The 72,089-nt window shown below is 40.5% G+C and overlaps 2 protein-coding genes across 5 annotated transcripts; both read left to right on the top strand.

Moving 5' to 3' along the window:
- The first annotated feature begins 1,169 nt into the window (after nucleotides 1–1,169).
- Nucleotides 1,170–5,521, top strand: LOC146366452 (proenkephalin-A-like). The gene is made up of 3 exons (XM_084913417.1): nucleotides 1,170–1,518; nucleotides 1,851–1,997; nucleotides 4,651–5,521. The coding sequence occupies exons 2-3, from the start codon at nucleotides 1,854–1,856 to the stop codon at nucleotides 5,245–5,247; spliced, it is 741 nt and encodes a 246-aa protein (XP_084769543.1). The 5' UTR covers nucleotides 1,170–1,518; nucleotides 1,851–1,853; the 3' UTR covers nucleotides 5,248–5,521.
- Nucleotides 5,522–43,260: 37,739 nt separating this feature from the next.
- On the top strand, nucleotides 43,261–71,774 carry LOC146366451 (epidermal retinol dehydrogenase 2-like). 4 transcript variants are annotated; one of them, XM_084912717.1, is made up of 7 exons: nucleotides 43,261–43,410; nucleotides 48,406–48,733; nucleotides 51,552–51,683; nucleotides 51,869–51,968; nucleotides 52,351–52,495; nucleotides 55,813–55,938; nucleotides 60,023–60,419. In XM_084912717.1, the coding sequence occupies exons 2-7, from the start codon at nucleotides 48,413–48,415 to the stop codon at nucleotides 60,111–60,113; spliced, it is 915 nt and encodes a 304-aa protein (XP_084768843.1). In that variant the 5' UTR covers nucleotides 43,261–43,410; nucleotides 48,406–48,412; the 3' UTR covers nucleotides 60,114–60,419. The 4 variants fall into 4 exon arrangements, with proteins under 4 accessions (XP_084768843.1, XP_084768840.1, XP_084768842.1 ...); XM_084912714.1 differs by lacking the exon at nucleotides 60,023–60,419 and adding an exon at nucleotides 71,263–71,774 and having other exon boundaries at nucleotides 43,264–43,410; XM_084912716.1 differs by lacking the exons at nucleotides 43,261–43,410; nucleotides 60,023–60,419 and adding exons at nucleotides 43,417–43,585; nucleotides 71,263–71,774.
- The last annotated feature ends 315 nt before the right edge of the window (nucleotides 71,775–72,089 follow it).

Here is a 72,089-nt window from a genome sequence, read left to right as displayed (position 1 = left end):
ACTACCACAGACTGGCAGAAGTTCTGCACACAGATTACTGTACACATTAAAGGATACGAGCACCCTTAGAAAGTAGAGTCTGCTCATTCCCTTCTTTTATAGAGCACCGCTGGTCCCCCAGTCCAGTCTGTCATTCAGGTGAATGCCCAAGAACCAGCAGCTGTCCAGTTTCCACCTCCTCACCCATGATGTTGATGGGCCTAGTCACATTTGTTTTTCCTCCTGAAGTCAACCACCATGTCTTTTGTCTTGCTGATATTCAGAAAGAGGTGATTTCTTCGAGACCACTCCACAAGTTCCTCGCCAGCTCCTTGTACTTGGAAATTGTGTGTTAATAAAATTGGATGAATGTTTATCATTTGCACTGCAGTTTCCCATAAGGAAGCAATATGCAAATGTTGTGTGCATTCACACATGTGCACACACACAGACACAACACGCAGTTGATGCCGGGATATCTTTATTGAGCCTGTTGTTCTGAACAAATAAGTGCTGGAACAGTGAAGTGCCTTGCTAATGTTAGCAGAACGCCTTTTTTTAATTAAAAAACGTCCTGCATGAAGCAATGATAACAGCTATCTGTGTGAAGGAGATTAAGTGGGAAATGGGGATTGTGTAACAGAGTATGTCACTTTGTTCACTGTCTGTTTTAGTATATGAATATTACAAAACTTTTCATGAATTATCCAGAATTATGCAGTAAAGTGGTGAAAAATTGTTATGTGTGTTGTTTGATGTGTACAATGTTATTTAAATTAACCCTCCCATACTTTATATTGAACTAAATAACTGAATTATTCCATTTGAATGTCATGTACCTGTTCCAGCACATTTAACAATAGATGAATATAATTTAATCAAAAATACTCTTTGTGTGTGTGTGTGTGTGTGTGTGTGTGTGTGCGTGCGTGTGTGTGTGTGTGTTCTACATCATTTGGGCTACAAATGGTCAGATTTTCTCGGTGGGAAACATTTAGAAAAAACAAATAGTTAGAGCAACAAACTGAGAACCAACTATTCTATGCATTTATTTGTGCCAGCACTGCACCTCCAAATGTGACTGAGTGGTGATGTTATGGAGGGTGGGGTTCAGGTCGTGCCAAACGCAAACCTCTTACGTTTTCTGTCTTATTATACAGTGACGTCGTTGCCACCAACTACTTTAACACCCCGCAGTGCATCCGGACACAGCACTGCACCCAGCTCTTTAAATTGACGATAGTAATGGTATTTGTTTTTCTCGCTAAAAGGCGACACACTGCCCTTCTGTCATTGTCAGCAGACGGAAGATACAGCGCCGATTAGAGGAGCGACCAAGCAGTGTGTATGTATGTCTTTTGTTGATTGGCTGAACCGTGGCCACTCTTCCCACAGCCTGCCGCTCACGGAGCTGCGCGCAGATATATTGAGTGCACAGACTTGAGCCAGTCCAGTTTCACAGCCCGCCGCTACTCCCAAGGGCACAAGCGGACGAGGAAATCTCCGAGCGGCTTTATTTTCTGTTAAAGTAAAGCAGAGGTAAGGTAGCGAATACTTTTTTTTTAAGTGATGCACCGGTGCTTATACTACCCACTATATCTACAGCTAGTAATAAATCATAGAGAATAAGGCACATCACCTGAAGGCGCACTCCCTTTGGGGAACTCTCACAGTTTGCGTTACGTATTTGCCGCAGTTTTTTAAAAATATTTTTTAATTTTCACTGCTCATAAAAGGTGCCATTATAAATTGCTACTAGTTCGTTACAACCAGTAGTATCAGTAGTGTACTTGGTACTCAATTGAACATTGTCTGAAAATTATTAATTTTAAAATAAATTTTTTCCTCTCTCCCCTCGTTTCCGTACTTAGACCATGGCTTCCCTCGCATACAGCAGTTGCATGTGGATGATGGTTCTGGGCGTTTGTGTGTCACTTGTGGTTGGAACAGACTGCGGGAAGGAGTGTGCACTTTGCGTATACCATCTGCTGGGACAACAGTCTGGTTTCTCATCAATGGTAATGTCACTATATATTGTTTTGTTTATATTTCTTAAAAAGAGACAAATGAATAATTCATGAATTGTAATCAGTAAGTTGATAGTGGCACTGTGCCGTCTGTCCACGGTCAGTCGGATTGTACTTTTTATACAAGCCATTAGTCAATTTTTCTTCTCCCCTGAAAGCAATTCATTTTGTCATAGTTCATGCAAAACATGTAAAGTGACATTTACAGTGTTCAGCGAACATATTACGAACAACTTCTTGCCTTTGCTATTCTTTTGTACTTTATACTTTTCTGTTCAGTTTTCTATGCTTTACACTGTTTTTTTCTCTTTACTAACTAAATTTCCGCCTCTGTTTTCCCTTTTTATTTCCCTTCTAATTTCCATAGCTTTCCTTTTCACATTTGTAGACTCTGTTATACCAAATTAGACAACAGTCATAACTGTAATCTCTCTGGGATTTCAACCCATGCCATTTTTTCTGTATATTTTGTTATTCTCGCTGCTTGATTTGATTTAGTCTTTTCCTCTTTTCACGCCTCCCTTTTCCCTTTCAAATGCCACTTGCAAGATCTGTTGATGGCTATAATATTGATCTGGCATTCGAGTTCTTCAAACTGCAAATGCATTTTATCGTTTCCCTGCCTTTTCTTTCCATTTAAGACCTCGCACTCTTCGTGTTTTATATTTGTAGTAATGTTAATAGTAATGCCAGACTTCCAATAAAAGATTATTGTTTTAGGTTTTTCTCAAAACTGCAATAATTCAGACGCTGATGTTTCAATCACTTTGAGCATGCAGCATATGCAGTTACAGATTTCAGCCTTACGTGCTTCATGTTGAGGCACAGACAAGTTAAAATATTGACCAGAGAAATAAAAACTCTATGTTTGGAACATATATTTTGCATTGTTTCATATTCTAATAAAACTACTCCATATCATATTTTACATGTGAAAGAATTTCAAATCATTTAATTAATTTTCAGTGCATTTAGTATATTTAAATTACTTCTTACTTACTTCATTCTCTGAATGTTATTGGTATCTATTGAGATCTGAATTACAGAACCATACATTTTGAAGAAGCACTTACACTGTTTTTATATTATAACAAATGTATGTGTATGTGTGCATATATATATACATATAATGTACATTATTGTCTTTAGAGGAAAATGGATAAATATGTACATTGTATATTCTATGTATGTATATTCTAATATATTCCCAATTCAATTTTCAGTCTTCTAAAGCAAACAGCACTGAAAACTAACCGAGGCACAAATTCTCCCTACATGCTATCGAACATTTTTTTCGAGTCAACATATTTGTGATGACTCTAAGAAGTGAAATCCAATCATACCAAGAGGTTACGTGCAGATTATCCTCACAGTGTGCAGCTCAAGGGCCCAGCAGTTGCTTTTATTATGACTATGTTCCTTCGCTTGGAGTTAAATGAATTCATAATTTAAGCAGGTTTATATTAGATGTATCTGCTACACTCATGACAGGTGAGGAACAAATGAGACGTCTGTTTGGAAAATGTATTGTCAGTAGTTAAAGCAATCGCTAAGACCGTGGACCCGTTGTAATGTGTTCTTGTTGATTGTTTCTCTGCACTGTTGAGTTTATGCCTTTGCTGTCGTATCGTGACACAGTTTGTGTCTTTGTGTGTCTGTTTGTGTCAGCCTCTCTTCAGGTTCAGTAACATTTCATTAGGTAACAGTGTCATGGTTTAATGAAGAGGGAAAATAAAACAACAGTAACAGCAGAATAAACCATTAAGGGAAGACTGAAAATCATTCATTCTTATATTATTATCATTTGTCTGTGACAAAAAAGTAAAACAATATGAAATTCTTTTGTATTTCAATTCTTCCAAACAAGCACAAACTGAATTAGAAATAGAGAAACTGTTACATTTAGTGATCACAGTCTTATCACATATAATATATAACATGTGCAACAAGCTCGGGCTCTAGCTTTCATTCAGAAAATAAACTGTTGCTGTTACAAAATCTTGGACTTCAGGTGGAATTTGGTGTGGATATTGCATGCTGTTGTTCTCTTAAAATTCACTTTTGTTTCTTTTCTTTTCTTTTTAGAAATGTTAATTTCTTATGCTGCCCTCTTGACCAAGACAAGAACTTAATGGGAATCTTGTGGCTAAAAACAGGACAAATAAATAAAAAATGACAAGAAAAAAAAATCTTGGAACAGATTGTAAAAGTCAGTAATGGGTCTTATTATACCTCACCTTTTTAAAATACACTTTCCATAAATACTTTTCTGATGTCTAGAAGTTGTCGTGGTACTTTACAAAATGAAAATGTATCATTGTCACTTATGTTATTAAAAAGGACAGAAAAAGAGCTGTGTAAGAGGTAGCAGCTTTATAAGTAGTATAGAGCCTGAATATAACTTCTGAATATAAAGGAAGACAGAAACATTTGAACAGTTGTTCATCATTATTGATAGTTTATTGATGTTTTTGAAGAAAGATGGTTCAGCATGGACTTCTAAATGAAGCAGTCATTTATAGTGTCCAGCTCTAGCTGAAAACTGATTCAAATGAATATTGAACTGGATAAAACAGCGAGTTGTACTTGGAAGCTATTGCATTTATGAAAGACTTGATAGCAATTTTGATTTTTTTTTTTTCAGACATGCTCTCCTCAGTGTGATGGTGGGTTGGACAGCCAGAAGCTGCGCCTGTGCCAGGACTTACTGCTGGAAGAGGAAGGCCGCATTCCAATGGATGCTTACCCCAGTGAACAGGGGGCACAGGAAGCAGAAGGTACCCTGAACACTGATGATGAGTTTGCAAGATCACCAGAACAACAAATGTCCAAGAAGTATGGTGGATTCATGAAACGCTATGGTGGCTTCATGTCTCGCCGCTCATCCTCTACAGAGGGCTCACTAGAGGAAACCAGAAACCAGAATGATGAAGAAAACCTCCACCTGGACATCCTAAAGTTCCTTAATACAGAATTTGGGCGTAGCAATAAGGGGGTTGATCAGGGAGGTGAGGTAGTAAAGAGGTATGGAGGTTTCATGCGTCGGGCTGAAGGGGAGGTTGCGCAGGGTGACCTGCTAGAGGCAGTGTTAGGCCGAGGCCTCAAGAAACGCTATGGAGGGTTCATGAGGCGTGTGGGTAGGCCTGAGTGGCTGGTGGACAGCAAGAATGAAGGGGTGATGAAACGAGCTTCGGAGAACGGTGGTGAGCTACAGAAGAGATACGGTGGCTTCATGGACTAGGAGAGTTATGACACCCCAGTCCCTCATCCGTCCAACCTTATCAAGTAATTACCTTGTTATCAGAACTTTTTTGGTGTTTGTGTAAGTTGCCTGCCCACCTATACTAAATTAAATCTCATCTTCTTTTGCATAATGTGCTGATCTTTGGTTTGACTGGTCATGTAATGATATAAAGAAAAAATATGAACATGCACTGTTCAAATGTATACAAGCTGTTATTCGGTGTTTATGTTTTTCATGACAATATTATTTATTAAAAGAATATGTTAATCAACATGTGTGTGTTCACATTATAATTTCACAAACTCTAACATGTTTGAGTTTATGTGTTTGCAGGCTCAGAAAAGAAATCAAGCGCTCTCATTTAAATATGCAAATATTTGCTGCACATCAATAAAGACAAACAACTTATGACTGGCTGCTATTGTAGTTTCTATAATAGTGATACTGTAATAAAAATAAAATATAAACGCTACAATTTATATAAAAAATGACTAAGGGTATATAAAGAGTTGTACACATGTGTTTTAATCATTTTTTATATAAATCAAAATTTAAAAGCAAGAATAGCTTATATTGCCTGTGGGTTTACCTTTCAGTATACACTGGACTTCAACACACTGAACAAATAAATCCAATGTCTACACTGTTTTCAAAAAAGGTAAACGCGATAGTTGTTAAACCTTAATCCAGTCACAAACCACAGCGCAAGTGTCAGGACATTAAAATTTGAGTGGGTGGTGGAAAGTGTAGTTCTTACAGACGAATGGGATACATGTCTAAAACTAAAACTAAGAACCAGGATTCAACCTCAGCCAGGCAGAAGGTGAATGAGTAGGCACCACTGGTGGTGGTGCCTGGTTTTAGAGGCTGTATATCTGAGTGTCATCAGTGTGAAAGTGGTTTTTAAAATATACACTCAAGTGTGCATTTTAATGCAATGAAAATGTTTTCATACACAATGAAAACAGCATTATATGCAGATTGGAACCCTGAGGTATACCACAGGTCAAGGGGGTAGTGTTAGAAGACTCATTTCTGACAGAAGAACTACTCAAATAAGACTTCTGATACACCAGTCAAGATATGAAAAAAAAATGCAGTATTAAAATCCCGTGATTGAACGAGATATTGCTCAAATCGTGTGATTGCACAATTTGAGCAATATCTGAGGTGGGCGTTCAGACGGAGGTAGTTAGTGCTGGGTGAATCCCCCCACCAGTGGCTTAAATCAGTTTCTGTTAACCCATCGTGGTAATACCCCTAGGATCAGAGACTTGGACGCTTTGAGCGGATAGCCAGTCCAGACTTCTGTACAGAGGTAACTGGGATCTTAACAGTAGGCTGGCACCATCCGTGAGACTAAACAAATATTTATAATTGTTAAACTTTCTTGATGCATGCTCAATCATCCAGGTAAGTAAATCCCCAAAAGTTGATTCTGTTCATCTGGACGTTTTCAGTGGGAGAAACGTTTCGTCACTCATCCAGGTGACTTCTTCAGTCTCAGCTGACTGCAGGTTTCAGGTCAGTTCCTTGATCATTAATATGCAAATTCTTCATTGATGACAACTGATCAACAACCACTGATCAATGTTCATGAGTCCCATTCACAGAGAGTTGGGGAATGGCTGCAATCACAGCATTGTAAGACGGTGACAGATGTACCCTTAGGCCCCCTCCTCGATTCAGAGATGGTCTTTCCCTTTTCACGTAAATGGCCTCCTTGACTCCGCCCTCAAACCAGCGTTCCTCCCTGTCCAGGATGTGAACATCCTCATCATTGAAAGAGTGTCCACTGGCCTGTAGGTGTAAACAGACTGCAGAGTCCTGGCCTGACAAGGTGGCTCTTCTGTGTTATTCCATCCACTTTGGTTGTTTGGTTTCCCCGATGTATAAATCAATGGTCATGAGAATTTCCATAATTATGACCAAGGAACTGACCTCCCAGCCCATTGTTCCTTCACTGAGCTGGTTTCAGTCATTATGCAAATGTATTGTTTATAAGATTGAAACCTGCAGTCAGCTGACCCTGAAGACGTCACTTGGATGATGATGAAACGTTTCTCCCACTGAAAACGTCCAGATGAACAGAATCAATCATTGGGGAGTTTTTACACTTGTTTAAACAGATGAGAGAGAATAATGTGTCATTTATATGTACCAGGCTTGTCAACAATATTAGTTAGGGCAGAACGTGAAGCTGGCTAAGAGTGATCCAATACAATTGTGAAGGTAAAATACCTGGGTGGATCTTTATTGTACAATGTAGTATTAGTTCTGAGAAGTGAGATCTTACCAATTTTTAGAAAGCTGTCACACTGGAGAGGTTATAAGATAACATACACGTATAAGAATACCAAATACATAATGTACTTTGTAAATTTCTTCACTGGTCATCCCCAGAATATATGCCAGTGGCCAGCCTCCCATGTCATGGCCCGGGGTCCCAGGGTTTATGTTATGGATGTTACGTTATGTGTATGTAGTACCATATCACCCTATTAGAGCACTTCGCTCTCGCTCTGCAGGCCTACTTGTTGTTCCTAGAGTATTTAAAAGTAGAATGGGAGGCAGAGCCTTCAGTTTTCAGGCCCCTCTTCTGTGGAACCAGCTTCCAGTTTGGATTCGGGAGACAGACACTATCTCTACTTTTAAGATTAGGCTTCAAACTTTCCTTTTTGCTAAAGCATATAGTTAGGGCTGGACCAGGTGACCCTGAATCCTCTCTTAGTTATGCTGCGATAGACTTGGGCTGTATCCCAATTCAGGGTCTGCAGCCTTAAAGTACGCAGCCTCAACGATCCTCAAGGGCCGCGTACTTAAAGACCGCTAAGGCCGGAAGTGCGAGGCTTGTGAAATGGGCGGTCTAGCCTCCATTGCACTGCCCAGGTTGCCTAGCAACCATGATACTAACAGCTGGAAACGTGTCATACAGCTTTGTTTGACAGAAATGAAGGAGAAAATCTTTTGTTCATTTGTTTGTTTCTTTCTACATGAGCTTTGATCATTCTCTGTAAGATTAAGCTCAGCTATTGAACGGCGTATATTTTAAAGTAAAGGATTTAAAACCAAGTTAGTACAAACGTCACTAATGTCACATAACTTTGCCGACATGTGGCCAACAGTAATGTTTTAATGTTCTTCGTTATTAAACATTTGCACATAAATAAGTGACATAATATTCAGTACTTACTTAAAGTTTAATCTTTGGGCGCGCCTCATCCGCCGTTTTTTTCCGGCAAAATTATCCACACCCACTGCCGCGCTATGCATTCTGGGATATGTTGGGCCACGAAGTCTACACCGCCACGTCCTTAAAATTCAGGGAAATGAAGGACGCATTTGAGGGCCGCATTTCGAGCAGCCTTTGAATTGGGACAGCCTTCGTCGCGTCGCTGTGACGTAATCGGCCTTAAAATGCGGCCTTTAAGGCTGCAGACCCTGAATTGGGATACAACCGTAGGCTGCTGGGGATTCCCATGATGCATTGAGTTTTTTCCTTTCCAGTCACCTTTCTCACTCACTGTGTGTTAATAGACCTCTCTGCATTGAATCATATCTGTTATTAACCTCTGTCTCTCTTCCACAGCATGTCTTTATCCTGTCTTCCTTCTCTCACCTCAACCAATCACAGCAGATGGCCCCGCCCCTCCCTGAGCCTGGTTCTGCCGGAGGTTTCTTCCTGTTAAAAGGGAGTTTTTCCTTCCCACTGTCGCCAAAGTGCTTGCTCATAGGGGGTCATATGATTGTTGGGTTTTTCTCTGTATCTATGAAGCGCCTTGAGGCGACTTTTGTTGTGATTTGGCACTATATAAATAAAATTGAATTGAATTGAATTGAATTGTAAATCAGGCTAAAATTATATTCTAAGTAAATAAAGTTGTTTATGTTTGGTCTTCTTGTAAATTGGGAATTTTTATTAGATCGTTTAGTTTGTGTTTAGTTTCTACTTCTTAGCTTCTTAGTGATGATAGTTCTCCCTCCCTCTGCGTCTCATCTTCTCTTGTGGTTTGTCAGTCCTGTCTCCCCAGTCGCTGTGTCAAGCTCACGTGTCTTGAGTGTGAGTTTCTGTATTTGGGTTTCCTCTTTTATTTTGATAGTCCCGTGTCCTGTGTTTTGTGTATTCAGTTTTACTTCCTCCCTGTCCCATTATATCAGATTAGTTCCAGCTGTGTTTCCCCCCTCGTTGTCCTATGTGTATTTAGTCCTCTGTCTTCCTCTGCCTGTTGTCATGTCATCCCATGTTTTGGTGTGTGGTTTTCGGAGGGGGTTGTGCTTTGGTTTCCTGCTTGGTTTCCTACAGGTAGGTTACTTGGGGCCCCGGTGCAGGGGCTGTAGTCCTGACCTAGATGGGGCTTTGGTGGCTCTCAGGTGGTGTTTTTCTTGCCTATGCTGCCTCTAAATATATCTGGTATTATTAGTACTGTGTGCTGTTCAGTACGATTTTATTCATTTATTTATTTTCCAGCAGATTCTCTGTGTTTCTTCTCTCCCTCTCATCCTGTTAACTTTCTGCCTTTCTTCTGTCTCCTGGTCTTGTCCATTGTAATTGTAATAAGAAAAAAAAAAAAGGAAAATAAAACATTCAAGTGACTGACAAGCTTTTGCCGTGGATCCTGTATAGCCTATTACAAAATGAAATGGTGCCTGCGCTCCACTCTTTGCAGAAATCAGTCATCAAATCAACCGTCAGTTTTCATCACTTGGCTCAAAGGCTGAAAGTAAAGTGTCATCATGAGACTGCTCCAGTGGAAAATCTTCCGTGTCTCTACCAGTTAAGAATGCACCCCACACACACTGCCTCATTATCCTACTGAACTTGATCACCCCCTTAATCAAGGGGTGAGTCAGGCGAGAGCTAACTGGAGCCTTCACTGAACAAAAAAGTTCAGCCTCTTTGTGTGCGTGCGGCACACAAAGAGGCCAAGTTACCACCAGGGGTAGCAGGACAGACTGGAGAAGAGTGACAGGTGGCGCTGGCATAAAAACCCTCCTGCTGATTTCCCCGAAATGAGGAGCAGAAGAGCTGCTGGAGAATCCACCTCGGAGGATGTTCTCCCAGACGAATGACTCGATCGAAGCTGATGTTTTTCACCGTGTCTTTCAAAAGCTCCAGGTGGGTTTGGATAACATTTTTAACAGTAGACAATGATTCACACCTTCCATTTGCTCACCTTCACCTCACACCTACGTTAAAACACTACCTGCAGCCCTCACTCCCTCACCTCTGACCTCCTACCTGCACCAGGATCTGACGGTGTGTCCACCTCCTGCCTGAAAGTCTGTGCCGACCAACTGAGGCTACGTCCACTATAGCCCGGATAGGTTTGAAAACAGCATTTTCATCTGAAAACGCTCCGCGTACACACTAGCATTTTTAGTCGTTTTCACAGAGTTGTGCGTCCACATTGAAACGGCTAAAAGCGCTTACGTTCCAGTCCTGCACATGCGTGAAACGCAAGAAGATTCGACCTGCCTCATTTCTGTCTGCCACTTATTTACTTTCTGGCTCTTTGAAACGTCGCAGCAAAATGTCGAGGAAAAGCAGCGAGTTATTTAAACGGACTAACAATGAGGTGGAGTTGTTGCTGCGAGTAACACAAAAGTACAAAGTTGCAAAAGCGAGTGAGAATTAAAGAATTTGAAGAAAAGCGCTCTGGAGCACGTACAGGCTGATATTAATCTTTAATAGGGCTGTCAAAATTGAGAGCAAACAATAAAACTGCTGTATAATGCCCTCAGCTACCTTAGTTTAATTGGTCACATGACTGCATCACATGACTAAAATGTGTCATCGTTTTCAAAAGTCTCAGTTTTCGCTGTCCACACTGCGACGTGAAAGCGTTAGTGTGGACGTAGCCTGACTCCAATCTTCACCGGATCTCTGACAGATTGTGGTGCAGTGTGAAGTGCCCTCCAATTTCAAATGCTACATCATCATCCTGGTCCCAAAAATGTCCACCATAACATTATTAAATTGCTACAGGCCTGTCACCCTGACATCTGTGGTCATGAAGTCTTTTGGAAGACTGGTGTTGAGTCACCTGAAGAACATCACCTGGAGCCACGGCAATGGAGAGCTGATGTGCCAACACCTCAGAGCGCCACTGTGGTGTGGCTCTCCTCTGAGACACAGCTTAGGAAAGGAAGCCAAAAATGAGAAAATGTGCGTAATAAATAACACAAATAAAAGTCGTCAGAACTCATTTTGATTTAAAAACCAAGGAATAATAGTGGATTTTCAAACATGTTTTGAAAGTGTCTAAAATTGAGGAAGTCCTGATGTGAAGAGACAGTTTGTTCCACAGATTAGGAGCAGTCACAGCAAAGGCGCTCTGTGCTTTAATTTGGACTTGGGGACACCTAGGAGCATTTGCTCTGCAGACCTCAATGATATTGAAGGAATGAACCAGTTCAAAAGTTTAGAAAAGTCGGAGGGTCCTAGCCTGCGCAAAAACAAATAATAAAATCTTAAAGTCAATTTGAAAACTAACTGGCAGCCACTGTAAGGATTCTAGTATGGGAGGTACTTGCATGTTCCTGTTAGTAATCATGCTGCAGTGTTTTGGACCAGCTGCAGTTGGCTAACTGATGACAGATTGAAAACCAAATAAAGACTATTTCAAAAATCGAGATGAAATGAAATGAAGGCATGGATAGCTCTCTCAAAGTCTCCGAAACTATTGCAAGTAGCCGGCTTTGATTACAGCATTGATAGGGATGGGAATTGATAAGATTTTCACGATTCCAAATTCATTTTCGATTCTCTTTAACGATTCGATTCTTTATCGATTCTCTTATCGATTCTTTTTAAAAAAGGAGAACACTAAGGTCGATTAGCTTAGAACTTTGTTTTATATCTTCTCTTTGAACAAGATAGAAATTTAGGAGTAACATGGCCTTACAAACCCAGCAGTGAGATCTTAAGAGATCCACAGCCTACGGCTCTTCAATGGGGTGTCACAGGGTCCCCAGGAAAAAAAAATAGTAAATGTAAAATAATAAAATAAATATTCTTCTGTAGCAATAACAAAGTATAACATAAATTATTCAGTAGCAATTACACAAGAATATCCAGTAATGTCCCTGCCTACAATTAAACACATTCACTTACTGAAAATCATCTGCTGTGGCAAATAGGTGCAAGCCTTTGACCACAAACTGAGTCACTGCTCGGTGACATTCGTCTATCCTGGCCTGAAAGGAGACGCTACCGGTAAACTGCAGCGAGAACTGGCAGCACCTGAGCCAGACTCTGTCTGTCTCATCATGGTCACCTAAATGCACAGTAATGGCAGGTTTTGTGATAAGGCAGATCGCGCTAACATAATATGCACTGTTAGTTGATTATTTACCTGCCGCATTGACGGGAGAGGACGTGCAAACGTTACCGCTGCTGCTGGGTTGAGATTCACGAGTCCGGAGCGAATTAAAAACACGACATTCATTTAAGGTCATCGCGTGTTTTGTGAGCAAATGCTTTTGCATATTCGTAGTGTTTCCTCCTTTAAATGAAATATCTACTTTGCAAGTATTGCAAGTTGCCCTGTTGTCATCCGTTCTCGTAAAGTATGACCAAACTTTTGAGCGTTTGAGCCGCCGTGTTTCCTGCCAGGTAAATGACGCTCCGCAACGTGGTGACGTCATTCGGGGCGACTGGAATCGATAAGGGAATCGTTTGCAAAAATGGCAAACAATTCCAAGGAACTGAAACAGTGGGAACCGGTTCTCAACAAGAACCAGTTTTTGATACCCATCCCTAAGCATTGATCTGTTTATCAAACGTTAGTAGTGATTTTTGACAGTAATCTGCAAAAGTTTTTTTTATAAATTTTTAAAGGGCAAAAATCATAGAGGTCACAGGGACCAAACAAAATGACCTCTGTTTTCTGTTCATTTGAATTAAGAAAGTTGTCCATGCCTTAATGTCCTCCAATCCAGTAAAACCCTCAGAGGACTCACAGATTTACCTGCAATTGAAACATAAATCTGTGAGTCCTCTGAATAAGAATGAAATGAGATGCCATGTTTTTTAAAAACTGAGCCCATAGGGAGCATATAAATTGAGGACTGAGCCAAGAATGGGCCTGGTGGACCCCAAAAGAAAGTGACGTTTTCAAGGATGATTTATCCCCCAATCTGACAGAAAAACTTATGTTGGCATGATTTAAACCACACTCAAAAAAATGAAACATTGACTTTAATTAAAATTACTTTGTCAACAGGTTCCACGAAATTGTGTTGTGTTAGTTTAAAGCAAAACTCTTTAGGTAATCTAACTTAATAAACTTGCATTAAAGTAACACAATCCTTTTGAAGTGATTTTATAAAACTACTTAGGATTAATTAACAAGCGATACTTAAATCAAGTTATGTTGTATGGACAGAAATAATGTATTTGAAGGTTAGATAGATTGGATTTGTTTTGTGAACACATTTCTTGTTTGTGGTATTTAAATGTTAAATTTAAGTTAGATTAATTAAAATATTATATTTTCAGCAAACTTGTGCTTTACTAATTAGTTTGACATAAATCTATTTTGTCAACGGGTTCCACACAAATGAATTTAGTACAAGCCACTTATTTCTCTTATTTCCTTTATTGCCAAGACATTCATTGAACATTTCTTTAACAAAACAACAGCTGCACCACACAGTATTAGCGCATTAAGGTTAGTAACTAATAGTATGCACACAGATGCAGCATAAAAATTATGACTTTAAATTAAATGTCTCTGCCAGAAACAGAAGAAAAAACATTTAAGATCACATAATAGGTTGACCACAAAACCTTTAACAATGCAAAATGAACTGTTCACCTTAACAGCCACAATCTTGGACAGCATCCCATGACAAATTTGTGAAGAACAGAATAAACGGGTTCCAGTCATTAAAACAAATAGTCTACTAATATTCCCAAAATGATATCACCATCCCAAATAAAACTTTAATAAAACATGCAAACATTATGGTCTGACAATAAAACAGCTTGCCAATTTTCAGTTTTTTGCAGCAGCATAACAGAACTCATTCAACACTTGCCACTGTCAGCATTTATTTTACCACTGTATAGGGAAAAAACTCAAGTGGCAAACATTTTAACATGGAAAGAATTGATTGGTTTTAAAAGGTGACAAAATACACATTCATCCTGCATCCTCTCTCAAAGAAACCCTTTAAATCTCAATACTTTGAATAATCTTTTATTCAAAAGACCTGTGTGGCTGGGGCCAAAATGTGTCTAATTTTCCTCCCTGCAGCGCCTCCTTTTTTCTTGAAAACTTTTATGAGCTGGTCAGTGTATTGGTCAAGTTGTGCAAGAAACCTCAGAACAAGTGGAGCAGTAGTAATCCTCACAAGTTCTGCTTCCACCTAAAAACATGTCAACAAACACAACATACTGTACTGTAAATATATTTATATATACGCTATACGTACACATATACATACTACTGGCTACTGAAGCCATTACAGCTTATATTGTTATTTATAAAGATTCATCAATTATCAGTTTCATACCTCAGCCACACTGAATAGTCCTGGCCATCTGATCTTGAAGTCGGCGATCCTGTATGCAAAGGTCCTGGCCATCTTGTCTTTGATAACTATCTCATTATGCTTCTTCTTGACCTCAGTTAGCAATGCCAATCTCTCACTTTCAAGGCTGTCCTGGGTCTCTCCAGCCGGATAAGGAGGACAAAAATTTACCTCTGCCTTTCTAGATTTTTTTGACAGCATATGCTGGGTGATATCGATCAGATGGTTTGTGCTTGAGGGAATTAATGCTCAGTTCTTGGCACCCCAAGTTTCTAAGCTTTGTCCTATAATTTGCCATCTTGTACTTGAGGCTAATCTTCCATCCATAGAAACCACTGAAAGATCCTTGTTCTCTTAAGCAGGGATGTGCTTTGATTAAAGCTTCAGTAACAGATTCTATTTCCAAGTTTGAAGGATATGCCTTAAATGTCATGATTTTCTCAGCTAGAGCTTCTAAAATGTCTGACTTAAGTTTGTGTCCTGGGTTCATTTGATATGAAAGCCTGGTTTGCACTTTGAAGTTGCATCTCCACGTCATACGGAAACTTTGGTATTTGAAATTCTGCAGGCCACTGAGATCGAGCAGTTTCTGAGTCAGAGGATGAAAGTAATAGTATGTCAGAAGATGATAGTGATGTTTCTTCCCCACTCTGGTTCATCCCAACTTCACCAAAGTCTGAAGCATCAGTCAGACGGATGACTTTCACTGTGCCCTTGTCCTGAATATCATCCATTCGTTTAAGGTTGATAAACTCATTATCAAAGTCACTGTCCATGTACTGGAGTCTAATGTAGGGCAAAACGATTATTTTCCTAATAGATGAATCTAGCAATTAATTTTTCGATGCATCGATGAATCTAACGATTAATCTTTCAATCCGATTCTATTTTGATTTGATTATCGATTATTTCCCCATTATTTGACTTGTATAGCAATTTCACATTTACTAATTTATGTATCTCAATGAAAAACACAAATTTCTTCATTTGAACACCTTTTAATAAAAAAATTGCAAAATAAAGTTGTAGTAGTACAATCTTATATGAGAGATAGCATTTAACAAGAAATGAAATGTGCAAACATATATAAAAGTTAACAAAATATTTAAAACATTTAATACTTTGCAGAAGCTGCTCCTGGATGCCGTCGTTTGAGGTGCTGGTGCATAGCCGTCGTGCTTTTATGATAGGCCATTTCCACCTTACAAAGCCGGCAAACGACTGAATCACTTCCTTTTCTGTTAAAATATCCCCATACTGTAGAAGTGCGTGTTCGGGTGAAGTGATTTAAGTCAACTGCGGCTGCCTCACTCATGTTGCCGCTACTCGCTGCCGCCATGTCTGTTTTGAAAGTGACGACGCATCGACGCACATTTTTTTACGTCGATGTATTTTACGTGTCGACGTAATCGATTATGTCGACGCGTCGTCCCCGCCCTAGTCTAATCTCCCCCTGAATATCAAATTTTTGATATTGATATTGATATTGATATTTGATCTCATCTGAAAGATCCTCCACAGACTTTGGCATGCCCGATGCCATCGTCAGTTTTTCAGTATTGTTGGAAGCAAGGATGATCTGCAGTTTTACTGGTTCAGCCATCATTCGATTCCGTGCTTCAGTCTATAAAAGAAAAAAAATATATACATGAACATAAATCCAGTAACTATGTATAAAATTGAAAGCATTAAAACTGAGATGTCAACATAATGTTTCACAACAGTACTTAAGAGAGAACTGAGAAAAATTCTGACTAATCTCAACAAAAACACAGATTAAAGGTTTTTTCTAGAAGATGTACGGATGGGCCTAACAGACTGTTAGATTCAACAAGTCACAGGGAGTTAGTTGCTGAACATCACAATAAAGCCAGGTGCTACTGTAGGTGCTTATGCCAGTGAGATTAAAGTGCATATTGAGTAAGCTATTAATTAGAGCTGTTTACTCACATATTCATTATGTGCTTTTGATGTAAGGATATCTTTTCAATGTAACCATTCGAAGGGGACCAATGAAGTAGTCATTTGATGGGTACTTCTCTGCCACTTCATCATATGTTATCAGGGACATTTTGCCACTTGTACATGGTTGCAGTTCAAAGGCCCGGTAGTGCTCCCTAATCCAAGACGAAAACTTGCTGACAATGAAATTCATTGTACCCTGAACAACACATATTCTTATTATCTCTCCAAATTCAGGTAGCCCATCAGTAAAACCACAGATAACTATCATTCTATTTCTGTAGTTGATCCCTCTATAGCATAGGTGTCAAACTCTGGCCCGCGGGCCAAATTTGGCCCGCAGCCTAATTACATTTGGCCCGCGAAGCCATACCAAATTACTATTAGAGCTGGCCTACTGGTATTATATAGCTAATATATATATTTAAGTATTATATTTTAGTATTAAGCTTTGCTTGTTCCATATTCAGTTTTCCAGCAAAACTTATTTGAGTCCATAAGAAAAGATTCATTCTTATATCTGGAGGAAGATTTGTTTTTCAATAAATATTAATGTTAGCCCGCGACTTTGTTCCAGTTTTGAATTTTGGCCCACTGTGTATTTGAGTTTGACACCCCTGCTCTATAGTCTGCACTTTTAGTCATGTTTACTTCTGTCATGTCAGTATACATCTGCTTGATAGGCAGAGAAATGTCATCTTTCAGAACCTCAAGAGGAACTCTTGATGCACTTGACACTTCAACTCCAGCTTTCTGTGGATGTAATGAGTGTAAGTGATAGGCAATCAGCAGGTGATGTTTCAATTCAATTCAATTCAATTCAATTTTATTTATATAGCGCCAAATCACAACAAAAGTCGCCTCAAGGCGCTTCATAGATACAGAGAAAAACCCAACAATCATATGACCCCCTATGAGCAAGCACTTTGGCGACAGTGGGAAGGAAAAACTCCCTTTTAACAGGAAGAAACCTCCGGCAGAACCAGGCTCAGGGAGGGGCGGGGCCATCTGCTGTGATTGGTTGGGGTGAGAGAAGGAAGACAGGATAAAAGACATGCTGTGGAAGAGAGACAGAGGTTAATAACAGATATGATTCAATGCAGAGAGGTCTATTAACACACAGTGAGTGAGAAAGGTGACTGCAAAGGAAAAACTCAATGTATCATGGGAATCCCCCGGCAGCCTACGTCTATCGCAGCATAACTAAGGGAGGATTCAGAGTCACCTGGTCCAGCCCTAACTATATGCTTTAGCAAAAAGGAAAGTTTGAAGCCTAATCTTAAAAGTAGAGATAGTGTCTGTCTCCCGAATCCAAACTGGAAGCTGGTTCCACAGAAGAGGGGCCTGAAAACTGAAGGCTCTGCCTCCCATTCTACTTTTAAATACTCTAGGAACAACAAGTAGGCCTGCAGAGCGAGAGCAAAGTGCTCTAGTAGGGTGATATGGTACTACAAGGTCATTAAGATAAGATGGGGCCTGATTATTTAAGACCTTGTATGTGAGGAGCAGGATTTTGAATTCAATTCTGGATTTAACAGGAAGCCAATGAAGGGAAGCCAATACAGGAAAAGTCTGCTCTCTCTTTCTAGTCCCTGTCAGGACTCTTGCTGCAGCATTTTGGATTAACTGAAGGCTTTTCAGGGAGTTTTTAGGACTTCCTGATAATAATGAATTACAGTCGTCCAGCCTGGAAGTAATAAATGCATGAACTAGTTTTTCAGCGTCACTCTGAGACAGGATATTTCTAATTTTAGAGATGTTGCACAAATGGAAGAACGCAGTCTTACATATGTGTTTAATATGTGCGTTGAAGGAAACGTCCTGGTCAAAAATGACTCCAAGGTTCCTCACAGCGTTACTGGAGGCCAAGGTAATGCCATCCAGAGTAAGAATCTGGTTAGATACCATATTTCTAAGATTTTCAGGGCCGAGTACAATAACCTCAGTTTGATCTGAATTAAGAAGCAGAAAGTTAGCGGCCATCCAGGTCTTTATGTCTTTAAGACATTCCTGCAGTTTAACTCATTGATGTGTGTTATCTGGCTTCATGGACAGATAGAGCTGGGTGTCATCTGCATAGCAGTGTAAATGTATGCTATGTCTTCTAATGATGCTGCCTAAGAGAAGCATGTATAATGTAAACAGAATTGGTCCTAGCACTGAACCCTGTGGAACTCCATAATTAACCTCAGTGTGTGAAGAGGATTCTCCATTTACATGTACAAATTGGAGTCTATTAGATAGATATGATACAAACCACTGCAGCACAGTACCTGTAATACCTACAGCATGTTCTAATCGCTCTAATAGGATATTATGGTCGACAGTATCGAACGCTGCACTGAGGTCTAGCAGGACAAGCACAGAGATGAGTCCACTGTCAGAGGCCATAAGAAGATCATTTGTAACCTTCACTAAAGCTGTTTCTGTGCTGTGATGAGCTCTGAAACCTGACTGAAACTCTTCAAATAAGCCTCTGCCAATGATCTGTTAGCTGTTTGACAACTACTCTTTCAAGGATTTTTGATATGAAAGGAAGGTTGGAGATTGGCCTATAATTAGCTAAGACTGCTGGGTCTAGAGATGCTTTTTAAGTAAAGGTTTAACTACAGCCAGCTTGAAGGCCTGTGGTACATAGCTGATTATTAGAGATAGGTTGATCATATTTAAAATCGAAGAATTAATTAATTGCAGGACTTCTTTGAGCAGTTCTGTAGGAATGGGGTCTAAAAGACACGTTGATGGTTTGGAGGAAGTAATTAATGAAGTTAACTCAGAAAGATCAATTGGAGAAAAAGAGTCTAACTTAACATCAATGGTACTAAGAGTAGCTGTAGATAATATTACATCTGTGGGATGATTATTGGTAATTTTTTCTCTAATGATAAAAATTTTATTTGTGAAGAAGTTCATGAAGTCATTACTAGTTAACGTTAAAGGGATGGTTGGCTCAACAGAGCTCTGACTGTTTGTCAGCCTGGCTACAGTGCTGAAGAGAAACCTGGGGTTGTTCTTATTTTCTTCAATCAGTGATGAATAGTAAGATGTTCTGGCTTTGTGGAGGGCTTTCTTATAAAGCAGCAAACTATTTCTCCAGGCTAAATGATGATCCTCTAAATTTGTGACACGCCATTTCCTCTCCAGCTTACGAGTCATCTGCTTTAGGGTACGTGTTTGAGAATTATACCACGGAGTCAGGTACTTCTGATTAGAGACCTTAGTTTTCACTGGAGCTACAGTATCCAGAGTCGTACGTAGTGAGGAGGTAAAATTATTAACAAGATAATCAACCTCTGTTGGGGTAGTGTTCAGATAGCTGCTCTGCTCTGTGTTGGTACAGGGCATTGAAGATGATAACAGTGGGTGGATTATATTCTTAAACTTAGTTACAGCGCTTTCAGAAAGACATCTACTGTGATAAAGTCTACTCTCCACTGCTGTGTAATCAATTATTGTAAATGTAAATGTTATCAGGAAATGATCAGACAGGAGAGGGTTTTCAGGAAACACTGTTAAATGTTCAGTTTCTTTATATTCAATATTGATTTTAGTGACCTCCGATTGGCATAACCGGGTGTCATTACTGCCGACGTGAATTATGATTTTACTGAATTTACGTTTACCCTTAGCCAGCAGTTTTAAATTTCCTTTAATGTCGCCTGCTCTGGCCCCTGGAAGACAATTGACTATGGTTGCCGGTGTCTCTAGCTTCACATGTCTGAGAACAGAATCACCAATTACCAGAGTTTGACCCCGGCGGGTGTGTCACCGAGTGGGGAAAAACGGTTAGACACATGAATGGGTTGGTGGTGTACCTGGGGCTTCTGTTTAGGACTATGCTTCCTCCTCACCGTGACCCAGCCGCCCTCTTTCCCCAGCTGCTTGGGGTCTGCCGGGGAACAGCTAGCGGGGCCTACGCTATCTTCGGCTGCACCAGCTACAGGGGCCTGGCTAGCTACGGGTGAATGAAGGGTGCGAAGCCGAGTCTCCAATTCAGTAATCCTGGCCTCCAGAGCTGCAAATATGCTACATTTGTTACAGATATCATTACTGCTAAAGGAGGCCGAGGAGTAACTAAACATCTGACACAATGAGCAAGAAAGTGCAGGAGGGACAGGTGAAGTAGCCATGGTGCTAACGAGTCGGCTACGAGCTAAGCTAAGCTAGCGAAACAGTACAGAGACAGTGAGTGAATACTTTGGCTATAAATTAGGTAGTGAGTACACAGAAAGTGTGCTTCGGATGAAGCACGTGAAGATTATACTATGAAAAAAGAATGCATTTAAAAGTTTTTAATTAAATTGCTAAGCAGATAAGCTACTCAGAAACACCACTGTGTTTGAGCAGGAACAGGAAGTGATACTCTACCGCAGAGCGAGCGAACACCAAGTCACTGTCAAGTTTCCTTGACAGTGTTAGAGCAACATTCTTAAAACACTTGGTATGATGAGCCACTTCCTTGAAAAAACTGTGTTTTCCCTCAAATCGCATTGTCCATAATCCAACAAGAGGGCCAAAACATCGGATCATCTGAGGGTAATGTTCCAAGTAGTGACGCTTTGGCAGAAGTTTTTTGCTGGGAAATGCTTCTTGATATTTCTCTCTGTGATCGGAAATTTTGAACTGAAGATATCTAATTGATTCTTCTGTATGGATCTGGGCAACAGCAAGTTCCACTATCTCCTTTACATCCAAAATGATTTCCCACACTGGATCACCATCAGATATAACATCTCCAATCAAGAAGGGCAACAGTCTTAACAGAGTCCAATTTTCAGCTGCATTGCCACCTATTGAATTTTTTCTTAAAAATGTTCGTGGAACAATATGTGGACGGTTTGTTTTATCTTTTCCCTTATAGGGAAAACTGACAATCACTTTATTTAAAGAGTCCAAAGTGATGTATTTTTTGGATATGAACATACCCAGACACTGTGCAAGTTCCACTGGATATCCAGTTGACACATGAAAATGAGAAAGATTTTCCGTCAGCACACACAGCCTTTTTACTCCAACACAATGTTTTCCACTCTCTACTGCATGTTTGACATGTTCTTTGTGCAGGTCTTTGGATCGAAGTCTAAACTCTCCAGAAAGTACCGATTTGGTCTGAAAGTTGCTGAAGCGTCCTGTGCAAAATCGACAAACATACTCTCCTAAAAAGCTCTCCACAAAACCTGCAATCCCATGAGCACCTAGATTGTCTGCAGCTACACACTGTACCGTGCCTTTAATATTTTTTCCAGTCTGTGGGACAAATACCCCATGCTCCTCCAAGACAGCCAAATCACACAAAAGAGGTTCAAGCACTTTTTCATACCCATATTCCTTGACGTAGCTGCTTTTACACAGTATTGCCAAGTACACGGATGACAAAGAGGAGTGTTAGTCTTGGGATAAGTTGCTTAATATTGTATGCTTAATATTAATATTGTATTTTCAACCGAGAGGATTGCATACTTCAAACTCATCAATGTAAAGCATCACGGTAATTCTCAATTCATCAGCAGACAGGAACTGATTTTGTTTAAAAAAATTCTCCATCTTGAAATGATCTGTATTCTTGTTGCGTAGTTTCAGTTTCCTTGGATTGAGCATTGTAGTTTTCTACTATGTCATCTACTATACCAGACCTTCCCAAAGTGTGGGGCCCGCCCCCTAGGGGGGGGGGCGCAGAGCCATGGCAGGGGGGGCGCGGTAAGAAAAGGAAAAAACAAAACGCTTGGACACTGCTAGCACCAGGCGCCCACAGAAACGCAAAGCAGGAGATGAAGCATCGCTGAATATGTTTCCAAACCAACTTCATTCTAAGCCAAAGACAAGAAAATATGGTGAAGCATATCTTCCCTTTGGCTTCACCTGCACAAGTGCCGAGGTAGGTCTCCCTGCAGGATTGGTTTCCCCTTCGTCGGGAGCAGCGCTGGGCTGTTTAAATCACGGACAAACAGGATCCCACATTCTTGATTTTTAGTTCACAAACACTTGTTGTAATGACTAACTACTCCTGACATTTTGGAGATGTTAGCTCTTTATACAGTAAAGTTACAGCGGGATACAAATAACATCAGGCTGATCCTGCCACGATTGGTTCCCTCGGTTTAAATCACGGACAAACAGGATCCCACAGCTGTTTATGTTTTTAAACCCATTTTGCACAGAGAGGCATTTTTTGAAAAATGTATTGAGATCAATGTTGAATATTATTACACAGGAAAAAACAACTACACGTAAAATAATCACACTGTGATGCCTCTGCCTTTGTAAATGGAGGGACAGTAACTGTGTGTGTATGTAAGCATGTAAAACCTGCAGATAGAGACAAAATACTGTTAATCTGACTATCTGCCATTCTGCAATTCATCTCATGTAAACAATAATGTGGTGCACAGCGTGACGTGAAACGAGGCACATACCTTTGATGTTGCCAGACGAACTCTGTATTCCTCGTCCGCAAAAAAGGAGTTTTAAAAAATCTCCGTTTTCGGTGATTGGAAACGCCGTTTACGTGGACGAAACAGCTGCGTTTTCACAAATACCCGTGTAGGTGCGGACGTAGCGTAAAAGAGTTAGTAGTTTATTTTATTACTACCTGTAATTTATTGCAGATTACTTGTATTTGCTTAATTGTTTACTAAATGTTTGGGGTGTGAAATAAACCGCAATGGAGCAAAATATGGCTGTGTGTGGTTGGAGGATGTGTTAGTGTGTGTGTGTGCGCGCGGGGATGGGGGGGGGCACGAACGTTTTTCGTGTAAAACAAAGGGAGGCCCAGCATAAAAAGTTTGGGAACCACTGTACTATACCATTATTTGTTAGGAGCTGTTGTAGGGCCTGCAGTAATGGTATATATTGGTCGGTATGGTTGCTCTCCTTATCCAAAATATATTCAATTGGTTCAACTACATGGAACTTTTTGATGAAGTACTGTTTCCGCTTAAAAGCAGTCCCAAGTGTACCCATATTTCCAAGTGTTTTTGTCAGCTGGTTAGAGATGCAGACTGCAGAGGCCAAATCCTCAATTTCTTTCACATTAAGATTAATATGACTTTGCTTTGTACAAAAATCTGTAACTATGGCATTTATTGCAGTCAAGGATGCAGAACTCATCAGGAAGTGCAAGTCCTGCAAAATCTCATCCACTGCACTGCTTGGAACATGGAGTACATTTTCTAGCTTAAGCAACATCGCTGCAAATTTCTCTTCTATCATCCTCTCACTACTTTTAGAGATCCCTGCCTGAGACAAATCTTGCACTTCCACCTGACCTTCGTCGAATACTTCACTGTCTTCATGTTCCCCCCCTTCAAGAGCTGGCCTTTTAAAACTGTCTCTTACTGCTACTATTCCACCTTTAAAGTCACTGTAAGAATAACCAAGATCTATTTTTATGTGATTTGAATGTTCCATAGATGTTTGTCCTAAATGTACAACCCTTGAACACGCATGGGATCGTTTCATTTGCTTTGAGATGCAAATTTATGTGAGTAAAATACTCCTTTTCAGAGGTAACTTCAGATAATCCACAAACATGGCAGCTGAACGTGGCCAGTGACAATGTTTGCTGTGATTTCTCTCTGTTATGAACCCTACAAAAATGGGACCTGAGTGCATTCCATAACTTGAATGTGCATGGACAACTAATATATGGGCAAGGATATGGGCGCCAGTGCCCATAATCTGGATGTTTTAATCTATGTTTAAATAACTGGCCCCTAGTTGAGGTCTTTGCACTGCAACCTTTTCACTGCCACATTCAGATCTGGAGAAGAAATAAAAGGGGTGGGTCAGTAAAGAAAACTTAACTCGTAAAACATTTTTCTTTTGAAAAAGTATGACAGTTCACATACCACATGCAAGCTCAGCAGTACCACATACACCACATCAGTATAAGAGGGAGCAGGTAAAGGCCAGGATCTGAAATTTAGAAAGCAAAACAAGAAATTACAAAAAGTTAAAAATTATTGATTTAATTACAAGTAAATAAAATCTTACTCAGAAGAAAAGCAAGAGGTCGACACTGCCATGTGCCAACTTTCTATCGAAAAAATTATCATCAGGTCTGTCGACCTTCTGTCTGTCCAGTTATATTTCGTCAATAATTTCATTTTTAAAAAAGTGATCTATAGTTGGTTATAAATAAGATGTTTGATTTAGCAGATTTGTTTTCCAGGATACAGGTTCCAGGTGGAGCTGGGAGTCAAATGAGCTTAACCTGTAACTGCTGACTGATGTTTTTACACAAGCTTACAGGTTGGCAGGAGATTGTTTTAGAGAAAATGTGTAACGTTCGTGTACAGGCCTCAGTAGGGAGTCAACATGTGGGAGGAGGCCAGGAAGGCCCAAGAGGAGGTGGCCCCGGAAGAGAGCTTACTCGAGATAAGCTCCACCCTAAGTAACATGGGGGGGAACATAGAGGCAGAATAATCCTCTCCCCCTGTGCCGCGGTTCTCCCCAGCAGTCTACCTGGGGACACGAAGAAAGAAGAGGAGCGTGACATGCCAAGCATTAATTCATTCCAGGCTCCTAATAGGCTAGGGCTCTAGTCTAAAGTATTTGATAGTTTAAAGGAATCGTAATGGTTTTGTACGGTTTTTACTTTTATACTCATAACGTTATACTCTTATCATGAAGTGAAAGTAAAAGAGCCTGGGAACAGTGATCATGAAATTGTGGGAAAATTGGAAAATAACGGGGATGTTGGGGTTAATAAGTGGTATAATGTGTTTGTTTGTTTATTGGCAGACAGGCGAATTGCCCAGACGCAGAGGTCTATCCGCTCCAGAGTCCAAACCGATCGAGTCGTCGAGGAAATTCAAGCGCGAGGTTGGCTCAGGTGGGAACAATTAGGTCCGACGTCTTTGATGGGAGTCCAAAATCGAATGGCTCTGGACATGTTGTTGGCTGAGAGAGGTGGGGCATGTGCAATGTTTGGTGACAGGTGCTGCACCTTTATTCCCAACAATACTGCTCCGGACGGAACGGTCACTCGGGCGCTTGAGAATCTGAAAACGTTACCTAGAACCATGCATGAGCAATCAGGCGTGAACACGGGGCTGGGAGACTGGATCACGTCTGTTTTTGGGCAATGGAAGGGTGTGTTTATGTCTGCCATGTTTTCTCTTATAGTTTTTCTAGGTATATTGATGATCGGATGTTGTCTCATTCCTCTGGTAAGGCGAGTGTTGGTAAAACTGGTAAGCAGGGCCCTAGACTCTGGTTCAGCTGGTTCAGCTGGTCCGGGGTATATGATGCCGTTGCGAGAGGCCGCCTGGACGGAGGAGTGAAACAAAATTCGGGTAAAGGTTGGCCGATGGCCAAAGAGGAGGAGTGTGGACAAGAGATATTTTATTTTGTATTCTTATGGTGACGATTTATAATCAGAACTATCATTGGTCAATCATTCATCATTGTCGAACCAGTTGACAGAATAATCTCTGAATTATATCTATGGTAATCTGAGCAAAATATTGATGTATGTATATTATCATCACTTTAATTAGTCTATTGTTGTTCTCTATCATTCTTTCTATCTGCTTAAGCTGTTGCAAATGGTATCCATATCATTGTATTCACACCTCTCGAAGCTGTGGGTCCAGTAGGGCCTTCTACATTCACCTACACACATATTCAGGCCCACACCAACATGCACATAGAGAGTCATGGAAAGTACGCACGTTCACTCCCGCACGTACTAAGAACAGGGAGGTCGTCTCAGGACAATCTCTCGGTTGGACACACAGTCTCACAAAATTGCACAACATATCACAAACTTGTTTGTTTCGAAAGTAGTATCGGATGTCTATATAAGGAGAACTTTGGAACTGTTATCATTTCCAGTAAGATCTAGCTGTGATGTCATCAGGGTAATATAAGGATGGGGAGCGGTCTGCTCGAAAAAGATTGGAAGATTGTAGGGTGGCTGTTGCAAGTTTCTTCTCACACTGTACTGTGTGTTTTAATAAAATAATTTGTGTTGACCCACTATGGACTTCCAGTCGTATGTCTCTTCCTCAAAAAATCGAGCCATGACAAGTGTTTATTTAGCAAAATTTAATTTACAACTATGTTAATATGTATAACTCTGCTAGGAAACATGCTGTCTTTACAGACCATTTTCACATAATACAGATGACAGAGCACAACAATGGTGTCACAGTGGCTTTTGGCCCTCAATTTTTGGATTTTAAATGTCACAACTTCATGCTATCATTGTTATCCTATTAGATATTTGTGTGATTCTCAAACTACAATAAAGCAATCTCAATAAAGCAAGTGGAAAAATATCCTAGAACCCCTTTAGCTAATCCCTTAAACAAGCAAAAAAACATTAAAAATGTGTCTTACACATTCCGCAAAGTAAGGATATTAAAATGTTAGCAGTTAATATAGTTGTTTACAATAACCTGAGATAAACAGACACACTAAATTTTATCATTTGTACTATTATATCTCATCTTAATCCCAGGTTTGCTCTATGAGGGACATACTTCATCTGTGCATCTATTCTGAGCGCATGTAAAAAAAAAATTGCAATCGCAAATGATGCATTTTGGGGAGAAAATTATTTTGATCGTAGAAAAGTTTAATTTGAGCGAACAAAATTAATTTCTGCATGCAAGAAATGTATTTCAGTGTTTGCTATTATCCATATACACACACAATAACAGCCCCTCTCGCTCAGTTGTTTGCATTTGCTCTTGCTCAGATCTCAGATCCGCTCAACTCTCTGTACACCGTTTTAAATGTGCCACAAAACCAACCAATCACAGACGTGGATGCTAAAATTCTGATTGGCTGCTACAGTCTCCAATCAGCTTGCTAGCTACTACTTTCCAGAAACACGGTCCAGAATGTAGCTAAATCCAGTTTGGAGAGCAGAGATCTGAGCAAGTGCCAACAACTGAGCGAGAGGGGCTGTTATTGTGTGTATATGGATAATTGCAAACACAATACATTTCTTGCAAGCAGCAATGAATTTGGTTTGCTCAAATTAAACTTTTCTTCACTCAAGATAATTTTCTCCTCAAAATGCAACATTTGCGCTTGCAATTTTTAAAAAAAAATCTTTTTACTTGCGCTCAGAATAGAGGCACAAAAATACCACCATACATGTATACCTATACACACCAACTTTCCAATGGTCTCTTGGTTCCCTTGTTTGGATGGCAGGATGAAATATCTGACATATCTAACTTGTCTAAGACCCAGGAAAACTAACGCAGCACAAGCATAGACAACATATTTAACATGTCTTGTACGACAAACACAACATATAACCATGCTCAATATGTAGATACTAGACAACATAGTCAAAGAAAGAAGTGGTCTCACCTCTCAAAAAAGAAAATCCAACTGCAGCTTGCCGCCAAAACAACGTTTTTTCGGTAAATTTGAAGTCTTGCGCTGAGCAGGCCCAACCCACGAAATCTTGTTATTCTTTGGTTTTTTATGACCTCTGTTGTTGCATTACTGCCACCTTGTGGATATACAAAGTATATCAATCCTAATTAACTTAAATTAAATGTTATGTCTTCAAGTAACACACTAGTTTTCTGTACTGACAATAATAGACACAATTATGCACTTTATTAGAAAAACATATTTTAACTTAACAAAGACATATATTTTAAGTAAAATGAAAATAAATAATTAATTTAATCTAAACAATTCATCCCATTCATTTTTTGAGTGCATTCAAGTGTGGTCCCTTTGATTCTTACACAGTGGTGCTTTTGATACTATAGATCTGTTTGATCACCTGCTGACGAAAAAAACAAGCAAAAAGAAAACAACACAGTAGGGAAACCACAGCAACAACCAACATAAGCACCAGTAACAGGAAATAATAAATACTGAATGTTACTGAGCAGCATACAGTACTAATAATGCATGATATGCTTAGAGGCAGCAGCCAACCAAGAGAGTTTGTGTCTGTGAGTACCTGTTTGTACACCTGTGTGTACACAGGAGTACAAACAAGTGTACAGGTGTACACACAGAAATCATAACATTTCTCCATGTAAGGGTATAGACCAGGGGTCAGCAACCTTTAACACCAATAGAGCCATTTGGAGCCGGTTTCCACGCAAAAGAAAACTCTGGGAGCTGCAAATACTTTTTGACATCTAAAATGAAGATAACACTGTATATATTGTTTTTTACCTTTATGCTTTGTGTGAACAACTAAGGTGTGTTGCTTATGAAATCCATGAAGTGCTACAGAGAAAATTACATTATATTTATGTAATTAACACATTTTGAACTCTTAAAGAAATATAACAAAAGGAAAGCTGAACTAAAATGATCCAGCAAACAAAAACTGTTATATCTCCTTTGGGCTTTTGGAGCCTTGACCTGACTTTTAAAAAATAATTGAAAAAAAGCTCGATGCTGCTGAAAAATGAAAAATAGATATTTGCAAAATTCTGCTTAAATATGTATTTTACCTGGTTAATGTGTGTGGCGGGGCGTGGTCTGCAGCGCCGCTGCAGGGGAGGCGGACGCACCTGAGCGGCACCCGTAATCACGCCTCGCCGCCTTAACGTCTGTGCTGTTGTGTTGGTGTGTGTCGGGCTGTGAGCTGCAAAGCTACAGCCGGCTGTACAGCAACCGTGTGTGAAAAGTGGTCAGTAAAGAGATGCTGAAAAGCGTGTTCATGCAAACATCGTCGGGTCTGCCGTGATATGTTTACAATGAGACTTCTGCTCCTGAACCTCTGCAAATCGGGGCTGTACGAAGTCACTTTCATCTTTACAGGACTGTAAGCTGTCGTCTGTGAGGCGTGAGCGCTGTTTGTTTTTAACAAAGTTCACGGTGGAGCTGCTGACATAATGTGGATCCGAAGATCCATAATTGGCCTACCTGGGGTTGAAAGTCTCGATAAATGCACGGCGTTTCGGCGGCTACACCGGCTTCCGCGAGTGTGACGCTTATTTTGAGCAATGAAAAATAATAGAATATAATGTTATTTTTATATTTCTAGAACTACAAGTTAAAAAAGAACTAACATAAATAAAATACAGTTAAGCTAAACACTTCTAATTTCTAATTTATAAAGAGCCGCAGGTTGCCGGCCCCTGGTAGAGTATATGGGTGTAGGGAGCCATAGCCCCGCCCCCCAGGTCATGAAGAAGCAGGCATGGAGGAGACCCGGGCCCAGACATCCAGAGGCCCCCAGGGGGACAACTTTTGTGAACACGGGTTTGTTTTTAGAGATTTATTAGTTATTTTTTGTTTTTCCAAGATATTCCACATTGGTAATACAGGTATTAAGTAGAAAAAGTAAGAATTATCTTTGGCAATGTTTTTTGTATTTATTTATTTATAAATGCTTAGAGAGGCCAAGATGAAAAAGATTAGAAATGAGTACATCAGAGGGACAGCCCAGGTTTGAAAGATGAAGCTAAGACAGTTTGTACATGGGGGATGGTGGATATATTGGACAGAGGATGATGAAGATGGAGCTACCATCACCATGTCTCCATATGAGGACAGTGGGTCTTGGAGGTTAAGAAAAACAAATGCTGAATGACTTCATATCTTTCCCCCTTTTTGGTGTGTCAGCTGTGCAACTGTAGAGTTGCTTTTTGTGTATATGAAACCAGTGCTTGTACTATCTTAAAGTATGAGCTTTGGTCGGCTACACCGGACAGTTCTCTTACAGCCTTTTCAGTAGCTCTCCTTGAGCTGTTTCACCATCTCTCGTTAGAGTGCCAGGTCTCTGTTGAGGGATTTTGCAACTCTTTACGGTGGGAACACTGTCTGACTTTTCTGTAATTTCAAACTTTTTTTTTTTAATCAACAATTTTCAAACAGATATCTTAACAATATAAGAAATTAGTAATTCTGATTTGCAGCTATATCACGGATTTGTCATGGTTGGCTGTGTGGCAGGCAGGAATTGGACCCAAAATGCAGGACTCACGGAGGCAAAACGTGAACTTGAAAGCAGCTTTAATGCTGACCAAAGGAAAACCAAACAGAAAACCTAAACTGGAAAGCTAGAACTAAAATACACAAGAAAACATCAGGAGAGACACAGCACGACAGAGAACTGATGTTAACGATGTGACGCAGAACGCTGAAGGACACACACTATAAATACCCGGGCAGGAACATGAGGGAACGAGGAACAGGTGGGAACACAGCCGGGAGAAATTAGACTAAACGAGACAGAGGAAGCGAAACTAGAAACACTGACATAAGCTATGAACCTTCAAAATAAAACAGAAAAGCCACAGACTGAACACAGATAACTCTGACCAAGAACAGGAGGAACACAGTACAGGGGTCAGAGTGACATCAGGGGCAAAGGAATACACAGCTAAGAAATATAGAACAGAAACCAAAACACCAGTAGTCATAAGCCAAGAACCAAAAGGAAAACAGACCAATAAACAATAATATAGAATCAAAACACTGGGCCGCAGGCCCAGGACCGTGACAGGATTGATATAAATGAGTGTTTCTGTTAGCATATCCAAAAAATCATAGTTGTCTTCATTTATTTACAATAATTTTTCTGTCGTAAAGCTTCAAACGAGCAAGTTAATATCTCAGGAGTTCATCAAGTAATTGAGGATATGAGAGTGTCATTCCTAAATGTAACATGATGCAAATCATACAATTTAACAGCTTTTGACACATTTCTGTATATATAAAAACGTTTCAGGCTGAACGGCCCTTATATGCAATTAATAGCAAGCAGAATGTTGACAGTGGATCATATTTTCAATTCAATTCAATTTTATTTACACAGCGCCAAATCACAACAACAGTTGCCTCAAGGCGCTTTATACTGTCAGGTAGACCCTACAGTAATACATACAGAGAAAACCCCAACAAGCACTTTGGTGACAGTGGGAAGGAAAAACTCCCTTTTAACAGGAAGAAACCTCCGGCAGAACCAGGCTCAGGGAGGGGCGGGGCCATCTGCTGTGATTGGTTGGGGTGAGAGAAGGAAGACAGGATAAAGACATGCTGTGGAAGAGAGACAGAGGTTAATAACAGGTATGATTCAGTGCAGAGAGGTCTGTTAACACATAGTGAGTGAAGAAGAAACACCCAGTGCATCATGGGAATCCCCGGCAGCCTACACCTATTGCAGCATAACTAAGGGAGGATTCAGGGTCACCTGATCCAGCCCTAACTATATGCTTTAGCAAAAAGGTTGAAGTTTTGTCAAGAAGGCTCACCAGCACCTCTTCTTCCTGAGGACTCTGAGGAAGAACCACCTGTCCTCAGACAACCTGGTGAACTCCTACCGCTGCACCATCGAGAGCATCCTGACCAACTGTATAACAGTCTGGTACGGGAACTGCTCTGCCTCAGACCAGAAGGCGTTGCAGAGGGTCGTGGAAACTGCCTAACACATCGCCGGAGCACCACTTCCTGCCATACAAGACATCTACAGGAAGCAGTCACCCAGCACATGGACTCTTCACCCTCCTGCCCTCTGGGAGGCGCTACAGGAGCCTCCGGGCTAAGACCACCAGGTACTGGAACAGCTTCTTCCCCACAGCTGTCGGACTCCTGAACTCTGCCTCCTGACATCTGACCCACGTTAACACATGGACTGGACATACACACACCACAACCACCTATAACTGAACACACACACAATGGACAAAAACAAACAAATGGACAACTGTACCCTCAAACACACAATAAAAACATGGACTGAACCAGCACTCACAACCACTAGCACTTTATATAGCCTTTGTAGAAAGTAGCCACATATCTCACTGATCTAAACTGCACTTCCGTAAATGCTGTAAAGACAATTATACTGTACAATACAATAATCATAGTTCTACAACTGTTTACACTGTTTACAACTGTTTATTAATACTCACAATTGTATATCTACAATCTGTATAGTTTTCATATTTTTTAACCGTACGTATATCCTGTACATAGCTTGTACACTCTCACTACAGCCTGTACATATTTATAGTATATTCATAACATACCTTCATACTGTGTACATTGTATCATATCTATAATAGATCTATATTCTGTAATATATCTATATTATTGCTAAAGCCCTTTCTTGATGGATGCAAAGTGCGTTCGTTGCCTTGTACTTGTGACGTGTGCAATGACAATAAAGTTGAATTCTATTCTAAAAGTTGTCTCTGTGGAGAAGTGATGTGAAATTCACATTATGGCTCCACTCAAAAAAAGATTATATAGTATATAAGATTATATATTTAGGTTTACTTAATACTCCTATTGTTGGTTCTGCACTTCCACAGGCCCCGCTGGTTTCGAAACGTATTCCCATTAATGATAAGGAAGCAAGATGAACATTGATTTTCTCAGAGCAGCCCTTCTGCCCTCGGTCAGACCACTTCGAAGAACCAGCTTCCGCTTGCCGCCTTTTATTCAAAACAGTTACAGTACACACAAGCACCACCCATTGTAAAAAAAAAAACCCCTATGGTTCTAAAAGATAAGGTACTATGTGTGTATGTGTGTGCACGTGTAAGTACGTGTGTGTATGCATGTGAGTGTGTGTTTGTGTTTGGGGGTGCGTTTGTGTGACCTCCTGCCCACAAAAGGGTCATAAAGGCAGGAAATTTACTAAACAAGAAAACAGGACCTTCACCTAAGACAGTGGTTCCCAAACTTTTTTTGCTGGGCCCCCCTTTGTTTTACAAGAAAAATGTTGCCCCCCCCCCCGCACGCACACATCCTCCAACCACACACAGCCATATTTTTCTCCATTGCGGTTTATTTCACACCTCAAACATTTAGTAAACAATTAAGCAAATACAAGTAATCTGCAATAAATTACAGGTAGTAATAAAATAAACTACTAACTCTTTTACGCTACGTCCGCACCTACACGGGTATTTGTGAAAACGCAGCTGTTTCGTCCACGTAAACGACATTTCCAATCACCGAAAACGGAGATTTTTTGCGTTTCCGTGTGGACGAGGAATACAGAGTTCGTCACGCAACATCAAAGGTATTTGCCTTTTTCACGTCACGCTGTGCGCCACGTTATTGTTTACATGAGATGAATTGCAGAATGGCAGATAGACACAAAATACTGTTAATCTGACTGTCTGCAGGTTTTACACGCTTACATACACACACAGTTACTGTCCCTCCATTTACAAAGGCAGAGGCGTCACGGTGTGATTATTTTACGTGTAGTTGTTTTTTCCTGTGTAATAATATTCAACATTGATCTCAATATATTTTTCAAAAAATGTCTCTCTGTGCAAAATGTGTTCAAAAACATAAACAGCTGTGAGATACTGTTTGTCTGTGGTCTGAACCGAGGGAACAAATCGTGTCAGGATCAGCCTGATGTTATTTGTATCCCACTGTAACTTTACTGTATAAAGTATAGTATAGTATGTATATCTCCAAAATGTCAGGAGTAGTTAGTCATTACAACAAGTGTTTGTGAACTAAAAATCACGAATGTGGGATCCTGTTTGTCTGTGATTTAAACAGCCCAGCGCTGCTCCTGATGAAGGGAAAACCAATCCTGCAGGGAGACCTACCTCAGCACTTGTGCAGGTGAAGCCAAAGGGAAGATTTGCTTCACCATATTTTCTTGTCTTTGGCTTAGAATGAAGTTGGTTTGGAAACATATTCAGCGATGCTTCATCTCCTGCTTTGCGTTTCTGTGGGCGCCCGTGCTAGCAGTGTCCAAGCGTTTTGTTTTTTTCCCCCCTTTTCATCCCGCGCCCCCCCTGCCATGGCTCTGCGCCCCCCCTAGGGGGCGGGCCCCACACTTTGGGAAGTCTGACCTAGGATGTGCCTATAATAAAACACTACAGCCTCCCCCACCAACAGACTGGCTGGGGAGGGAGTCAGGAACAAAGGAATGTCTTTGATCATACAGTTTGAACTTACAAATTTAAGTACACAATGACAACATTTAACAATTTCAACCTAACACCTATGTCAACAGTTTCCACCAAACTCAGTTAAGTTAGAAACACTTTACTTCAAATGAAAAAACTGACTTATGTGCAACCAACATAACTGTATTAATTCAAACTATATCTAGTCATCTTAGCTTCAACTAAGAAGTCATTGTTCAGCTACCTTATGGAGGGCCAGGAGTAACAAAATGAATTCATTCAATACGCCATTAAATTATTAATTAAATGTTTCATTAATTAATTAAAATAAATATTTCATTTCTTTTGTATTGAAAAACATAAACACTCACATCGTTGGTAGGTTAATGCAATGCCAGCTGTTTAATTCACAGCAGCTTCTGCAGTAACCATGGTAACCACAGACACTAAGCAGCTGGGTCGACGCAGGTCAGACTCTGGGAAGTACCCTTCATGTCTCTTTGAAAGTAAAAGTCAGTCGTTCATCAGCGTGCAGCTTCCAGCATGGTGCTGTTGAAAAACTGCCAGATGGCTGCAAACCATCCGACACATTTAATGTTGAAACAGGACACACACACTGTAATTGCTGACCTCATATTGTGTACAGAGACTGAGCCCATGTGTGACGTTTGTTTTTATATCTAATCTAATCTAATTATATCTAATCTTTCACATGTGACACCGTTGCTATCTCAGTTACACTGGCTTCCTATTGAATTCAGAATCCATTTTAAGATCCTGGTTTTGACTTCTTTGCATGGACAAGCACCAGCTTACATCTCTGATCTTCTACAGGCCCATGTCCCAGCAGGTCCCTGAGATCATCTGATCAGGGCCTACTTGCTATACAACACACTAAGATAAGAACTAAGGGAGACAGAGCTTTTGCCACAGTGGCCCCCAGACTGTGGAACTCCCTCAAAGCTTAAGATCTGTGGACTCAGTAGTCTCTTTAAAAAAAACTCACCTTTTTACAATTGCTTTGGGTTCATTTTTGCCTGTTTTATGTTTTATACATCTTTTTTGTTATCCTATGTGCAGCACTTTGTAATTGTGTCTAGAAAAATGCTATATAAATAACATTTTACTTACTTACTAATCTTTGCTCTCAAACTATAAAACAGCAGCAAGTCTGCAGCTGAGAGAATACAAACTCAAACAGTCGCAGCAGGTTTCTGTTCCAAACCAGCTGGAAGTGCCACGATTTCACTCAGTCTTTTATTTGCAGCATGTTTTAAGTGTTTAAAACGGGGGAATGATGGAGGACTGCGTTTTAAATGAGCTAAAATCACTGCGCAAACAGACCATTGCATTGTCATGGGAACATGCGTGTATTAATTTGGTGATTTATTAAAAGTATAAATGTTATTATCATGAGTCTCTTACGCTGATGGAAATGCAGATAACACATCACAAACATCTGTTCAACCAACCACATTCATTCCACTCTGATCTGACAAACTGGAGCGTTCGTCTCTTTTACAGCAGTGTTGTGTTTGACTGCTGTATTTTTATGTTCTTTATATTGCAGACTTTCTCTGGAATAGTTGGCAGTAATAAGGACGATAAAAGAACATGGATATGACCTGTGAATTAGATTCATAGACGACTGTTAGATTAGTTTGATGCTGCCAGCGCTTTCATGTGACCGTGCTGGGAAATCTTGGGTGAACTTAGAGAGCTGATAACTTCGTGTGACCGTTTATCCTGGTCCCAGTGTTAGGGTCAGTGAATCCAGATAACAGAAAGATATCCTGGATATGCTGACCTCGCTCCGTGGTGTACAGGGCTCTGAGGGAGCAGCGGGCCTACCCATTTACCCTCATGATTAATATTTACAATAAAAATATTGGTTGAACATCCAGAAGTCTGTATGTGTTTCATCATGTCTAACAAGCCTGGCACAGTTAAACCTAACAGTTACTACGTGGCGGAAACACCAAGCTCGAGCGTTTATAAGGCGAGCGGATCGATTACACGCTTTGCCGTGAGACTGGGCTGGGCAGACATCTCCGAAATCATCGAAGCACTTTTGCAAAAAGGCTCTATCTTGACAAACTGAACCGATATCTGAAGATTAAATCACGACATTCTCTGCGAAAAAATATTAAAATTGTATTTGGTGACACACAAACAGGGCATTTCAAAGTAAGGTTCACTTTCCACATGTCCTTGTTGGCTCTGAGAAACACTCACTAAAACAATGGCCACCAAGCCAAAGAAATGGCTTTAACTCAATCAGCATTGACTCCGCCCACCTTCCGTACATTGGGGTTCCTCCCAGTGGACAAGAGGGCCTGTTTCCTGCACCGGTGGGTCGGGTAACAGGTCCTAACCATCGTCTGTGCCCATGCAGTGAACAATGGTTCAGAGTACCCGGCCCCTTTGGACTCCTTTGGTGGTTTTGCCTGAGTGCCATCCACCTGGGGATTAACTGAAGGCTTTTCATGGAGTTTTTAGGACATCCTGATAATAATGAATTATAATAGTTCAGCCTAGAAGTAATTAATGCATGAACTAGCTTTTTATAAACAGATCAGCAAGGGAGGTAAGTGACGGGAAAGGTAAGTGACTCATGTTGTAGGTGACGTCAGACACCGGAGATGTGGCGTAAAGAAAGCGAATGGTAGCTTAGAATTTTACAAACGTTCTTTCACCCTTCAGGTTTACCAAATATACTAATCAATATATTAATCAATTGTCATATAACTAACCACATCTGTTTAATCATCTCCAACACCCTGGAGGGAGAGTTTAGACGCTCTCCAAGATTTCATCGACCGGTGCTGCGATGGTATAGTTATGAAGAAGGCCGAGAGCGCATCTTCCCCGGTCAATGAGTCGCCGTCATCAAAAAGATGTCGCCTGGCAGACTCCCCCGGCACACCATCGCCCCCTGACAAAGACTTTGCTGGCATCCTGGAGTCAATCATAATTGAATCGAATAGAAATGAGATATTTCTAATTTTAGAGATGTTGCACAAATGGAAGAAAGCAGTCTTACATATTTGTTTAATATGTGCGTTGAAGGACATGTCCTGGTCAAAAATGACTCCAAGGTTCCTCACAGTGTTACTGGAGGCCAAGGTAATGCCATCCAGAGTATGAATCTGGTTAGATACCATATTTCTAAGATTTTCAGGGCTGAGTACAATAACCTCATAGCAGTGAAAATGTATGCTATGTCTTCTGATGATACTGTCTAAGGGAAGCATAACACCTGGTTTAGGGCCCGAATAGCCTGGGGGAAGAAGCTCCTCCTCAATCTCTCTGTTTTGGCCTTAAGGGAGCAGAAGCGCTTCCCAGACCTTAATTAATCCATAATTAACCTCAGTGTGTGAAGAGGACTCTCCATTTACATGCACAAACTGGAGTCTATTAGATAGATATGATACAAACCACTGCAGCACAGTATCTGTAATACCTACAGCATGTTCTAATCGCTCTAATAGGATATTATGGTCGACAGTATCGAACGCTGCACTGAGGTCTAGCAGGACAAGCACAGAGATGAGTCCACTGTCAGAGGCCATAAGAAGATCATTTGTAACCTTCACTAAAGCTGTTTCTGTGCTGTGATGAGCTCTGAAACCTGACTGAAACTCTTCAAATAAACCATTCCTCTGCAGATGATCTGTTAGCTGTACATCAATGCTGAAGAGATTCAGTCATTTTTGTTATAATCCAATCACTCGATGTCCAGTTACATTCTATCATCTTCTCTCTCTATGTGACCTTACTTCAACATGATTTAAAACATAAACATTAAAAACACTTGAATACATTTCTCCTTTTCTATGTTTTACAATTAATTCCATCACACATGAATATTAAATCACATATAAGTATACTTTCCTTCATGTTTCATTCAATTTATGCTTTTATACTTCGACTGGATTCATCATGAGCTCAGTCACACATGAATATCTATTTTAACACGATCTCTTTTGACTCCGTTATATAGAAATATGTTGTTTCCCTTTTTATTTTCTTTGATACTCGTGTTTGTCAGTCACAATATACACAGTATAAATTATTTTATTAAATGATACATGTTAAAGTCAGATATTCTCTGAGTGTTTCTTTACAGTTTCCTACTCAGGTAATCACTGTGAATTCCCTTTTATGGGAAACAGATGTCAGGGACGTCGTCATCGTCAGAGAGCAGATGTTCCTCACTCACATCAGCTGTGGAGGCTGGATATCCCCTGTTTGAAGATAGCAGGACAGTACCATTAATGTTAAGGTTCATTTCCCCCTTCATAACAATGACAGAGTTCTTCAGAGCCTCTCTTCCAAGCTTTTTCTTTCTTAATGCATAAGCATGTAAGCGTCTAAACCATCTGATCCAGAGATATTCACTTTTCGCTTGTCTGGTCTTTTAAAACCTTGATTACTTCTTTTCTGAAGTGTTTTTTAAAAAAACCAAAATAATAAAATCTCACACCCCTTCTCAGTCTGACTCGATGCCTCTGAAAGAGTGAATAGATTTGAGTGTTTTCATTCTTCATCCACCTGTTGAGCAAGGATGTTTAATCTTCCTCCTAGAAGGAAATCTTATCCTGGCTTAATTCCAATTTCTATAGAGTTCTGCTTGCTCAGATCTCCAACATGGTCCTTTTGAAACAACCTCCATCTAAACAGTAGCCAGTCTGCCACAGGGACAACGTTCCTGTGCATTCCTGACCATTTCGGTTCCTCGTTTTCTTCTAACTAGAATGAGGTCGGGTGATGCATCTTCTTGACTTCTTTTCCTTTTTCACTCTTTTTGTAAACTGGGCTCCATGTATTGTATGACTTTCTGGGTCTTTCCAAATCTGCTGTGTTCGAATGAGAGCTGCTGCTGGTCACTAATTCTTCTGTGTGAACATGGTATTTGCTTTAATTTTATGTGTAATATTGAGAGTACTCTGACATGTGACATATGACAAATTAATTTAAAACTATTTACATCCCCCAAAGCATGTATTGACCTATCCACTTCCCACATGGGCTCTTCTGGGATCACCTCTTGTCCGAGGGTCCAAATCCCCTTTTCCTCAATCCCAACAGTTATGCAATCGTTCTTTTTTTCACACTTTGTTTTTCTAACTTTCCTAAACAAAAACAAACAAACGAAATATCCTCAGCTTCATGATGAGTTTTTCTCTCCTGCTGGGAGAAGGATATACAACATTTGGATAACTGTTACACCGAACTTTGGATTTGTGTAGGTTCCCATAGATACTGACTGCACAAACGGCATCATCCCGTCAGCATGTTTTTAGTGGCTGAGGCTATGCGCTGGTGATATTACTGCTGACACACTTCCAACAGAGCAGCTACGATAATAATAAAGATAAAAAATAGTTTTTAGCAGAAAAACAAACATCTAAAAAATATTTAGTTTCTTTTTAATTTTATTCAGTTAGCACCAAATCACAACAACCGTTGCCTCAAGGCGCTTTATATTGTTAGGTAAAGATCCTAGAATAACACAAAGCAAACAGAGAATACCCCAACAATCAATATATTTATGACATGACAACAATCAGCAAACAATACGACCCCCTATGAGCAAGCACTTTGATGACAAGGGGAAGTAAAAACACTATGTTAACAGAAAGAAGCTTCGAGCACAGCCAGGCTCAGGGAAAAAAGGGATAAAGACACGTTGTGGAAGAGAGCAAGAGATTAATAATAACCAATACTGAAATGGAGAGAGTTGTACAAAACAAATAGTGAGTGGAAAACACTCAGTGCATCATGGAAAGCCCCCATGATGGGGCCTGATTATTTAAGACCTTGTATGTGAGGAGCAGGATTTTGAATTCTGGATTTAACAGGAAGCCAAAACAGGAGAAACCTGCTCTCTTTCTAGTCCCTGTCAGGACTCTTGCTGCAGCATTTTGGATTCACTGAAGGCTTTTCAGGGAGTTTTTAGGACTTCCTGATAATAATGAATTACAGTCGTCCAGCCTGGAAGTAATAAATGCATGAACTAGTTTTTCAACATCCACCTAATCAGAGTGATGCTGAGTGAGGAGGAGAGATCATCAGAGGGATGAATTTAAATTTAGAGATATTGTGCAAATGGAAGAAAGCTGTCCTAAATATTTGTTAAATATACATATTGAAGGTGGGCAGCATGGTGGCACACTATTGCCTTACAGCAAGAAGGTCCTGAGTTCAATTCCACCAACACCTGGCTGTGTATTTGGGATCACTGTCTTGCTGAACAATCCACACTCGTGTCATCTTCATCATCCTGGTAGATGGGAGCATATTTTCATCAAGAATGTCCCTGTAAATGTTTCCATTTATCCTTCCTTCAGTTATGTGAGGCGCACCAATACTGTATGCTGAAAAACAGCACCACATCATGATGTTCACCACCTCCAAATGTCGCTGTTATAGTGGTGTTTAGCAGTGATATGCTTTTGACCTTCAAAAGTGTATCACAGCTTCCAAAAAGTTCAATTTTGTTGAGATTGAAAAGGAATTCATCCGACCAGAATATATTCTCCTTTATTTTCCAGGGTTGTCAAAACGTTGTTCTGCAAACTTTGAGCATGCTTCCACATGGTTTTTTCCTTGCATGGTAGGCGTGCATACAAGCTATGGCGGTTGATTGCATTGAAACAGCTGTACCTGCTGATCCCAGGCAGGGCTGGACTGGGACAAAAAATCGGCCCGGGCATTTTGACTAGAGACCGGCCCACCAAAAATGTGACGTCATTCAGGGGTAAAACCGCAAAGGATTCTGGGAACTTGTGGCAAGAGGCACTAGCGCATGCAGGCTTTCAATTGAACTCAGTTACACAGCGATAAAAAGAAACACAAAAAATGGCAAGAAGCTGTTGTATTATTAACTGCAATAGCCGGTGTTGTGCCAAAAGGTGATTGTCTGCCAAAAACTGATTTCCGGTATTTGCCAAAAACTGATTGCTCGTATTTAAATTGCTATAAGTAACTTGTTGGGCTATAATATGTGAAACATATGTCAAATGCATCCCTCATGGATGACATAAAGTCATCTCTCCATCTCCATCTCTCTCTGCTGCTCTTCTGTCTCCTCTGTCACACACTTCTCCACCTTTGATGATAAATCAGCCTGGTGCAACATGTAAGGATTGGCACAATTTGTTAAGATTTTGAGGAGTTTGAGAAACTAACCTTAAGCATAAAATAAAATTTACTATCAGTAACTTCATAGCACCGCCCAGCAGTATATAAACTCCGTCATGCTAGCTAGTACGCAGTACCAGTTATTCTAAGCGACTGTAAAAAGTCAGCACAACGAAAACAAACTACAACTAAACCTGGTTTATATCTGACACAGATAGACAGCAGGTCATAACTTCTTACCTGAAGTTCAGTTCCTCTGCCACTATGACCGGCGGCCGCCTCGGGTCTCTCCTCCTCTTGCCTCCCCTTTCCCTTATCCACCTGCTGGCCTCCACCACTTGCTGATGTTGCTAAATCTGTGGAAGCTCTGCCATAGCTACCGCCAAACAATTCAGTTATTTTTACACATTTGGCAGCGTCTGCCTGAAGGGCTTGTTTCTTTTTGGCCCTAATTTTTTCTGCACCTCCTTTCCTTTTTTTGTTCTCCATTTTCTTTAGTTCCTCTATAAGATTGCTAAACAAGGGGGAGGGTGCATCCGACCTCCTCGGCTGTAATTGGTCCAGCCCGGAGTCGATCATGACCAATTGGCCAATCCAACACCTTTCATTATTTATACCCTTCCAAAAAAAAAAAAAAAATCGATCGGCCCATAAAAACAAAAAATCGCAAATGCCCGGTATGCCCGATGGCCAGTCCAGCTATGATCCCAGGTCTTTCTGTAGCTCTCCACATGTGGTCCTTGGCTCTTGTACAACTATTCTGATAATTCTTTTTCCTGTTCTGCTTGTAATCTTGCAGGGAACACCTGGCTGTGACCCGATTTATGGTAAAATAATAATTATAATAAAATAATTAAAATAATTATTAGTTTAGAAATTCTTCTATAACCAGTGCTATTGGTACTTTTTGCAACAATACGGCCACAATCGTGCTGCAGAAGCTCTTTGGTTTTACCCATGAGATATTTGTGTGACACCTTGGTAATGAGACATCATTTTCCAGGCTTTATCAGTTGGGACTGAACCAGCTGATATGAATTTGCACTATGTGACAGCATTGCTTGGATCATTGATGATAACTGGTGATGTGTTCAATACTTACTTTACCTGCTGTTTAGTGTTTAACAGCAGGTAAAGTAAGTAAACACACACACACACACACACACACACTTCTATATACTTTAGGTGTAACAACTGGATATTAGAATTAGGCTGTTGCCTTCCTTTGAGCTCAACAGTCACCTTTTGAACCATTTTTAAATAGAACAATTGATATTTTGTCTTTAACAGATCACTCTATGTAAGCTGGTTTTATGCTTAAATCCCAGCAGATAAGCAGCTTCTGAAACCTTCAGCCCTGTAGTACCGCAGCATGGCGTGATTAAAGTCATTTAAGTCACACTACTTTCTCATTTTCATGCCTGGTTTGAAAAGGTTAGGTTTGACAGTGTCTACATGCTTAAAGCATGTGGCTAATTACACGCCGTATGCGTAACAGTAAGCACACGTACTCCAAGTCCCATGATGCATCTGGGCAGAAAACAGGCACAGACACACCCCGCATATCCGTGTTGGTTCTGCTTGATGTGACATCGTGCTTCTTCGCCCGCAGGCTACACAAACTGCTGTGGCACAATATTGAACGGCTTGTGTTGGAGACGCGGTGTTGTCCTACCAAACAAAGAGCACGGTACGTTTCCTTTCTCTGGGAACTCTACAGATACTCTTTATTAGTTTCCGTTATCAGTTTGATAACGTTAGCCTATGTGGAGAGCAAAGGTTGACTCAAACTGATACGGTGTGTGCCAACAAGGCGAGAGAACGGGTTCACTGTCAAACAGCCTGAACGGGACTCTCGGTTTTTGGTAAGTTAATGAAAGTTCATTTCAGCTGAAAGCATCAGAGTGAATCAGCATCAAAGTGTTTCATGATATGCTTGCCTTTTGCAAACGGCTGTAACACGGCAGCGTGTTCAAGCTGGTATTAAACTGCCAGTGATGCTTCACAACAAGATACAAGTTTTGATTTTTGAGTAAGTTTTTGTCTAAATTCCTACAACTGGTTACTTTTAGTGAATCATACAAAACTTCATCACCAGAAAATTACTTACCCGGATATTTGACAATCAACAACTCAAGTTTTAATTGTCCAAGAAAAGCCTGCAGTCGTTTTAAAAAGCAAAAGGTGTCCTGATTACCTTTGACACGAAACCTACTTCCTAACCTTTGTCCAATCGGGACAACAGTTTTCAGAGTTTTGAGGTTTTGACCGTTCAAAGAGGAAGTGGTTGTTGCCTTGCGGTTTGGTGCTGTCTGCAAATTCTGTCTCAGGAGGTTTTTGCGAAGGGTGATTTCAGTTTTGTGGCATATATTAAAAAAAAGTACACACATATAGAAAAGTGTACACACATTTAGAAAAGTGTACACACATATAGAAAAGTACACACTTTGAGTTCTCAGGTTTTTCTCATTTAGTCATTATAGAAAAATAATCGGGTCCCTGCCAGCTTCTGAAAGTAAAGTAATACAACCTCTGATGAGCAGCACATGTTGTATTATACAGTGTCATTATTTAACACGGTCGTTGATTCGACAGCTGTTAGCTGTCCTTAGCAGCAACACATTGAAGTAAAGATTTTCTGAATGGCTGTCAGTCTGGCATCATTGTCAGTTTTTAAACAGCGTTGCTTTACTTTGAGGTTTGCTGCCAGTTGTTCATGTACAGCTCTTGCTCTGGTCCACTACAACATTTCAGTCGAGGTCTGGACTTTGACTGGGCCATTGCAGCTCATTGATTCTTCAGCCCTTCTTGTTGCAGGTGTGTTTGGCTCTTTATCATGTTGCATGGCCCATTTGCAGCCAGCCTCTAGATTTTAAACAGATAGCCTCACATTTGACTGTAGGAAACTAAGATAGGAAATGCATTACAATTAGGGCTGGGCTATATCATACCGTTCACGGTAATACCGGTGTAATGTTGGGCAACGATAGGAAAATGATTGCGATAGAATATGGGTAAAACGCGCATGCGCAGTGCCTTTGTTTTCATACGCACATGGCGGCGATGCTGAATGAGAAGAGCGAAAGCGGATCGTTGAGTGAAACAGATGAAGCAGAACTGGTTTGTAAAATGCTGCAGCTTCACTGGTGTGGAACTGGTTTAGCTTTCGTCCGTCAGATACACAACAAAGCACTATTTTTGGTAGCGCATGCTAGCGGGCCGTCGTTATCACCGTGTTGTTTGGAAAATACGGCACACTTAAAATCAATCCTTTGATTTTTCTGAAAGTCGACAGAGCCCCTTATAATCCCGTGAGCCTGATGTATGAACTCTGGTTGTGTTTACTGACCTCGAAACGAGTTTATGTGGCGCTCGAAAATCTGTCAAATGTTTCAGTACGACTTTGCTAAGCTACGAAGCCGCACCGCTTGATGGATGCCAATATCTAAAAGTCTGTGACATAACAGCTTATGATGTACTGTGTCAAATGCTTTTGACAAATCTATAAAAAGTGCCACACAGTAAAAGCTTCCACAAAGTCATTTAAAACTTTAATCGAAGCTGTGACAGTGCTATGTTGCTTTCTGAAACCAGACTGATCGGGGGAGAGAATATTATCCAAATATTTCTGTCATTCACCAGTTTCTCAGGTGCTTTAGCTAGGATGCAAAGTTTAGAAATGGGTCGATAGTTATTAATAAGTGGGATCACAATCTTTAAGTGAAGGTAGTACAAAAGCTCATCGCTATATAAGGGACAGTATTAGTTTGACTGGAAAGATTAAAAATATGTGACACTGGTCGGGCTCTAAGGCCTGCACCAAGGTGTTGTAGCTGTTGTTGGCTATTACAGCCAAGAAACTGAGCACCGCACAGATTTAAAGTTAAAATTTCAAATTGTTTCGAAAAAGATTTAGAAAGCCTCATTCGCACTGAAAAACTACATTTAACATACATTGCTACTACACCACCTTTTCTTGCACGATGAACACCATATCTATCTTGGCAGGTAGGCATTAACATGTAAAATATGTAACCCAGGCATGTTTTTAAAACTACTCAGGTGGGCCAGGATTAGGCTGAATGCCAGACATGAAAAGAAGCATGGCAACTAAACATTTCTGTGTATAACAGTTCATAGGGCTGCACTGCAACAGGTGTTGGTAATGCAGCAGTTTCAAAAGAGCAGACATCAAGGGCCCAAAGGCAGCACAGCCAGAGATGAGTCCACCGTCAGAGGCCATAAGAAGATCATTTGTAACCTTCACTAAAGCTGTTTCTGTGCTGTGATGAGCTCTGAAACCTGACTGAAACTCTTCAAATAAACCATTCCTCTGCAGATGATCTGTTAGCTGTTTGACAACTACTCTTTCAAGGATGTTTGATATGAAAGGAAGGTTGGAGATTGGCCTATAATTAGCTAAGACTGCTGGGTCTAGAGATGCTTTTTAAGTAAAGGTTTAACCACAGCCAGCTTGAAGGCCTGTGGTACATAGCTGATTATTAGAGATAGGTTGATCATATTTAAGATCGAAGCATTAATTAATGGCAGGACTTCTTTGAGCAGTTTTGTAGGAATGGGGTCTAAAAGACACGTTGATGGTTTGGAGGAAGTAATTATTGAAGTTAACTCAATTTCCTTCAGGGCCAACCTTCAGGATCAATAAAGTTTTATTGAATTGATTGAACTCAGAAAGATCAATTAGAGAAAAAGAGTCTAACTTAACATCAATGGTACTAAGAGTAGCTGTAGATAATATTACATCTGTGGGATGATTACTGGTAATTTTTTCTCTAATGATAAAAATTTTATTTGTGAAGAAGTTCATTAAGTCATTACTAGTTAACGTTAAAGGGATGGTTGGCTCAACAGAGCTCTGACTGTTTGTCAGCCTGGCTACAGTGCTGAAGAGAAACCTGGGGTTGTTCTTATTTTCTTCAATCAGTGATGAATAGTAAGATGTTCTGGCTTTGCGGAGGGCTTTCTTATAAAGCAGCAAACTATTTCTCCAGGCTAAATGATGATCCTCTAAATTTGTGACACGCCATTTCCTCTCCAGCTTACGAGTCATCTGCTTTAGGCTACGTGTTTGAGAATTATACCACGGAGTCAGGTACTTCTGATTAGAGACCTTAGTTTTCACTGGAGCTACAGTATCCAGAGTCGTACGTAGTGAGGAGGTGAAATTATTAACAAGATAATCGACCTCTGTTGGGGTAGCGTTCAGATAGCTGCTCTGCTCTGTGTTGGTACAGGGCATTGAAGATGATAACAGTGGGTGGATTATATTCTTAAACTTAGTTACAGTGCTTTCAGAAAGACATCTACTGTGATAAAATCTACTCTCCACCGCTGTGTAATCAATTACTGTAAATGTAAATGTTATCAGGAAATGATCAGACAGGAGAGGGTTTTCAGGAAACACTGTTAAATGTTCAGTTTCTATGCCATATGTTAAAACAAGATCTAGAGTGTGATTAAAGTGGTGGGTGGGTTCTTTTACATTTTGAGAGAAGCCAGTTGAGTCTAATAACAGATTAAATTTCTTGTTAAGACACTTATTTTCAGGATCTACATCAGGGGTCCCCAATCTCAGTCCACGAGGGCCGGTGTCCCTGCAGGTTTTAGATGTGTCCTTGATCCATCACAGCTGATTTAAATGGATGAATGACCTCCTCAACGTGTCTTGAAGTTCTCCAGAGGCCTGGTAATGAGCTAATCATGTGATTCAGGTGTGTTGACCCAGGGTGAGATCTAAAACCTGCAGGGACACCGGCCCTCGTGGACTGGGATTGGGGACCCCTGATCTACATGGATGTTGAAATCACCCACAATAACTGAGCATTAAACCAGATTAAAAAGAAAGAATTCTGATAAAGCCTGAGTAAGGCCCAGTTGGATGACGGGCAGCAACAAAAAAAACGTAGTGTGCATATACTTTCTCCTGGCTGTGTTTGACATCATTATTTAGGGCTGTGCTGATACTATGGTATGGTATTACTTTTTATGTGATTGTCGTATCACAGTGTCATTGTTATAGCAATGCTATGCGTTCACATTTTCAGCACACACAATGGAACAAGCACAGACACATAGGCATGTCTGAGAGGGAGAGCTGTTCAATCTTCAGTAGTGTGTAAAATAAACTTGTTTCACCACTTAAGACAAAAACCCTTTTCTCCTGCTATATATGCACTATGATGCAGCTCCTGGCACCTCATGTCAGATTTGCACTCCAAATGAGGTAGTGTATGATAAATGAGGGGCGCTTGCCGATTGTACTCATTATTTATTTACACTTATAAATGGTCCTGCCTGCAAGTTGCCAGTATCAGTACTGATACACGGTGCATTCAGAAAGCATTAACAGCACATCCCTTGTTCCACGTTTTGTCACGGTACAGCCTTTTTCAGAAATTATTATTGAAATGATTATTCCTGAATTCATTTTTCACCTCAAAATTCTATAATGCCCCAAAACAACTTGCTTTGAAATTCTTTTAAATTCATTAAAGACAAAACTAAAAAGAGTCATAGGAATAACGCAAAGGTTTCTGTAATCTGACTGAAGCTACTTGTATAAAAAATTGGAGAAAAATCATTTCATCAAGATTTCCAATCTTATTCATAATACCAGGAAACGTTTGTTTTGTTTTTGATCGATGTCTCTCTTCTTTCTTTCCAGATTCATTATGAATTTCTTCTTGGAAACCATCAAAGTACTCTTTTTGTCCATCTGGTACAATGTGGAGTCTTTCATCTACTTCTTTGTGCCAAAGAAAAAGAAGAACATTGCTGGTGAGGTGGTGCTCATTACAGGAGCCGGTAGTGGAATCGGCCGTCTCATGGCTCAGGAATTTGCAGCTCGTAGCACCGTGCTGGTGCTGTGGGATATCAACCAGGAAGGGATTAAGGAAACTGCTAGACTGGCTAAAAGTAATGGAGCCAGTCGAGTCCACTACTATATCTGTGACTGCAGTGACAAGAATGAAGTTTACAGAGCGGCTGACCAGGTGAAGTTTCTGGGTGAACATTAGACCGACGTGCCTGTAGTGCAACTGGCATCTACTTCGTTTTTGACTTGAGTTAACATAGATGTGTACATGCAACAGGTTAACCACCTGAGCTTATTACAACGTCCAAACTTGAAAATAAAATACATTATATTAGTCTAAGTAGTTTTATACTGTTTAACTTTTGTATTCAAATGATTTTAAGTCTTCAGAGAAATCTGTGGTTTCCCTCATTGTCTAATTCAGGTTCATTGGGGGGCTGGAGCCTATTCTAGTGGGTGAAAGATGGGGCGCACCTTAAACAGGTTTCTACTTGTTGCAGGGCTAACAGAGAGAAATGACCATTAAGAGCCATAGTCACAATTTAGAATCAGCAGTTAATCTAACCATATATTTGTGATGGATGAAGCTGGAGTACCTGGACTGCTACACTGAAAAGTCCCAGGAAGCCAGTGCAGCAACAGTGCTAACCACTGGATCAACATCTTACTTACTTTGTTATCACACTGTCTGATCCATTCACTTTAATTCAGTTTTTTGGCTTGTGACGATGATGCTATGGTTGCACAATCATAAGAAACCATATGAAAAATTTGTGACATACAAGTTGTTCATAATCTCTGCAGGAGTTAGCAGAGCTGCTTAAACGTTTGCTCATTAAAACCCCGTTGAATGCTAACGATGTGTTAATTCTCTCCTACTTAACAGCACATGGAGTTTTTGCACTTATGAGTAACTCGCTCTCTCACACTCAGCCACACACACATAGTGATACACTAAAATTAAAATTAGCTGCAGACAGCTTGAGTAATGCCGTCCTTTGCGTTGTTGACTTTTCATTTATTTGAAATGCTGGTGCAGAGTGGCAATGACAGCAGTAGTGTTAATCGCAGTGGCTCTCCTACAGCAGCTTTTTCCTCATCGTTAAAGTGAAGCTCCGCATATTTTAGGTATAATTCTTTAGAGCAAAAAAACCCAAAACAATAATAAAAATAATCTAAAGACTAAAATGCACCTTTCTCTGACTCAGCAATTAATTAATTCATGTTTTATATTAAGACTTTTGCTTTTTGTACACGTCTGTATACATTAGCAGTACGGTTAAATAATTGATTTGTCCTTTCGTGTGTAGAAACATGAGTCAGCAACAACCATCAAGTACAAGCATCACTTCCTGCCTTCTGTCTTGCTTGTTTGTTTGGGTCCAGATCAGCGTTTCGCAGGAAGATTTAACACTAAAAAATGTGAACGGAATGAAAATACAGTGTAGGAGGCCGTAAATGAACGGACACTCACACTACTCCCCCGGTAGTGTTGCTTTGCGGCGTTACTACTCGTGGTGTCATTGTCCACGTCACAGGCGTGGGATCGCTTTACCTTGGCCACGCCCGCTCCGGCTGAGGAGCCACCACGGGCCGTTTTAAGTGTAACTGTAACTACTGTAACCATCCAAACATGCTTTCTCTCTTTGCATACTCTCTCCTGATCCAGTTTGTTGTCAGAGGTTTTCTCTAAGATGGAAGCTGACAGGATGTTTGTTTTATCACTTTATTGGGAAGCTTTTATTTTGTGTACCATAATGAAATGTTTTCTAGTCAGTGTAACATATTGTCATGTGTGTTTGATCACCAACTGAATTGTGAATTGGTGCTATTTAAAATTTAACTAAAAAGTGAATCTAAATGTCATGTAGACTGAGCCTGCAGCGGTGTGAAAAACTGTTGGCCCCGTCCTGATTTCAGGTTTTTTGTATGTTTGTCACACTTGCATGTTTGAGCTCATCAAAGAAATTCAAATATTAGACGATCAAATATTAGTTACATGACACAAAAACAGGAAGGCTTTTAAGAGGGAAGAAAAATCCAAACCTACATGGCCCCATGTGAAAAACTGATATACCCTGATCTGATTTATCAGATTTAAATCTGATTTAAACTGATATACTGGTATACAAACCCCCCGTTATAACAAATTCATCGTGGTGTATCACAGCATTGTAACGCTGAGTTCAATGTCAATTTAGCCACATCCAGGCCTGATTACTGCCACACCTGTTCTCAATCAAGAAATCACTTTGAATAGAACCAAAACGATCCTCAAAAACAAGACGACATGGCACGATTCAAGGACACTGAGGAAGAAATGAGAAGCTAATTGAGATCTGGAAAAGGTAATGAAGCCATTTCTAAAGCTGTGGGCCTCCAGTGGACCACAGTGAGAGCCATCATCCACAAATGGCAAAAGCATGAAACTGTAGTGGACCTTCGCTGTTCTCTTAGGGTAATTTTGGTCGGCCGGCTTTTCCTGAGAGGAGTCATCTGAGATCACCAAAGACCCCAGAACAACAACTGCAGGCCTCACTAGCCTCAGTTAAGGCAACTGTTCATGACTCCACAATAAGAAAGAAACTTGGCAAAAATGGCCTGCAGAGCAGTTCCAAGACAAAACCCACTGCTGAGCGAAAGCAACATAAATGCTCGTCTCAGTTTTGCCAGGAAACATCTGGATGATCTCCAAGACTTTTAAGAAAATACTCTGTGGACTGACGAGACAACACTTTTTCACACCGCTGTATGTTTGAGTTATATATTTCTTTCTCTGAGACTCTGTGCATCACTGAGGCAGCTGAGAGAACAACAACAGTTCTTCGTCTAAATCACAGATCAATTTCAAGACAACACAGATTGTTTGGGAAATCACAGAATCGCTCTTTTCCTAATGCATATCCTACAGCTGTTGTACATTTTACTTTGGAGTATCTTTTTTACAAAATGATATTTATTCATACGTGATGGTTTTTCTTCATTCCTTCATGTAGGTGAAGCGAGAGGTGGGTGACGTCAGCATTTTAGTGAACAACGCCGGCATTGTGACAGGAAAGAAGTTCATGGATGCTCCTGATTCACTGATTGAGAAGACCATGGATGTCAACATCATGGCTCACTTTTGGGTCAGTCAGTAACGGACATGGACAAGTCTCCACATGATTTTACTAGCAGATTAGACAACACTGTGATATTTAATTTGGCATTAAAGTCTCCAGTTGATTCTTTAGTAGAATTTAAGAATGAATAAGACCTTTTCTGTTACAGCAGGTGATTTGGTCTTTTTCCCCCCTTTTCTTTCTCCCCTCAGACCTACAAGGCCTTCCTTCCTGCTATGATTGCCAACAATCATGGGCACCTTGTCAGCATTGCCAGCTCTGCTGGACTCATAGGAGTCAATGGATTGGCAGGTGTGTTTTCTTCCCTAAACATGTGATGCATGTCAGTAATTCTAAAGTTGAATGTGTTGGATGGATCCCCTGTTTGACACGTGGAGCTTGAGAACATGACGTAATCCTTTGCATATGACCAGCAGTCATCACCAAAAAATGTAGTGCAAGTGTCACACTACCACTGGTTTAACCAAACCTGTGACATTGTTTGCATGTCATTCTTTAATCTATTTATTGTTTTTATGAAGGACTGAAGTATTTATTAAGCCATCAGTGTGAAAGTGCATACTCCCATACGTGATCATTTTAACTAAACAAATACACTTTCTGGTATTGGTGAAGTAACCTTATTTAAGGAACATCTCTTTGTAATGCTTTGTCTTATACCTTCATTCTGCAGACTACTGTGCCAGTAAATTTGCTGCAGTAGGGTTTGCAGAGTCTGTGGGTCTTGAGCTGCTAGCAACTGGGAAAGATGGTGTGAAAACTACGATTGTATGCCCGTACTTCATCAACACCGGAATGTTCGATGGATGTCAAACTAAGTAGGTCATGCTACATGGTTTCCATTTTATGGTTTCAAATGTCACAGGTGTCATTAAAAACCTGTACAGTGGTTTGCAAAAGTATTGGGCCCCCTTGAACTTTCCCACATTTTGTCACATTACAGCCACAAACATGAATCAATGTTATTGGAATTCCAGGTGAAAGACCAACACAAAGTGGTGCACACGTGAGAAGTGGGACGAAAATCATACATGATTCCAAACATTTGTTACAAATAAATAACTGCAAAGTGGGGTGTGCGTAATTATTCAGCCCCCTGAGTCAGTACTTTGTAGAACCAGCTTTTGCTGCAGTTCCAGCTGCCAGTCTTTTAGGGTCTGTCTCTACCAGCTTTGCACATCTACAGACTGAAATCTTTGCCCATTCTTCTTTGAAACAGCTCCAGCTCAGTCAGATTAGATGGACAGCGTTTGTGAACAGCAGTTTTCAGATCTTGCCACAGATTCTGGATTGGATTTAGATCTGGACTTTGGGCCAGTCTAACACATGGATATGTTTTGTTGTAAACCATTCCAGTGTTGTCCTGGCTTTATGTTTAGGGTGGTTGTCCTGCTGGAAGCTGAACCTCCGCCCCAGTCTCAAGTCTTTTGCAGACTCCAAGAGGTTTTCTTCCAAGATTGCCCTGTATTTGGCTCCATCCATCTTCCCATCAACTCTGACCAGCTTCCCTGTCCCTGCAGGGAGACGTAGAGACGTAGATTGACCCGTAAATCGAGAGCTTCACTTTTATATTTGGTGCTTTTTTACCACAACTGACTAGTCAGGTGCTGCATCACTGCAGCCACAGAACGAATCAGTCTGTCGATCTCCCACTCCCCTCACTCATGAACAAGACCCTGAGATATTTAAACTCCTCAGTAACTGGTCCCTGACCCGGAGTGGACCCTGCACCCTTATGTAGCTGAGGATGATGGCCTCAGACTTGGAGGTGCTAATTCTCATTCCCTCTGCTTCATACTTGGCTGTTAACCACTCCGATGTGGGATGGAGTTCACCACCTGATACCAACAGAAGCACATCATCTACAAAAAAACAGATAAAAGTCGCACAAGTCGAAATTTTGAGATTTAAGTCAAATGTATTTTGAGAAAAAAGTCAAAATGTGGAGATTATGGTTGTTTCCAGACAAACTGCGACAGTTGCTGTACCCTATAAGTTAATAAAGTAGTACTTCAGAATCTCATTTAGTAACAAGGAATGAAGTTACTTCTCTTTTGGGTCAAGTATAAGGACATTGAAAAGATGGTGCAGAAAGTTGCTTATGGCCACACAAACTTGGAAGAAAGGATTTATACAGCATGGAATGGTTGTTCATGGACAGATTCAAGGCTACCAACAGTTGCATCACAAGTATGCTGATCAGTTAGTTTCACTAACTCGTCTATACAAGGCATTTTGTAGCTGTGGCAGTTTGTCTCGAAATAACCGTAATCTGAATATTTTTACTTTTTTTCTCGAAATAGAATTACAATATTTTTTTCTCAGTGTCACACCAATATTCCTCCATGCTACAACAGGAGATAGATGCCACTGTTGTCAAGGTGCATACTCCTCTTAAAGCATGGAGGTCTCCACCTGAAATCCAGCACACTGTGACTCTATGAGCAACAGGAGGGGGAGGATTAGGATTACTGAGTGTCAGAGCCATTATCAGAGATGCGCCAGCCCACCAACCATCACCACCTCACCAGATGAGTGGCTCCAAGAATGCCTTAAGCAGCTGAAGATGCATAAAGATGTCGGACCAAGCCCTTGCATGATACCATTGGGCGAGGACGTGCCGACATCAGGAAGTGCTACCAGTGGCTAGAAAAGGCCAATGTAGACAGAGGCTCTGATTATTGTTAACAGGCCTAAGCACCAGGTCCACAGAGACAGGAGCCTACCCCAGCTGACGTGACCTAAGTTGCAGATTCTGCAAAGGCGTCCCAAGACACCATCTAGCACATAGTCGCAAACCACCTTGCTGGGGTAGTGACGCATATGAGGACTAGAAGTCCTGTTACACTTCCAGTTTCACACAAAAACAGCAGCTGCTGACCAACTAACCAAACATATTGGTTATTAACCAGGAACAGAAGACCACAGGTTATGTGATGGAAGTGGACTGGCAGCACTGAAAGTGCTAAGCCACATGTTAGCAGACACGACTGAACATGAGGTTCGTTTTTTTTGGACACACGCTTACAGCCACTTTATTAGGTACACTGTTCAATTGCTTCTCAACACAAACATGTGATCAGCCTACCATACAATGCATTTGGGCAAGTAGACATGGTCAGTACGACTGCCTGAAGTTTAAACTGAGGATCTGAATGGCATCAAACTGAGACTTCAGTGACTTTGAATGTAGCATGTAGCATGGTGTCAAACCATGCTTCTTAGTGTTTCACAAACTGCTGATCTGCTGGGGTTCATCCCACCCAGGCATCTGTAGGATGGCAGAGACTGGTCCAGAAATGAATAACCAGTGAGTGGCAGCTGTCTGGGTGACGAGTTGATAGGCAACATTAACAAGGTTACTGTGACTTACAGTAAAATTTCCTCCCTTACTGTAATGTTTGGATGGCGATGTCAGAATGTCAGTTCATGCTTGTGGAGATGTTACGGTGTGTGTGTCCTGTTTAAATAGTGTTCAGTTGGTACTGAGTATTGTTGCCACAGTGTCCATCCCTGTATCACCATCATCATCATGTCACAAAGCTCAATCAGCTCAATATTGTTTCTTCAACATGGCAATGAGTTCACTGTAGTGGCCTTCAGCTGCCACAGCCCAATGAAGCAGCTTTGGGATGTGGTAGGTTCACATTATGCACGTGCAGCCGACAGATCGGCAGCAGCTGAGGCCATGATGTCAACGTGCACCAAAATCTGAGGACTGTTTTCATCACCTTGTTTAATCTATGGCACAAACATTAAGGCATTTCTGAAGGCAAAACGGGGGCAAACCTGGTGCTAGTACGGTGTAACTATTTATAGAGTTGCCATTTGTAGCATTATTGAAGGGTAAAATCTTTTTAGGGGGGCTGTTTGTGCAGATTCCAATAGTCTGTGTTTGAAATTAGAATTACATGTTGTATATTTGGTGTGATGAATGTTATAATACACATCATGTAAGCAGATGTAGTGCATTAATTACATGAATTATATAAAGTGTAATAATTTTCCAAATCATTTAAAAATCTACCCTCTGTAACCTTCAGCCAAATATCTGATTACCCACCCAGATTGTCGCAGGAGAACTTGACAAATGCTAAGTTCAGTGCTTTTTTTGTCTCTTTTTTGTGTTCATCAGGTGGCCAAAACTGCTACCAATCCTGAATCCAGATTATGTGGCAAAGAAGATCATCCATGCTGTGCTCACAGACCAGGTCTACTTGCTTTTGCCTCGGAGCATGTACCTCATAGCTGGTCTGAAGAAGTTAGTCACTACCTTTCTTTGTTTCTTTCACTTGCACACAGTTCCACACTCACTAATGTAGGGATATCTGAAAATTTATCCACTTCACTTGTCCCATATTTTGTCATGCCTTATCACAAAGTGGATGAAATAAAAATTTCACCTTAAGAATGAGATAATTTGTATATCCCTATTGGAAAATTGAGGGTGCAGAAATTGGTAAAGTGAAATAGAACAAGTGCTGGGGTTTAATAGACCGCCTGACCTACCTCAAGACACAGAAGGCCTTGATTGGGGAGATCTGGGGAAGGGTAGAGAATTTCCACAGCAGTGAAGATCACAGTGAGCACAGTGGCCTCCATGTGTAAATGGAAGAAGCTTAGAACCACCAGCTCACTCTTTGGAGCTAGCTCCCCAGATGATCTGAGGGATCAGGTAGAAGGGCCTTAGTTAGCAATTATAAACAGATGGTTGCACTCGAAAAAACTCGAGCATTGCTCTTTGGAGAGGGAACGGTCCAGAAGGACTGGCTGTTTTGCAGCACCGATCATTTATACGCAGAGAGGCCAGACAGAAGTCACTTCTTAGTAAAAGGCACGTGGCAGCCTGCCTGAAGTTTGCCAAAAGGAACCTGAGGGGACTCTCAGATCACGAGAAATTAAATTCTCCAGTCTGATGAAACAAATATTAAACTCTTTTGCCTGAACGCCAAGCGTCATGTCTGGAGGAAACAAGGAACTGCTTATCACCTGACCAATGCGGTCCCTACAGTGAAGCCGGGTGGTGGCAGCATCATGCTGTGGGGATGTTCTTCAGCAGCAGGAACAGGGAGACTGGTCAGGGTGGAGGGAGATGAATTCAGCAATGTACAGAGACGTCCTTGATGACCTTTTCCAGAGCACTCTGTACCGACCTCAGACTGGGACGAAGGTTCATCTTCCCCCTAAGCACACAGCCAGGTTAGCAGTGGCTTCTTATCATGTCCCGAGTGGCCCTGCCAGGAGCCAGACTTGAACCAGCGGGGTTTTTGTTTTTAAGGTGAAAAGTGAATTGAATCCATTTTGAAAAAAGGCTTTAAGATAAAAATGTGAAACAAGTGAAGTGCTGTGAATGCTTTCTGGATGCACTGTGCATAACAAATATAGTTTGGCTGCACTCCACTTTCTGGTGAAAACACCCGTGCAGAATGCACAGAAATTATGAATGACTAACTTTTTAATAATATCGTGGGCTATTTCTGGGGTCATGGGGGCACCAGTCACCATTCTGTGTATTTCTGGTTGTACTCTGGTGATTCGGGTGGCCTTGATGGGAGTGGGAGTGGCCTAACGACACTGCCTGTTGTTCTCTGGCCTTTGCTCGACTTGGTTAACTTCTAGTTTTTGTTGTGATGCACTTTACCATCTTTGAAGGTCGATTTTAGCTGGAGGTGGGGTGTTGAGGAGGATCATGTACACATGTTCACACGATGGGGCGGGGAAAGGCTATCACAAGAATACAAGGTGATGGATGTCTCTACCTGTAGCTGGTGACGTTTCACCTACAGGAATGGGACAACCTGTCAATATTTACCTGAAGTTCAACCTCGAAAAGAAGGCCTGGGCAAAAAAACGTGACTTTAGACCCTGAATCATATTTAGTTAGAATAATGCAATGCCGAATCAATAAATCCTGTATCCATTTTTACATATAAATATTAGGGGTGCAACGATACTCGTATCGATATTGAACCGTTCGATACAGTGCTTTCAGTTCGGTACGCATATGTATCGAACAATACAAAATGTTTAATTTATTTTATCAACTTTTCTTCTGACGATGCTGTCTGTGTTGAGCGCTCAGTGGATCTGTGTTCGACTACTCCGCCCTGGCTGCACTGTCGAGCGCGGATCCACTGAGCGCAGCACAAGCTAGCAAGACAGAAGTTAAGCTCGTTGCAACATGGCAAATTGAACCTCCCCCACCCTCATTCAGATCTGGCGTTTGGAACTATTTTGGTCTTCATGTGACGTATGACCCTGAAGGTAAGCGCGTCATGGACAAAAGTAAAACAGTATGTCGGATGTGCCACGCAATGCTCAATTTGTGGGAACTAGTGCGTTAGCGCAGTTAGCTTGTTAGCGTGTTGACGCCGTCCAGCCCCACGCACGGGGCGATCCGCGGTAGCTCGTTAACGGAGATTTGCCGTGTTGTGGCGTTAACGTCATTTCAGATTAACGCTGACAGCACTAGTGGGAACACAACGAATATGACTGCACATTTACTCCGACAGCATCCTAGTGCAAAGACAAGTGGAAGCAGACAAAAACAACAAGCACGCATGCTACAAACTTTACCCGAGTCATTTAGACAGCCGTTAGCACAGGATTCTCCTTATGGGGACCTGATATGTTTAATATGCTGCTGAGAATATAGCCCAGAAGAAGCGTATAGTATAGCTTTTATTTTGGAAAGAGACATTTCTCTGTAATAAACTCTCTTTTCCAAAGATGAGGGATTCCTCCATCAGATTTATTTTTTATTACTTTGTTGTTTCAGCAACATTAAATTTAAAAACTGTACTTTTGAGTTAAAATATATATTTATAATTTTAATAAATGACAAATTAAAAAGGCATGAACATTTTTTTGTATTGAAAAAATATCGAACCGTGACACCAAAGTAATGAATCGAACTGTGAATTTTGTGTATCGTTGCAGCCCTAATAAATATATATTTTGCCAGACACGCCACAATCTCAGCTTAAAGCTCACAAAACTATTTCAACAAACTCCAAACAGTTAAAACAGCAAACGATTAAAACAGAGTCCACATAAAGTGGTGATGTTCCTAAATGAGAAAAGGAAGAAATCCAGGTTTTATCCATTTCTCAGCAGAGAGAATTTTATGGCTTTGTCCAGCAGTTGAAGCTGTGTCACGAGTTCCATACATATTGAAGGATGTCAGTGTGTCAGTTTGAACTGCTGTTAGCAGAGCTGGAAACAGATCTGAGGAGAAGGAGAAATCATTTCAGAGAGCCCAGTGAGCCAGACCAGTGTTTCAGTGTGTCTGTGGTGAATATGGTAACATTTTCCTCTTTCTGTATCATTGTATATGCAGCTATGAGCAAGCTTGTTGCCAAATACAGCGATTTGGTTGGTCAGATCAGTTTATTCGGATCCAAAACATCTGAAGAGTCAAGCTTGGTTTGAAAAAAATAAATTCAGCAAATTCGTCCAATAAAAATACACGATTGGTGTGAACGGCTGCATTAGCAATAGGTAGTCCAAAAGTATTTTTAACGCACAAAAATGTTCACACGGATGTCGTATGTCCGGTGTGAAAAGGCACCAAATTTAAAACCAATTTGATACGTGCAAAAACTTATTGTATATTTAAAAAACAAAACAAACCCAAAACTGATTCTGAGATTTATTTTGTTTTTAATTATTATTTCTTTTTGCCTTACTAACGTTTCCAGAATGACTCAGGACCTAAATAATGTCTTTGGCACACACTGAACTCATGCACACTAACTAACACTCTGAGATATTAAACCGCTCACTAACCACTGAAAGCCATGTTTTTGTTTTTGTTTTCTAAAAAGCTCTAAGCTGGAAAACACGGTATCTCAACTCAGTTCCACACATGCGTTCTTTACACAGAATATTTACACAATTCTCAGCTTTCGTAGTTTTGTCACAACCAGAAGAAAAACAGTGTTGATGAACCTGAAGTCATAAAAATTCCACTTGGATGACTTTTGTGCCAGAATACAGTAATGTTGCATGTTGTTTATGTAATGGTCTTATCGTTGTCAGTGTTTTTGGTACAGTAGTTGTTTCAGGTCTGTCCTCGTCTTTTTGTGTGTGGATGTTTGTCTGTTTTTAGATGGATACATTCCAGCAATAACATGAGGTTAAACTTGGCTTTAAACTGATTGTTGAAGAGAAATATTATTTCCTTATAATTAAAATGACATCACAGCCATCACTGGCAGATTATTCGATTGCCATAATGGTTACATATCTTATGTATTTAATTAAAATGACCTTGGTGCTGATGGGGTTATATTTCTGTTGTTGTCCTCATCCTGTTCTTTTTTGTTTCCCTCCATCATCGTCAGTGTGTTACAGTGGAAACTGCGCTACCTCTTTGGCCGTTACATGGAATTGGCCGTTGAAATAGACTGCCACAAACGCCTCAGTGCACACTGAAATGTACATTAACAGACATTCAGTGTTTGGATGTTGTGCTCAGCTGTAACCTCTAACCACGTACAGGGCACATTGTAGCTCGGACTGTTGTAACGTGTAACGAAACATTCTGCAACCTCCGTCTGTTTAAAATTGTCTGTGCTAAATGTTGACGTTTACTAGGAGGGATTTGATGCTTTATTGACCATGAAACCCAGCACATGGCATTTTTACATGTGATGGTGTATTTACATGTAGTGAAGCCATCATAATGAGTGCTATATAATATCTAAAATGTCAAGTATTAAAGACAACATTCAGATACTATGTCTTGCTCTCCTAACACTTATTTAACTTTCATTAAATTTGTGTTTCCCTAATATTGTACTCGCCAATGTCATTATACTGAAACAAGATGTGGGGTCAAATCTTCCTAGACCTGGCTTGTGCTACGAAGCTGGATTGCTCTTATCCAGCTAACTAACCCAGTGGTTTAAGAACTACAAAGGTGGATCATTTCTTATTGGGGAAGATTACCATGGCAACTCATGCCTAACTGGTTTCAGAGCATGTTATAATCCAGATTAGAGATCAGCAGGTATCGGATCAGCCACCGACTGACCAAGATCCCTAAGATCTCAGATGTTTCAGATCCTTAGGATTCCTGGGACCTCTTTCCATGAATTAGATTGTTTTTGTTTTTTAAGAGCATCTAATGTCTTTGTGTTGCCTCAAACACAAAGTGAAATACTTGATTGTAGTTCATCTAATCCCCAATTTAATGATAGTGTTGTCATATTGATAAATCTGTTAATTTTCTGAATTTTATTAATGTGAACAAATGAAATGGCTGTGGCTCAGGTGGTAGAGCAGATCAGCTACTGAGCTACTGTTGGTGGTTCGATCCCCGGCTCCTCCAGTCTGCATGTCAAGTGTCCTTGGGCGAGATACTAACCCCAAGTTGCTCTCCGATGCCTTCATCGGAGTATGAATGTGTGTGAATGTAGTTTAGTTTGCACTTGTGTTTAGAAGTGCTTGTATGAGTGGGTGAATGAGGCATGTTGTACACAGCGCTTTGAGCACGGGAGAGTAGAAAAGCGCTGTATAATCGGTCCATTTACCATTTAAGAACTTTCAACATGAAATGTTCAGAGCACAGACTGTCTGCAGCCTGCATTTAAATCTCACCTCAAATGCATCTAGTTCAGTTTTTGATTTTTGGTCATTTTAGGCTCAACTTCACTCAAATACTGGAATCCTCTCCAGGATCCAGCTCTGGCAGACACGAGTCACTGACCAGTCGGGTCTGTTGAACAGACAGCTGCATTCAATTCAGTTAAATTTCATTTATATAGTGCCAGAGTTACAAAGACGGAGATTATAGAGTTTGTTCTGAGCTGCTAATAAATCTGTGATGTGATCACCGTCTCTGTCCTTTGATGTTGACGAGTGAATGACCGTAAACGTGTTTGTGTCAGCTGCCAGTGCCGCCCCTCAGCCTCCAAGTAGATGCATGTTTGGTATCAATTTGAAAATCTTAAGTGACTTCCTACTTGAGTTATTGCATTCACAAGATTTTCAGAAAACATGACCCCTGACCTTGACCTTAAATCCAAGGTCACTGAGATTCTGACTCCTCTAACATTCCAAGTACGTACACCTGTGGTATGAATTTTAAAATCCTACATCACCTTGTTCTTATCGCATTCACGAACCACGCTGCCTGTTATAATACAAATGTATAAAGACACAATATACACTGCAAAAGCAAACAAGTTTCTAAAGGCAAAGAATTTTGATATTGTATCAACTAGTCTGTCACTTTGTGCTCTGCTGGGGGAAAAAGACAAAACTGGATTTAAAAATATGGCTGAAGGACGCTACAGTAAAGGGCTGGCAGATTCTCTGAACGGAGGAAATGCAGCATTTGGTGATGTTCATGGGTTCCAGACTTCAGGCATTTAGTGACTGCACAATTTTCATTGTTGTGTAAAAATTACATATTTTTTTATTTGTTAGATTTTTTTTTTTCTGCCTTTGAGACTCTGAAAATGTGTCACTGTGTGTAAAATTGACTCTGATTATAAACAAAAATGAATACTTTTGTTAAACCTCTTGAATTACAGCTACTGTATCCACTTCAATCATCTTGTTTTAAACTCGTCTGTAGTGGTGCTGAGAAACAAAATGTAAAATAAAAATGAAAATGCTGGGTCTGCTTGACTTGAGATTAAGAACTTTAAGTAAAAAAAAGGCAACGTAGGGCTGAAGTCACACAATTAGGAAGTTTTTCCTTCATCATGCATTCCTACAGAGAAAACAAAGGTCTTGGAAGGATCCAGCTCAGCAGAGCTAATTTAAAAGACTTGAAACATAGAGTGGCCACATCACTTCCCCATGACAGGTGTATTCCTGCTGCTGCACCATCTTTGCCTTTTGGTGATGCATTTAATCTATTTCTATTAATGGGCTATGTACCAGCAGTCGTTAAGGTGGCAGTATTTAAACTGTTACTCAAAAAGCATCTCTAGACCCAGCTGTCTTAGCTAATTATAGGCCAATCTCCAACCTTCCTTTCATTCCTTTTTGTCTTTTGAGTAGTTTCAGTCAGAATGTAACGATCATCACGGTACAGAAAGTGCAAATTGAAGGTTTCAAATGGTCTTATGGCCTCTGACAGTAGATTCTAATGGTAGTTACTCTGGATGGTATTACCCTTTATGAATGAGGCTCGAGTATAAAATGCTCTGAGTGTTCGAGCAGAGTAGAAAAGCACTAGGGGAGACTCACAACACCACAAGTTTCACCAATGAGGAAGGCGCTAGGAGTCTCCCGATCATGTCAGTGTTTGCCCACATGACACAATCCCTGTTTTTGCATGGTGGTTGTCATGGCTGGAAACCGCTGCATGCAGGTTGTATTGGGGGGAAAACTGATTTTGAGGTAAGAAAGTTGATCTTTTGAGCAGCACTAAACAAGTTTAGTAAACTGCAAAACAATGTGACTTACAGTAGATGAAACTGTAGTTTCTTAGGCAAACTGTGATGCATTTTCCCCCCTGATCATTTCAAACCACAATGCTAATGCCGTTAAGAGATAATGGTAGGGTGGGTTGTAACATATTTTTTAAGTGTTACAACCATCCCCTTCACTAAAGAAGAGTTTATTCATTTTTATACTTTCCCAGCTGCCTAGGCAGTGGAAAAGGGATACTGATACTGGTGTGGCTGCTGAAGGCAGTCAGATCAGTGGCAAAGGAACATCTGCCATGTAACACTGAGTAGATGCTGCAAATAGCTGTGAGACAGAGACACCGTGATCCTTGGTAGGTTAATATAGCAGCAATAAAGCTTTCTCCGAAGCGCAGGAAAAAGTGTTGGTTGACTATTTGACTTCGACAGCAGACCTGGTTATAAGTTAGACAGAATACTAGCAAAGGTGCCTGGCCAATTAAAAAAAATGTTTGTACTCAGTCGTTATTCCACTTTTTTTTTAGGTCAGAAAGTTGTTTTATTAGCTCACAGTAACTTATAACACCCACAATCATGTGGTGAGAAGCACATGGTTTATAATTTTTATGAAGCAGAACCACAGCCTGTTGCAGAGGAGTGCAGAGGCAACTAGTCATGAAAATAAAGAAAAACCATTAAAGGCGTGTGGTAGTGCATATATCAGTGAAAGCTATCCAGTTCTGCAAGGAAAGGGGAATCATGGCGCTTACCTTCCATCCCATCTGCACCCATGAACCTCATCCACTGGATCGCAGTGTCTATGACCCATTTAAGAAAACGGAAAATAATGCAAGTGTTGCCTAGTTGAAGATGAATTCTGCCAAGACTATGATCATGTATTATATTGTCAAGGCTGCTCTGCCTCCAGCTGCAACACCCAAAAACATTCCATCTGGTTTACAGTCCACAGATATTTCGCCCTTCAATTCTGACATTTTTGAGAAGTGTAGCGATGCACCGTCACAAATCAAAGACCGCCCAGAACCAGGTCCATCACTAAGATCTGCAAGTTCCCAGCCATGCTGTCCTCCAACTCTCCTAGGGACTTATGACTTCCTTACTCTTTATGTCCTGTCCTCTAGATGAACCTAGTACCTCAGGGTTGTCTACAGCTCAGACAGTCGATTCTTCAGCTATACGGCCATTTTGAAAACCAGGGCCAAGAAAAAAGACTGGCAGGATCAGGAAGAAGAGGCAGTCTGAAATGATCATCAGTACACCAGTATGGGGTGTGGCTCAGGTGGTAGAGCAGATCAGCTACTGATTGGAAGGTTGGCGCTTTGACCCTTGGCTTCCCCAGTCTGCATGCCAAATATCCTTGGGCAAGATACTAACCCCAAGTTGCCCTCTGATGTGTTCATCGGAGTTTATTAGTTTGCACTTGAGTTTAGAAGTGGTTGTATGAATGGGTGAATGAGGCATGTTGTATACAGCACTTTGAGTTCTCCGGGAGAGTAGAAAAGCGCGATATAATCCCTGACAATTTAATGTCTTTAGCTATTCAGCGATGCCCGCATCATCAGCTGGCATTGTGTGGGAAATGGCCACTATTCTTTAAAAGTAATGACGAAGCGGTATGCATTCACACCCAGTAAACCTGTCTTCTCATTTTGACTTGCAAACCTGTCTGAGTTTCATGCAGAGGTTTGCCAGCATCTGAGGTGTCGTATTACAGATTTTTCTGTCTCAGCGTGCTGCTGCACACTGTAATGCAGATACAGTCATTCTTTCACTGTTTGTCCAGCACAGTTGATATTCAAGAAAGAAACTGTACAGAAGAAAAGATGGAGTGTTACTAAAGCTGTGCATTTCTCAGTTTTAAATTGTATCTTTGAGGACTTTGTTACTAGTAGCCTGTCGCAAAAACACATAATTTGCTCACATTTCTTTAATCGAATCTATGGGAAAAGGGGGCAGACCTAACAAAACAATTTAAAGAAGATAAACAGTATCTGAAAGTCATGTCCTTAAGAAACAGATGAAAATACAGTAAAGACAGTCTCAGTGGAAGCATTGCTTCAAGGAGCCATTCTTAAAGAAGGGAAACATGGAGAAAATGCTGAGGTATGCCAAATTAAACAAGAACTGGACTGAAAATCAGTGGGAACAGGTCTGATGGTGGAGGGACTTCAAATGGGAAATTTATGGTTCAAACCTTCATCAATAGGTACGAAGCAGGTCAAGAGAAAGACACAACAGCCATCTGTAAAACATGGTGCATGGTGCAGACTCTACCATGGTTTTGGGCTGGATTTTAACCAGTAGTATTGGGAATATTACTAAAATTGATCAAATTACGAAGCAGAAAAGTACTGGCAGATTTTGATCCACCATACAAACCTTCTAAAAAGAAGAGAAAAGAAGAAAAAAAAGCGCTATATAAGAATCCGTCCATTTACCATTTAAAACAAGCACTAATGCAAGTGGACCAGAAAAGAACCAATATTACAAGAAAGAGTATCTCAGGAAAAAAATCAAGGTGAGCAGAAGAAAAATAGAAATGTGCCAAAAAAATCTTAAAGTAACGCTGAAGATTCTGAGACAGCAGGTGACAAAAACCTGTGCGTTGTCTGTCTGGATTTGTTAACTCAAAGCCGGAGGTAGTTTGGGTAAAATGTCCACCAAGCCTGCACTTTAAATCAAACCTATATGTTTGTCACACAGGTGCCTTGTACTAACTGTTTGAGTATTTGTATTGATTAGTATTGATTAGTATGAGTATTTGTCATGAAAGTTTGTTTAGTGACCTAATTTACACACTGATACCACAAGAGTGTGTTTGAGTTATGGCCAGTCACAGAGAGAGAGGCGGACACTGTTCTTTTTTCCAATAAACCACTTTTTTGAAGCATGTTCTCTGGTGTCATATTAATGTTAACACATGAGATCTGTGGTATTCTTGCAGGTGTCATTCATAGTAAACAGACAGGATATTTTGTTTAAAAGTACAAAAATTCATTGAGTTACAGATGCTTAAGCACAATGTGTTACAACCACACATGGCTTTCCCTATATAGGAACCTATCCATGTACCATCTCTTTAAATAGAGACTTTGTTATATAAGTTGTATTTCACCAGTGTAAGTCAAATAAAGGTTCCCAACTAAAAGCACCCAGGATGTTTGCTGTGTTGTCTTTATATACATTTAGTAAAATATCTTCTTATTCAAGGAAAAGAGCCAAGACATGAAAAATACAGGTGGGTGGATACTTTAGGAAAATATAGTAGATATATGAGGAAACAAATCTAAGGCAGCTCGAAGGGTTAGACTGGCAGCGTGGCAGAATAACAAATTTACAGGATGTGTTTGGTAGCAGTGTGTGATATTCTGAAAATGTAATCTTGAATTGATATGAAACCTGACTGAGTGGTGATGAAGTTATTTGTGTAATGGATTTACACATGTTAATGATATTCCTGGTTCTCCTTGTTATAGTGATGAAAGAGAATGCAGGCCATAGTCCTATTTTAGTGTTTGTTCATCTGGTTCACTACAGTTTTTTTATATAGCACCAAATAATAGGACCAAATCAAAAAACAGTTGCCTCAAGTTACTTTTATTGTAGAACAAAGACCCTACAATAATCGAGAGAAAAGACCAACAATCAGACAATGTCCTACGAGCAAGCACCTGGCATCAATGGGGAGGAAAAAAGGGTACTGACTAAGAATTATGGGAAAGAAGTGAGCACAGATAGACAGGACAAAGGAGACACTCATGGGGGCAGACAGAGATGAATTGTAATAATTACTAATGATTAAATGTGAGTTTGGTGTGTAAATGTGCGAAGATAGAGTGAAAAAGAGTGAAGAAACTGATTTTGAGGTTTCTTCTGAAACTCAGCTGCTCCCTCCCTGAGCCTGGTTCTGCTGGAGGTTTCTTCCTGTTAAAAGGGAGTTTTTACTCTCCACTGTCAGTTCAGTTTATTCGCCACATGCAGTGGCAGGTTGCCCTGCAGTGGAATGAACCCGCCCCCCGACCTTACACATACAACACAGACATCACATGGGGATACAAGTCAGAGAACGGTTGCATTACAGAAAAACACTGAAATGTACACTACAATGGGAAAGTACAAGAGGAAAAAAAGAGACCTCTGCTCACGCTGGGCTACAGGAGGACAGCATGAGAACAGGAAACAAAAAAACTCCTCTGCACAGAAAAGCACATAAATGTCCACAGCACAACATTATAGAGCACGTGACCAGCAACAGGGTTGGGTAGGGAAAAGGAGTTCACCCAGGCAACACAGCAGCCATCCTGCCACTGCGCCGACTCTCCAGCGCGGGCTCAGACCCGCCTCGTGTTCCCAGGAGGCAACAAGCATCGAAGGCGTTGGAAGGGGAGGGGGAATGTGTGAGTGCTTATCAGTGTAAGTGTATGTGTGTGCGTGTCCATAGTTCAGCTGAAGACAGTGTCCTTCGCCCTATCAGGCCAAGTAAACAGTCTGCTAGCCAATCCAGGTACATGGGATGGGAAGAATAGTCATCACACAGTCGTTATCAGGGAGTTGTTAATTCATGCTTGCTCGTGGGGGATTGTCAGATTGTTCAGATTTTCTTTCTAATATTGTAGGGTCTTTATTCTACAGTATTTACTTAAATAAAATCAATTCTAACATTAATATATAGAGGTGTATTACAATTTATGCCAAAAACATAAAGATGTATCATATCTCCAGTTGCCAATTAACAGTCTCTACTGGGACTTTTCATCCTTTTTCGATGTGTCAAAAATATAATTCTCAGCTAATTGAACCTTGCACTCAAACTTAATTAAACGTAATCTTTCTATCAGTTTTCTGTTGCTCAGCTACAGAAATGGGATAGCAGAATATCATATAGAAATTTTGAATGTGGCATTTACTGTGTCAGTAATTCTGTAGAAGTCAACAAAGAGGAGAGATCGTAGTCTGTCTAAAATGTAACTTGCCTTTTCAATGCATTGGTGGAACTTTAAAACATTGCAGATTTTCTGTACAGTTTGTATGAAGGTGAGCAAATTTCCACCAGCTCTTATGTCAATCAACGCCATACTTTGCTCTCATTGGCTTCACATGCTCCCCTGGAAGTTCAGACAAGTTTATCTTGGGTTCTGCCACTTCCCTTCGAGCACAGTTGTTTCACACGTAGTTGCTCAAAGTCACTGCATGTTATTCACTTTCCGCAGCTTCTGATCATCACATCAATATGAGTTGCTTGACACCTGAGTCTGAAGCTCCGAGAATAGTGAGGGAGGTTGACCCCTTTTGGTTATAAAGGTAGCAGAAGTGAGCAAAAATGTCAGCGCGTGAGTAATAGTGCATTAACCTGTTAAGCCCCCAGCGGTTTCCTGATCTCCACGATCTCCTCCCTCTTGCACCCATCTTTGGGTGCTTAAGAGGTTAACAGAAGTTGCAATGATTTCTTGCTGGGGCTGTAAGGTCACATTGTATTTGACTGCCCAACAACCTCAGCTTGCCAACATAAATTAAAAGTCTAGTTGTATGAGCACTGTGTACACTGATGATACTTCACATCACTTTACCCAAATGAGTGAAATCTGTAATACCTTAGCAATAACACTGATAATAGAAATAATAATGCACCATTTGGAAGAGCCAGGTCTTAGATAGTTGAAGCCCCCTGCACTGCTGCTGAATCGTTTTGTTCTTTAATTGTATTTCATGAGTGAGTGTTTAAGAAGAAAAGATGTCTGCCATTCTTTTCTTCTTCCTCTAGTCCATTTATCTGAGGACAGGGCTATTATTCTCTATTAGAAAGATTTTTGTCTCTGGAAAACAGCTCACGCAAATACAGCTCACAGATAGTGCCTCGCCTGTCACCTCTGTTCATTTTAGATAAAAGCCATTGTATCCGGGCTTTTAATAATGTGTTGTATTATCCTGCCTTGTCTCTGCTCCCTCTTTGAAGACAGTCATTGTTGGAGTTGTTAGTCATCCAGATTTCGCTACCAGTGAGAAATGCAAGCAACATTATTCTGGCTCTATGAAATTATTAGACATGACCTATTTAAATTAGAAGAAATATTTTGTTCCATTAGGAGCTGTTTGTTAGATTCATTGTTATGCTTAATGCTAATGATGCTAATGAGGGCATCAGTCCTTGGAATGTTTGTTTATTTTTAAAGGGTTGCTGCAGCATTGCACTCTTGGAAAGTTGCTGGAGGTACAGTTTCATTGTTTTAGAACTTTTCACGTGATCATAAACTTTCTAAGAACCACCTGGCTAGCTTTACTCTGCTGCCTTGCTCATTTTTACAGTGAGTCGTGTCCCGTCGAGGTGTCGTGTGTTTATTGAGTAGCTGTTTGGTTTCTCCAGTACATACACTATGTTGCTTCGTTTGTGTTTGGGAGTTCTGTCCTTGGGATGAAAGAGTTCATTTACATGTATGTGTTCCTTTTCTTTCTGTTTCTGCCTTATTGGGATGGGCTGGGATGGGTCTGTGTGCGTGAGCTTCCAGTAAACGTAAATGTTGAGGCTTCCCGAGTCCTCAATGCGCTCAGCACAGTCCATAAATAGCAAACTATGGTCCTCTGTGTCTTCCCTGGTGAACTTTATGTTTCTATCCACTGAGTTGATGTGAACAGTGAACGATTCTACTTCTTGGGTTTTGATAGATTTTGATTTTAACCGCAGTGGCATCCACATATCTTTACGTGGCTAGGTTCTGTCTGTTTGAAAGAGCCAAGAGCTTTACTTATCTGTAGATACCCTTGTTGTATTTAAAATATTTGGTTGTAAGTATGTGGTCTAACAGCATGTAAATCTAATGCAACTTGTTCTTTACAGTGGCCCTTTCTCTTATTTTTAGATATATATTCCTCTTGACTGTACATATTTCTCCTGTTTGCCATTTATTCCTGCTGTCAACTATTCATATTTTTATTCCAGCACAGTTCGTGTGGAGCACCCACAATTTCATTGTACATGTACAATGACAATAAAGGACTATTCTATTCTATTCTATTCTATTCTATTGTATTCAGGAGTAAAGTTCTGTTCTGTAAGGAGCTGGATGCTGTTGTCTTGTTGTGACAGTCTCCACTGCCTTGGTTAAAGATATGCAAGTGGAAATGTAGGCCTCATTAAAGGACACTCTGGTTTCATCTGGATCCAGTGATCCAGGTTTTAGGTCTGTAGAGTTTTTAATGGGGGGTGTTTTCCACCAGGGGGGCTGGGATGGTGGTGAGATGTTTGGAAATGTTGTAGGTGGATGAGTTTACTGCTGACAGTGCACTTCTTGTGCGACATACTGGCAACCACGTGATACTGAATCCCCCTTTCTAGAGTAGGTTTGTGAATGGCTGTGGAATTAAAGCACTGAAATTAATGTATTTATTTATAATAGGCTGACTCTTTTTGATACACCCTGTTTATATACATGTGTGTCAAAAAAGTGTATAAAAACATGTATGTTTTGTATTGATAGCACAAATGAGATATTGCAGGGTTATTGAAAGGAGGCACTCTCTCCAGTGTTCATTTATTTTGTTTGAAAGTGACTGAGTGCTGCGGAGAGGTGCGGCCCTACTACTTCCTCAGCAACTTTCTGTGGGCAGTCACTGAGGAAGTCCTTAATCCAGAGGGAGATGGAGTGTAGGAGGCTGAAGTTGATTAAGTTTGTTACCAGTCTGTTAGGGATGAACAATGATGTGGGTTTTGTACATAATTCGGAAGCTTTCTGGGGGAAACCTAACCTCTTCTTAGGAAAGATGGCATCCATTCCACTTTGGATGGAGCCGCTTAAATTTCTGGAAATCTGGCCAAATTTCTTAAACCACCTGAAAATATGACTATCCAGTGATTCCACACAGAGCACCTTGGGGCTCAATGTCTTTCCCAAGGATACGTTGGCATGCTGGATTAGTCAGGGTTCAAACCAGGAACCTCCCTGATGACCTCTCCTAGGCTATAGCCACTCCAGTTGCATTTGGACTTTTTTACTCAGTAAAACTTGATCATAAAAGTTTTGCAGAGTTGATGTTGAAACTGTTCATGGAAACTTACAATCGCTTTGGTCCGTGCAGTTTCTGGTGCAGTTGCATTGTTATAGCATATTAAGACATTGGCACATAAAAAGAAACTAACACAGATGTCAAACACTTTTTTGTATGTATTTTGTATGTTCATTTCTATGTTTTTTCTCTCTTCAAAGTGTACTGAACATGAAGCAGGCCATTGTTCTGGGCCAGTACCTGGGAGCCTTCAACCTCATGGACACGTTCAGGGGGCACTCCAGGAAACAGGAGTGACGGAGAGGAGAAGCACTTATGAAGAATACCTAAGATGGAAGGATGGATGCATTAAAATTAACATCAACAACAATTTAATCTCAGTATAACGAGCCTTGTATTTTAAATCTCAACTTCCCAAATGAATGAATGTATTTTTAAATGTGTTTTTAAATTGCATTATTATTATTAGTGAATCATTGTCATTTTACAGTCTGTGATATAATATTAACAGGAATACAAAGGCCACTCATGGTGGTCCTTTATATGTTATACTCTGCATCAAATGTGACGTTGTGAATGTTTCCTGACATTTCTGAAATTGCCTTTGTGTAGATTGTTTAACACTGACAGTTTCCATCGTAATTGTCAATTAAAAATGCTTATATGATGTTGCTACCAAATTTAGTGCATTAATAAAGAACATCCATCCTAAGAGGCCTCTTCAGTGAATGTGCTATATTTGGAAACCTTTAAAAATGGCATCAGTTGAGTTTTTAAACAGGCACACCATGGACCTGAAAATGGGACCCCAGGAAAAGAGAGGCTGACGCATACATTTAGTTGTTCATGCTGTTTAGTGTTTACTGAAATACTTTCTCATCAAACACCAAGTGCCAGAGCTAAGCACTCCGGAACAATCAACCGTAATAAAGGAATTTCTAAGACATGTAATTTCTCACCCTGCTAAGGTTAATAGCTGTTGGTTCAGATTACTTAAAACTGCAGTTAGTTAAATGTCGTGTGTTGA

This window comes from Perissodus microlepis, chromosome 18, assembly GCF_051167445.1.
Source record: "Perissodus microlepis isolate ML-2025 ecotype Zambia chromosome 18, ASM5116744v1, whole genome shotgun sequence".
NCBI classification, from domain to species: Eukaryota; Metazoa; Chordata; class Actinopteri; order Cichliformes; family Cichlidae; genus Perissodus; species Perissodus microlepis.
The sequence above is the reverse complement of the archived record's forward strand: the minus strand, read 5'-3'. Positions and strand labels throughout refer to the sequence as shown.

Coding starts and splice junctions, on each gene's coding strand:
- LOC146366452 (XM_084913417.1), top strand. CDS start 1,854: ATGGCTTCCCTCGCATACAGCAGTTGCATGTGGATGATGGTTCTGGGC. Junction 1,998..4,650: donor AGTCTGGTTTCTCATCAATG/GTAATGTCACTA, acceptor TTTTTTTTTCAG/ACATGCTCTCCTCAGTGTGA.
- LOC146366451 (XM_084912714.1), top strand. CDS start 48,413: ATGAATTTCTTCTTGGAAACCATCAAAGTACTCTTTTTGTCCATCTGG. Junction 51,684..51,868: donor ACATCATGGCTCACTTTTGG/GTCAGTCAGTAA, acceptor TTCTCCCCTCAG/ACCTACAAGGCCTTCCTTCC. Junction 55,939..71,262: donor CTCATAGCTGGTCTGAAGAA/GTTAGTCACTAC, acceptor CTCTCTTCAAAG/TGTACTGAACATGAAGCAGG.